This window comes from Pleurodeles waltl, chromosome 2_1 (assembly GCF_031143425.1).
Source record: "Pleurodeles waltl isolate 20211129_DDA chromosome 2_1, aPleWal1.hap1.20221129, whole genome shotgun sequence".
Taxonomy (NCBI): Eukaryota; Metazoa; Chordata; class Amphibia; order Caudata; family Salamandridae; genus Pleurodeles; species Pleurodeles waltl.
In genome coordinates, this window is record NC_090438.1 from 223,369,280 (window position 1) to 223,441,368 (window position 72,089).

Sequence of the window (72,089 nt, forward strand, 5' to 3'; positions counted from 1 at the left end):
CTATAAAACGTATATCATTTAGCAATATAGCATAAGAAACACAATACTAGGTACTTTATTTTAGTGACAATATGTCAAAAGTATCTCAGAGGATATACTTCCTTAGGAGGCAAGTAAAATACACAAAATATACACACAAACCAAAATCAGGTAAGAAAACAGTTAGAAAAGTAGTGCAAACACTGTGGAACACAGTAGAATGCAATAGGAGACAATAGGCCTAGGGGCAACACAAACCATATGCTCCAAAAGTGGAATGCGAACTGCCAATGGACCCCAGGCCTAGTGTAGTGTGTAGAGGGTCGCTGGAAGTATAAGAAAACACTAAGGGTGTCCAAGATACCCACCCCAAGACCCTGAAAAGTAAGAGTAAAGTTACCCTACTACCCCAGAAAGACAGTAAAGTCGAGGTAGGGGATTCTGCAAAGGCAACAACTGACTGCAAAGCACTGAAGATGGATTCCTGGACCTGAGGACCTGCAAAGGAATGGAAACAAATCCAAGAGTCATGCAAGTGTCCAGGGGAGGCAGGAGCCCAATAAACCCCGGATGAAGGTGCAAAAGGGCTGCCTCTGGGTGGAAGAAGCAAAAGATTCTGCAACAACAGAAGGTGCCAGGAACCTCTCCTTTGCTCAGAAGATATCCCACGGAGTGCTGGAGGAAGCAGAGTTGTTTCCACACAGAAAGACTGCAAACAAGCCTTGCTAGCTGCAAGAGTCACAGTTGAAGCTAATGGGTTTTGCCTGGTACCAGGAGGTCGCCCCTTAGAGGAGGAGACAGAGGGGGCACTCAGCAGCACAGAGAGCTCATGCAGAAGCAGGCAGCATCCGCAGAAGTACTTAAACAGACATTCAGGAAATCTGAGCATGGCGGTCATCTCAACACAACAAAAGAGGGTCCCACGAAGTTGGTGGTCAACTCAGTGAGTTGAGCAATGCAGGACAGAGTGCTGGGGAACTGGGCTATGCTGTGCATGAAGGATTCCTTGCAAAAGTGCATAGAAGCTCTAGCAGCTGCAAATCACATAGTACACAGGATTACTGTTCGGCGTGGGGAGGCAAGGACTTACCTCCACCAAATTTGGAAAGAAGGACCACTGGACTGTCCGGGTCACTTAGATTCAGCTCCTGTGTTCCAGGGACCACGCTCGTCAAGATGAGACGGGACCCAGAGTACCGGTGATGCTGACGTTTGGTGCCTGAGTTAGCAGGGGGAAGATTCTGTTGACCCACATGAGATTTCTTCTTGGCTTCCAGTGCAGGGTGAAAGCAGACAGCCCTCAGAGCATGCACCACCAGGAACCAGTCGAGAAAGCCAGGAGGATTAGGTGCTACAGTGTTGCTGGTAGTCGTTTTGCTACTTTGTTACAGTTTTGCAGGCGTCCTGGAGCAGTCAGTGGTCGATCCTTGGCAGAAATTGAAGAGAGAGATGCAGAGGAACTCCGGTGAGCTCTTGCATTTCTTATCTGAAGAGGAACCCACAGGAGAGACCCTAAATAGCCCTCAGAGGAGGATTAGCTGCCTAACCAGGTAAGAACCTATCAGGAGGAGTCTCTGATGTCACCTGCTGGCACTGGCCACTCAGAGGCCTCCATTGTGCCCTCACACCTCTGCATTCAAGATGGCAGAGGTCTGGGACACACTGGAGGAGCTCTGGGCACTACCCCTGAGGTGGTGATGGACAGGGGAGTGGTCACTCCCCTTTCCTTTGTCCAGTTTTGCACCAGAGCAGGGACTGGAGGATCCGTGAACTGGTGTAGACTGGTTTATGCAAGGAAGACACCATCTGTGCCCTTCAAAGCTATCCCAGAGGCCAGGAGAGGCTACTCCTCTCAGGCCCGTAACACCTATTTCCAAAGGGAGAGGGTGTAACAATCCTTTGTTCTGCCTTCCTGGGACTGGGCTGCCTAGACCCCAGGAGAGCAGAAACCTGTCTTAGGGTTGGCAGCAGTGCTAGCTGCAGAGAAAACCCCAGAGAGCTAGTTTGGCAGTACCCAGGGTCCATGCTGGATCCCAGGGGATGCATGGGATTGGCACCCCAATACTAGATTTGGCTTGGGGGTACAATTCCACGATCTTCGACATGTTGCATGGCCATGTTCGGAGTTACCATTGTGAAGCTACATATAGGTATTGACCTATATGTAGTGCACGTGTGTAATGGTGTCCCCACACTCACAAAGTCCTGGGAAATTGCCCTGAACAATGTGGGGCACCTTGACTAGTGCCAGGGTGCCCTCACACTTAGCAACTTTGCACCTAACCTTCACCAAGTGAGGGTTAGACATATAGGTGACTTATAAGTTACTTAAGTGCAGTGTAAAATGGCTGTGAAATAACGTGGACGTTATTTCACTCAGGCTGCAGTGGCAGTCCTCTGTAGGAATTGTCTGAGCTCCCACTGGGTGGCAAAAGAAATGCTGAAGCCCAAAGGGATCTCCTGGAAACCCATTACCCTGGGTACCTAGGTACCATATACTAGGGAATTATAAGGGTGTTCCAGTGTGCCAATTAGAATTGGTGAAAATAGTCACTAGCCTGCAGTGACAATTTTAAAAGCAGAGAGAGCATAAACACTGAGGTTCTGGTTAGCAGAGCGTCAGTGATACGGTTAGGCACCACACAGGGAACACATATAGGCCACAATTATGAGCACCGGGGTCCTGGCTAGCAGGATCCCAGTGACACATGCAAAAACAAACAGAGACACAAGTAAAAATGGGGGTAACATCCCAGGCAAGATGGTACTTTCTTACACTAGGTGATTCTCTCTAATGGGCATGCTTTATTAATGGGTGTCCATGCAGGTCTGTGATGGGTGTCCATGCATTGGTGTTGCATGCAGGCCTTGGTATTGGGATGGGTGGGTTGTGATGGTGGGGTATTTGTGAGTTGGTGCAGTGATGGGGGGGAGGGTAGGGGTAGGAGTTTGTGATGGCATGCAGGAAGTGTGGGAGATATAGTAGTAAAGATTTGACTTACCAGAGTCCAGTCCTCCTTCTACTCCTGCGAGTTCCTCAGCATGCATTATTGCCAAGACTTCCTCCTCCCATGTTGTTAGTTGTGGGGGAGGAGGTGGGGATCCACTGCCAGTCCTCTGTACAGCTCCCTTGTTCTTGGGTGCAGTCCCACGGCATTGACCCTGTCCACTATTCTCAGCCATAGCTCCATCTTCCTTGCAATGGACGTCTGCTGCACCTGTGATCTGAATAGATGTGGCTCTACCCACATGATTTCCTCCACCATGACTCTTAGCTTCTCCTCTGAAAACCTGGGGTGACTTTTGGGTGCCATGGATGTGGTGTGAGTGGTATGTGTGAGGATGTGTGGGGTGATGTGTGGGTTGATATGTTGTGGTGTGTGCTGTGAGGTGCATGTATGGTGTATGGGTGATGGTGTTCTGTGGCTCAGATTGAGTGGGTGCTCCTAGCTTGTCTCTCTCTCTGTTAGCAATTATTTTTTTTCATTGAAAGGGTTGTGGGTAATGTGGGTGTGTGTTTTATAGTTGTGTGGGTGAGTGGGTGTGGTGTGTGTATGTGTATCAGGTGTGTGTATTTTGAATTGTCCAATGTGGTGAAGTTTTATAAGTGTATGTGTATTTTGAACGCGGCGGTGTGTACCGCCAATGGTTTACCGCGGTTCAAAGACCACCGCGATAATTCGTGGGTCCTGGTACTGTGGGCGTATTCCTGCTGGCGTAATCGTGTGGGTTTTGGTACCGCCATTTTATCACTGACCTTTGGTCTGGTGGACTTGTTTGTGTGTCTTTATAGTGGTGGATTTCTCTGTGTGAGTCATAATACCCATATTGGTGTACTGCCGCGGTCACGGTATGTTGGCGGCCGTCAGCACAGCGGTAGGTGGCATTTTCCAGCCAATGTTGTAATAAGAGCCATAGTCTTGAATGACGAATGGCCACATAGGAGACCATCAAGGGTGTCAAATTGTCTCGTGTTGATTTTTTATTGATCCTGCGTGGATTTTAGTTGATGCTTATCATTAAAATTGATCTTAATTTTCCACTAGTGCAGCAACCTTTGATCATTATAGCTAGCCCATGTTGTGGAGACTTAAATCAATAAGCCTCCTTATGGGTATTATTTGGTTTTGTAGGAAACTGGAGTATTATGTGGTGTGGGGGTTAGTCTTCACCATGTAATACTCTCACAACACCCCAAAGATGGTCCTTGGATTGACACTGGTAAATCCTTGGCTCAGTTCTGGTAGTGTGGCAAAGAGCATTCAGACTTTACATATAGGAATATGTGTTAAATAATTTAGTGTAACAACATTAATTATAAGTAATTGACACAAATCAACTGAAATCTGACACAAATTTGTAAAAAGAAAGCTTTTTTATCTTAATTTAGACACCAAAATTAAAAGAATTGAATCAGCATAACTGGAGTTACAGATTTTAGAAGCAAAATTAAATGACAGCTGGCATTTTCATTTTGCATTGAAGTCTACGAGTACAATATCACTTGCTGTAAAGCAGTACTAGAAAGTGAGTTGTGTCGAACCCTTACAGTATTAAGGTTGTGCAGTCCCTAGGACCAGATCCCGACAATCAGTGTAGTTTTACCTGGCCTGTGGCATCTGGGTGCAGCATTGGCCTGGCTGTTAATGGTGCTTAGCAGAACGTGTGTTGAAGTCAATTGCAGGGAGATCCACTGGTGGAAACAGACCACTTAGAGGTCTAGCTGTGGGAAACCCTTACAGGGTTAAGGTTATGGGGGTTGTGGGACTAGGCACAATAATTCAACCTGGTCCATGTCATCCGAGTGCCCAGTTGTCCTGGCTGTCCGTGGTGTTGAATGGGACTCACAGTGGTGCTGGTTTTACCTCTGAAAATGGTGCTGACAAAGGGTTTCAAAATATCAGCTGGGGCCCGGGTTGCAGATGTCAGGTGCAGACTGCAGGGAGTGTGGAGGTTTAGTTACCGGGCTGATACCAAACAAGCCTTACAGGCAGTAAAGTGCAGATATCCTTTGCAAACTTCAAGGGCTCTGGGGGAGTGATGTAGATGCCTTAAACTTGGAGACAGGCAAGGTTACAACTCCCAGGAGACACTAGACCACCTCAATCAACATTTGTCAATCCAAAGGCAGGCCTGATGGTCGGTGAGACTTTGGATCTTGCAAGCATTTTTCCTGCAGTTTACAGGGGATGAGTATCACTAGTCCATGGGATTCTGAGAGTGCTTCTGGGTTCCACAAGGGTCTCCCTGGTCGGGAGTGTGGAGTCTCAGCCAAGGATAAGTGTCTTTCTCACAGTTCTCAGTCTTTGCCTCAGGGACAGAGTATCCCTCTGTTGCCTTCGTACAATAGGCAACGTTTGCTTGTCGGTGATGCAGAGCTCCTTCTGGTCCTTATTTGAAGTTGATCAATCACAACTGAGGGTCTGCTGAAAAGGGTATCTCTTAAATCCTAGATTTAGGGGAGTAAAGGGTGTGAAGACTAGTTGTCAATGGGCAGCTAGCTCCTATAGCTAATCTGCCCCTGAGGCGACCGTATCTGGTGGGGTAGGCCACCGTTAGCTACCCAGAACCCTCCATGTTGCCATCCTAAGATGGCAGAAAGCTAACTTTAGTGCACAGACTAGTCTGCTCTCCCTAATAGTGTGATCAGCCTGCTGGGGGTGTGCACGTCCTGCATACCTAATGTCCTGCCTGACCACAAGCAAATGTGCTTGGTGGAAGGTTTTTCTTTTCCTCCATTAGAGACAGCGCAGATGGCTATCATGGTGGTGAAGCCTTTGAAGTTCACTGCCCAGATGGCTCTATTCATTAACCCGGCTGGGGGGTGGAAGGCCTTACTTCCTTTCTGCCTCAGCCTTTGTCTCTGACTCTTGGGAGCAACCACTCTGCCTAGCACGAGGTCAGAAACCTGTCTTTGTGGCAGCAAGCATGGGAAAACGCTCTGGCTGACCAGCCAGAGCACAACAAAGGGCAACTTCTAGGGCAACACAGGGTAACCTCCGGTATGCCACCTGGGACCCACGCCAGCTGTTCCTCAACACCAGATTGTATTGGGGAGAGAAAGCAAGTTGTTTGATACCAAACTTAAGATATCTAGGCGGTGCCATAATAGAGGTAGCATCTTGGGTCTGCCCTGGTGTGAGCCCCATGTTGCCCTGTTGACCGTCCTGCACTTATAGTGTACCTTAATGGAAAGGACACTATAGAGACTTATAAGCTCTTGCTTAAATGTCTGTACCTTAAATATAATGTGCCCTGCCTCCTGGGCTGCAGAGGCCTTCCTTTGGTGTGGCTGACATACATGTAAGGCAATGCATGGAACTGTGCCACTCATGGTGAGGGTGCAGTCAAACTTGAGCAGCTTGCCCTGCTCTGGCAGTTTGCAATGGCAGACTTGCTCTCAGCATTTTTTGTGGGTCACTTAGGGTGGCACAAACCGCTGCTGCAGCCCTGGGAACCCTTTAACCACCTATACTCTGGGTACACCAGTTACCATTTACTAGGGGTTTATAATTGGGTAAAGTCCTTGCTAATCAGGGAATCATCAATTCAACAATGAATTTAGGGAGAGAACATTGGCACTAGGACCTGGTTGGCAGGTTCCAGTGCACTGTCAGAGTCAAAAACAGCATCAGGTAGTCCAAATGGGCGCAAAAAGTATGTGTGGGGGCATCTGGAAAAAGCCTGTTTTTCTTATAGTTTTGATGGCAGATTTCTGGAGTTCATAAAATCTTGGTAGTGGCACAGCTATACCAGACCATGTTTCCTGCAAGCATACTATGTCACCACTGGTTATAAACGGGTATGCCTCCAGATGTAAGAGTATACGCTGTAGATCTGCCACATTCTACAATGAAAATTCAAGAATTACAATTGAGGTTTTTCCCTCCTTTTGGGATGAGCCTTAATAAGAGGCCTTTGTGTCATTGTTCCTCTGTATGTTGTGTGGGTCTGTTTCAGAATGCTGTTACCCACTTGCTCCAAATCTTGTTTCTTTCCCGACATCCATTCAGTGAGACTAATGGCCTTCCCTTCATGGTCATTGTGGAAGAGGGACTACATCTGTCCATTTATAATACTGTATAGGACTCCTTTGCACTATTTACACTTCTCAAAATGCTTTTTGGAAGACTATCTACTGAGCCTGGTGTTTTCTAGAAAGTAGAGATATTTGTCTGATTCAATTATGTTACTTTCAATGCCTTAATTTGTAACACATGTGAACAGTATCTCCAGCTCACTATGGTCTCTTCTAATTGGAGGGAACAATAGGATGGTTCAAACTGAACTCGGTCATTATTTTTAGATTTAAAAATACTGCAAGGAAGGAATGTGGCAAAGTTGACACAATATATATTCTATTAGTATGTTGCCTTTTTCCCATGGAAATGTATTGTGGACCAAAAACAACTTTGAGTGCAGAGGTTTGGGAATAGGGCTCTCTAGGTCTGCCTTGTGCAGTAGACCGGGAGCCCTCGCATCACTATATTATTAGGGATTGGGATAAGAGGCAGGCCTTCTATGTGTTCAAACTCAATGTTATTTAGATGTTCTAATGAGTTTTATGGATAACTTTTTTTTTTTGTGTGAGTCAATATTCTTTAAGTTTTCCAGTAAAAAGCTCTAATAATTCAGAGAGAGTGCACAGTTTGTCAACAATTGGAGCACAAGCTTAGGCCTTACTGGCAATGAGTTGGTTTTTGCCATAACTACTTTTAATACAAAGTGGGAAATTTTAGAGGCAATGTTAGCAATTGAGTTCATTAATGATTTTATTAAATCAATGTTCAGTTCGAGTTGATGAGCTTACCAAGTGAGCATGTTAGTTGCAGCTAGCAGGGTTGAGTTGATCAACATGAGGGTGGAGTTCGTAGATAAGGTGGTGTCTTGATTGTGATTTTTTTGTTGATATGTTTATTTCAGTTGCTGAGCCTGTGGCTGGTTGTTCTAACATGTTGAACAACTTAGGGCCTGACTTAAGAACAGTAGCGCTGCGCTCAGTGTAGCACCAATTTTCCTGCACTCCATAGAGCCCCCTTTAACCCCACCTTGTGTGCGCCATACTTAAGATAAGGCGCACCGTGACGCTAGATAGGGGAACTAGCACCAACATTTTTTATGCTAGTTTGGAGCTTTGCAGGATTCGCGTAACAAATGTTGAGGCTAATCCTGCAAATCCCAGTGTGGCACGTTGTTTTCAATGGTGTGCATCCTTTTGACGCCTGCCCTAAGCAGCCATGAAAAGTGCAGAAAAAAAAAGACACAACCAGTTTTTTCGCCAACCCCCAATAGGGGAACACCCCTTTACATACCTTATGCCTGGCCGAGGCATAATGTAGCACAAAGACTTACAAAGTGGCATAATGCATGCACTGCGCCACTTTGTATATTTGGCTCTGTGATTTTAGCCTCATTTTTCCACATTAGCATAAAAAATTATGCTAATGTGGCGCAAGGAGGCAGTATGGGCTCTTAAATCTGCCCTTTAGTGTTTTTGTACTTCAGTAAAAATCATGAAAAGCCTTTAAGTAGAATAACCCCTTGAAACCCAGGTTCTCTGGGCTTTCCCAGTCATAAGTTTTTCTCAGTTGGGAAAGGTTCTCCTCGACCTCGAGTGCTGAAACCACACTACACCGCTCCTCAGAGAGCTCCACTGGCTTCCCATCCAGAAGTGCTGCTAGTTCAAATTCCTCACATATGCTTTCAAGCCACTACACAATACAGGACCCACAAACCCCATTCACTGGCTTCACTTCCACAGATCCACTTCCCTTAGCATCAATCTCACTCACACACAAACACACACCCAGCATCAACAGAAGCAGAACCGGGTGCTGCTCATTCTTCTACCAAGCTGCCAAATCCTGAGTGTCCTCCCCTACCACATCAGGGTCTCCGCCTCAGTTCCTGAACTCCACAAGAAGCTGAAGACCTTTGACCCTGTCACCAGGCAGGTCGCTCCCCCCATCTGCCACGCAGCCCCCTGTGGGTTGAACCTCCATTGCCGCTTTTGCCGCCTGACTACTCGCTCCCTTTTTTCTGTACCCCTGCGCTTGGCTTCTGTGCCACTTCGTTTTTTCATTCTGTGCCCCTGTGTTTTGCTTTCTGTACCCCTGTGCTCTGTTGTCCCTCTCCCGCTGTCTTTTCCCGCCATTTTTTTCCCCGGGTTTTTCCCTTGCTGCTGAGCCCCTGCTGCCCTGCCCCCTTCAGTCCCATTAGCCGCCCCCCTCCCATCTCCCAGCTGCTCCTCCCTCCCTCTGCCCTCATATGGAGGCCGCGAAGCGGGCGTGCCGCTGGCGCGCCGAAGGCACGCCTAAGGCAAGCCCGTCTGCGCCTGGATCGCACCCAACACCAGAACCCCTGGAACTCGCACCCCCGCAATGCCAGACTGCACTACGACGCAAGCACCCTCCATGCACTCAACACCAGATGAGACGACCCCTGCTACCGGGCCACCCCGAAACGCACCCAGGGGCCTTTCACCTGCCGGAACTGCAGATTCACCAGCATCCAACCTTCCTGACGGAGACCTGGCTGAACGCCACCTCAGCACCAGACATCGCCATGGCCATCCCACAGGGCTACAAAATCTCCCGCAGAGACCGCACCAACGGAGTGGGAGGAGGAATCGCCATCATCCACAAAGACTCCATCAAAATCTCAATGAACACCGATGACACCCTCACCACCGCCGAGCACATGCACTTCCAGATCCACACCGACCCCAACACCACCCTCAGAGGAACTCTCATCTACAGACCTCCCGCACCCCGCCCACAGTTCAGTGACACCATCGCCGACCTCATCAGCACCCATGCCCTCGCTTCCATGGACTACATCCTCCTCGGGGACCTGAACTTCCACCTCGAGAACAACAATGACACCAACTCCACCGCCCTGATCGACAACCTTGCCAACCTCGGACTCAAACAGCTCGTAACAACACTCACTCACGCCGCTGGACACATGCTCGACCCCTTCTTTTCCGCAAGCCCCCACGTCTCCTTCAACCACACCACCGAACCACACTGGACCGAACACAGATGCGTCCACTTCACCTTCAGAAAACCCACCACATACCACCGCACCCAACAGCTACCACGTCGCTGCTGGGGCAAGGTCACCGAGGACCAACTGACTACCGCCCTTGCCCTGAGACCACCCACCGACCCAGACACCGCCGCGACCAACCTCAAACAGTGGATCAACGACTGCGCCAACACCCTCGCCCCTCTCAAGACCTTTACAACCAACCACACCAACAAGAAAGCCACCTGGTTCACCGAGGACCTCCGGATCTCCAAGCACACCTGTCGGAAGCTGGAGAAGAAATGGCTCCACGACCGAACACCAGACAACCACACAGCCCTCAAGAGCGCCATCCGCAGACATCACCAACTCATCAGGACTGCCAAGAAAACCTTCTTCAAGGACCTCCTAGACAACAACGCACACAACACCAAACAGCTCTTCAGCATCGTGAAAGAACTCTCCAACCCCAGCTCCATCACCAACGACATCCCGCCATCTCAAGACCTGTGCGACTCCCTGGCCACCTTCTTCCACCGCAAGATCACCGACATCCATGACAGCTTCAACCCGACCCCACCGCACCCACCACCGAGTCCACCACCCCTGCGACTACCACTCGCACCAGTCGCCTGACCGTCTGGTCCAACGTCAGCGACAAAGACACCATCAAAACCATGAACTCCATCCACTCCGGATCCCCATCTGACCCTGCCCTCACCACGTCTTCAACGAAGCCAGCGCTGCCATCACGCCCCACCTCCGGAAAACAATCAACCATTTCTTCGAGACAGCAACCTTCCCAGAAAGCTGGAAGCACGCCGAGATCAAAGCCCTTCTGAAGAAGCCTAAGGCGGACCCCAAGGACCTCAAGAACTTCTGGCCCATCTCCCTGCTCCATTTCCCGGCAAAAGTGACCGAGAAGATTGTCAACAAACAGCTGACCCGCTACCTCGAAGTCAACAACATCCTGGACCCTTCCCAATATGGTTTTCGCAGTAACCACAGCACCGAGACCGCCCTCATCGCCGCCACTGACGACATCCGGACCCTGATGGACAAAGGAGAAACAGCCGCCCTCATCCTCCTAAACCCATCAGCAGCCTTTGACACGGTCTGCCACCGCACCCTATCAGCACGCCTCCATGATGCCGGTATCCAAGAGAAGGCCCTGGCCTGGACCACATCCTTCCTCTCCGGCAGAACCCAGAGCGTCCGCCTCCCACCCTTCCGCTCTAAAACCACCGAGATCATCTGCGGCGTCCCACAGGGATCCTCCCTCAGTCCTTCAATATCTACATGGCCCCTCTCACCCACGTCGCACGACAACACAACCTCAACATCATCTCCTACGCCAACGACACCCAGCTGATCATATCCCTCAGCGAAGATCCCCACACCGCCAAAGCTAAACTCCACTGAGGAATGAAGGCCGTAGCAGACTGGATGAAGGACAGCAGACTGAAGCTGAACTCAGACAAGACGGAGGTCCTCATTCTCGGACCCACCCCATCAGCCTGGGATGACTCTTGGTGGCCCACGTCACTAGGCACAGCCCCGGAACCCACGGACCACGCACGCAACCTGGGGGTCATACTCGACTCCACTCTCTCCATGACCAGGCAAGTCAACGCCGTCTCCGCGTCCTGCTTCAACACCCTCCGTATGCTCTGCAGGATCTTCAAATGGATCCCCCTTGACATGAGGAAAACTGTTACCCAGGCCCTCATCACCAACAGACTCGACTACGGGAACTCCCTCTACTCAGGAATTACAAACAAGCTCCTGAGACGACTTCAACGCATCCAGAACGCCTCGGCCCGACTCATCCTCGATGTCCCCCGCCGCAGCCACATCACACTCCACCTGAGAGGCCTGCACTGGCTCCCCGTCAACCAAAGGATGACCTTCAAGCTGCTGATCCACGCACACAAAGCTCTGCACAACACCGGACCCACCTACCTCAACAACCGACTCAGCTTACACACCCACACCCGAAGCCTCCGCTCAGTCAACCTCGCCCTCGCCACAGTCCCCGCATCCGAAAAACCACCGCCGGCTGCAGATCCTTCTCCTACCTCGCCGCCAAGACCTGGAACACTCTCCCCACCATCCTACGACAGACCCAGGACCTGCTGGCCTTCAGAAGACTCCTCAAGACCTGGCTCTTCGACCAGTAGCACCCCCCTCCCCAGCGCCTTGAGACCCTCGCGGGTATGTAGCGCGCTTTACAAATGCAGTGATTGATTGATTGATTGATTGAAGACCTGGCTATTCAACTAGTCACCTTCTGGGACTATTAAGACTGCCTGTATTCAGGCACAGCCACACCACACTCATATACTCACCTACTCAGTGCCTGGATACCCTTGCAGGTGAGAAGCTGTGCTCTACAAATCCACCTTAAGAGTTCTTAATTGCCTCTGTTATGTTATGTGATTGATGAACGTGTACCTTTATTACAATAAGCCGCCTACTCCATGCCGATGGAGAGGAGTTGTTGACATAGGCGATGGAGACTTTAATTAAATTGTTATTTGAGGTGATGGGTTCAAGTGTGGATCAGAGCTCAATAATATCTTACATGCTCCTTTTCAGGGCTGGTACTTTGCCCACTGTGTGAACTGAAAATAAATTATCAAACAATATACAGTTTAAAATTGATATTGCTTATGTGATTACTGGCGAGCTGAGGCTATCATATGGACCACTGTCCAGCTATCTGCCTTTACCTGGCTCACAACATGGTAAAACGTATTGATGAATTGGGAAGGTAAGTGCTTTAATTGTAGTGCTACTATGGGGGAGACTGGTTTCTGAGCATCTCAAAAGTTGTTCCATTGTTGTGGCTGTGCTTTTTGAGGAAAACTTGGTTTTGGATAGAGGGGCATATTTACGAGAGTGGTAGATCAGCTATGATGTGCCACTTTTCTTGCCTCTTCCCCTTCACCCTTCTAACGTCACCGTGATAGTACTGTATTTACAATACAGTTCACCATGGCCCATGTTAGCACAACAGAATAAACATTTTTTATGCTATTGTGGCTCATTGGATGACTAGCACCACAAATGATGGTGGGGGCCTATTGGAAACAATGGGAGCATCACTTTAACACTTGTCTTGGGCAGGCATTAAAAATTACGGGAAAAATGATGCAGTGAAATCTCGCAAATTTCACTGTGTCATTTTTCTGTGAGGGGAGAATGCCTCCTTGATGCCGCCTTAGCACCAAAAACGTTTATGTTAGGGCAGCACAAGGAGGTAGTAGGGACTAGTAAATATGCCCCAGAGTTTTTAAGGCTTTGTGTCCCATATTTGCCCTGCCTGCCTCCGTCACATTACAAAAAGTCTCTCAGGGAGCTTTCATCTATGTGACATGGCAGCATGAAATGGAAAAAGGCTTGGGTTGCATTTTGATTTCATCTTAACAGACATTGATACTGTGACCAGCAGAGGGGTATCAATGAGTTTCTGTGTGTCAGAGTTTTAATGTGGGACAGAAGTATGCAGCTATTCACATATTGAGTTCAATTAAACAGGCTTCCCATGGAGTAAATCCGTAGGTGTGCCTCCTTTCATGATCTCTCCCCTAGAGTAGTCAACTGAGTCAAACCAAGTGGGGGGCAAACACAGTATACAAAATATGTCAGGTACCCTCACAGGTGGGGTACACCAATTGCAGTAAATTCCTTGACATGCTGTTATCTCAGAGTTGCGTATGGTAGTTGTGTATAGGAGGCTGCTCCCCCACTTTGTTGTGACTCATGGGGGGCATCCTCCCCAGTGGATGCCAGTGTCTCTCAGACTCCTCTGCAGCTTGAGGCACCTGGCTCCTTGGCTCCAGAACCTCAGCTAATCAGTTGCATGACCCGGCCCGGCTTGCCACTTTCTGCTCCTTCCCCTCAGACATACGGACATTCAGATGCTCATGCTCATGAAATTGTAGTGAAAGTTGCTAAAAGTATTGTAGATTATTTAAAATATATATTTTTTTAAAAATAAAGAAATCAAAGTACATTTGTTTTTAAATTAAGAACGTTTTTTAAAATATTTTAAAAGAAACTATATTTATTATTTATATATTTATACATAATTAGTTGCAGCGCTATCATCTGCACTCTGTGCCCTACTGTGTTTGCATTTGCACCATTCTTATTACTTTTGATTGCAGTCTGCACCTAGTTCTCAACTTACTGCTTAGATTTTAGTAACTTTAGTAGAACATGCTAGTCCTTGTTGATTGGTTTATTCAGAAACCACAGGGAGAAGTCTGCAAGAGCTCCAAAACTGCTAAACCTCAGCCTCAGTGCGAGTGCACAGTAGATGTGCGCAGCTGGCACACCACTGGTGTGTTGAAGGCAAGCCTGCCTTCGCCTGTAGACTAGCGCCAGCCACTATACCTGGATGTCACCAGGCGTAACCCTCTCCTCTGAGTTCCTCCACAGCCTTAGGAGACAACCATTGGCTAACTGGTATATTTGTGATCCAGTACACCTTAGGGACCCAGTTTCATGTATTGTCTGCAGGTAAGTTATGAGTAGTATCTTTATGTCCGCACTTAGGGCGGAATCTCCACACCTGAGATTCTACTCTGGGTGCAGAGAGTACACTCTGGGTGCGAAGATTACTTTCCTGGAAATTCTGTCCTGAGTACAGGGATTCCACCCCAAGTGCGGATGTAAAGATACTATTTGTCACTTACCTTTGTGAATACAGAAAAGTTGCAAATGTAGACTTTTGGTCTAAAATTAGAACAAAAGTCTAAGTTTACCTTTGCGAACCTAGCCCAGCATTTTTGCCTCCAAGTTAGTGTACTAGAATCTTCCAAGGGGTGCATGCTGTATCACACTTCAGACCCAGGTGCCAGCTTTTTGTCCACGATAGGCGAGGCTCTCACTCCTGTGAAAGTTTGATATGCTAATTTTAGCATGCTAGGTGAATTTAATTTTCATTTTAACAATCTAGCAATCCTGAGGCCAACTTTCTTTGAGACACTCTACAAATATTGGGTCTTCCCCAACAGGTAAACATCCCATCTCATCTACAGGGTCATACCCTCAATGGAATTTGCACTAAATATTTCAGCTTCATATCTGGTGCACCCATTATTCAATCCTGGCCTGATCCTTGCTTAGTCTTTTTCCTCGTAAATTAGCTTATCTTCCTTTATATGCTAGAAATGGGGCAATATGAAATTGAATTCTACCCTGCTATCTTGCTTGTCCTACAATGCTTGACTCTTAAAGGGAACCTGACGCAAGACAACAGTTTCTTTAATACCTGGTTCAATGGAACAGCTTTGGATCTCACACCTCCTATTGATTTTACAAATTGTAGCTCTAAACATACACAGCCCTGGATTTCCCCAGCTCTACCAGAACAGAAGTAGTACTGTAAAAAGCGTGAGCAAAAATGGTGACAATCCTATTGTACTGAGGATCTCACCCGGTTTAGAGAGGCCCAGAAAACGTACCATAAACTAACTGAAATAGCCAAAAAGCCTACTTCACAAAAAAAAAAATTCAAGAGGCCAATCAGGACTCCAATGTGATCATCAACGTTTCAAAAATGATTCTGCAGCCTTAAACTCTTGCAAGAGAGATTATTCTTTCTCATGCCCTGTGTGATCGGATCTCATCTTTTTTGGAGGGAAAGATCCAAGTACTACAGCTGGGAATCACTTCCACCCCACTTACCTATGCTTTAGGTGGACCTGCCTCATGCTCTTCCTACAATGGGAGGAAAAATAGTTTCCCTTCATTTGATGAAATTTCCTCGACATTGTCACAACAAATAATTATTTCCTGTAAATCGGCTCACCTTGGGATCCTTGTCCCCTAGCCATTCTTCATGAGACAATTGACATAGTAAATCCTATTAACCAAATTCTCAATAACTCGTTGGCCACTGCTGAAGTTCCCAGAGCCTGGAAACTGGAAGTTGTCAATCCTTACAGAAAAGCCTTTGGTTGACTATACTACTCTGCCTAACCTTAGATGCATTTCTCTTTTGTCTATTGTCTATATTAGTCAAATTATTGAAGAGAATTGTCAATTAACAGCTTATTAGGTTTCTTGAAAGCTCCAATTCCCTCCATGCTTGTCAATCTGGAATTAGGCCTCAATATTCTATTGAGTCAGCTTTCCTTGAAGTCTCAGAGACCATTAAAATGAACTTCAACTCTGGAAATGATGCAGAATTGATACTGTTGGACTTTTCTGCAGCATTTTATACCATTTCACACAATATCCTCCTCCAGCAAGCCAAGCTGTAGTGATTACCCACAAAGCTCTATCCTGATTTAAATCCATTTTAGCTGCTAGGAGACAAACACTTGTTTCAGGAGAATTTTTGTCCAAATAAAAACTGATTACGAGGTGTGCACCACAGGGTTCATCCCTTATCCCTGTCCTTTTTAATATTTATGATGCCCCTCTGATAACTCTGATAGACTCCTGTGGAATTGCAACCACTTAGTTGATCCTCTCGCTTCAGAGGGGATCCACGTACCCTGAACTGATTTTCAAAAGTGTCTTTCCAGCATTGTTACATGGATGCAAAACAACCATCTTAAGTGCAATACTAGGAAAACGGAAATCCTCCTTTTTGGAAAATCAAATTTTTCCTCCCTGGTACACTGGTGGCCTATGTTCAGTTCCCCCTCCTCCAGACATTTGCCCTCATTACATCAAGCCTTGAATACTGCAACAGTCAATATGAGGGCTGCCCAAAACTACTAAGTCACAAACTTCATATGGTCCATTTTGCAGCAGACAGGCTGATAGTTCAGCTTCATAAGTAGAGCTCTTCATCAACCTCATTAAAAAGTTTGCCAATGCATAAAGGAATTCTGTTCAAGATCCTGTTGCTAGTTTTTAGAGCTTTTAGGTCAATGAGCCCTGAATATCTTATGGCTAGATTTCGCCACTACAAGACTTTGAAAACCTTACGATCTTCTAGTGCAAATTTACTGAAGCCCTCTCCCTTTACTTTAAGCACTCGAATTGAAAAATGCTTTACAGCAGTAGGCATCAAAGCTTGGATCCAATTGCCATTGCATCTCTGATTGATAGCCACAGAAGATGCATTTTAAAAAATCCCTTAAGATCTGGATCTTCCAAGCATCAGATACTCTCTGCCATGCCCTCATTTAACTTAGGTTCAGAACAGGGTTTACACTGCTACTTAACACAGCACAAAGTTTCTTATTTATGAGTGACAGTTGTGCTTCACAAATTACTTATTCATTCAATTTTCATAAATATACACATATATTAGGGATTGTCGGAACACATGGAATTTCACTCCACAGAATTGCATGTAGTTACAAAAAAACTCTGTGAGTTCTGACAATGGATGGAAAATATGCATGTTGCAGTGATCGTGCTGCAATTTCCTATCAGTAGGGTGAACAGCACTAACAAATCAGTGCAAATGGCACCATGAGGTGTGGAAGACCATGCAACTGTTCGAGTTGATTTTGCTGCCACTCGAGTAGAAAATCTACTTGAGTGGCAGAAAATATAATTGTGAAGCAGTCCTCTGACCCCGAATGCATGTTAATACTAGTGTTAGAAAATGGTGCAGGGATGCCAAATGTCACTCACATTTCTGGTGCATATCAGGAAAAAATTCCACCACACAACATTTGGCAGAATTTGGCTGGTACTCTGTGTTACAAGAACAATGCATAGTCACCAAATTATGTCTAACCTAAGCCAAGGAGCTTGGATAGTGCAAGAGGGAAGATGTCTACTTGTTGGCTGTGAAGTGACATCACACTTCACAAGATGCCCCTACAAGCAGGAGAGAGCAGCAGGAGCCATGTAGAATAAAGGTGTTGTGCAGGGAGCCATCAAGCCATGATCCCCAACAAAAGCACCCCTTTAGAGGCAAGGACTCTTGGAGAAAATGTTCCTGTTGTCTGGGGTTGCCACCAGTAGCAAAATGAGTTAAAGAACAGTGAGATCTACCCTATTGGGTCCAAGACACAGAATGGACCCTAGAGGGAGCGAGCAGAGAACAATGCACATAGCACTTTCTCATATTTCTTGAAATATTTTTGGGGAGGGCCAAGCTTCAGGGAGTCAGTGCAATGGTATTTTTCTATATATTGATGCTTGGACGTGTGTTGGTTTGCATCTACTAGCTAATTTTTGGTCCCAGGACCTATCTCCTGGAAGCCACTGCAGTAGGAGAAGTCCCGGGAGACCCCATCCCCTGGGACACAAGGAAGAGCATGTCCAACATGTTCCTCTCCTCAGTAGCTGTGGCTGTGAGGGAATCCAGGCATACTGCCTCCTGCCCATGTCCAGCACAGGCATCAAATGACTACATTGCTCCCACCTTTAGATGGAAGTTAGCTGTAGGCAGCTTGCTTCAGTGGTGGATCAGATAATCACTGTGTCTGCTCCCACGCCAGTGCAGTTAAGTTGTGAGGAGTTGGCAGTGGTCATGGGAGCGTTGGCACCCTAATGAGAATAAGCCTGTCAGAAAACCCTGGTAGGACCAAGATGCCAATAATCAATGAAAATGTTCAGCATGAGGACTTAGGAGCAAAAGCAGCTTTGGAGAAGCCCACTCATTAAATATACACTTCTGAGAGAAAATTGAGCCTAAGGATCCACTGAGGTGCTCCCAAAATGCTTATCTTTAGCTTCTGTAGTGCCCCACACAGGGCAGAGGCACCACCAATAGTAGCATGTTATGTTTGGGGGATTGGAGAAAGTGCAGCAGGCCCCCCGAGATGTCACCCAAAAAACTGCCCTATATCTCTCTGAGCAATATAACCCTGACCCAAGGAGAGACTTTGCTTCAGTTTAAAGCTGTCCCTGAGTTCATGTTTGTGCATTTGGGCTTGGGAGGACAGGGGACATTCATTTTGAGTCTTAAATCAAAAGTAGCAGAGTTGTAAATGTAAAAGATTCCGGGCCACATGTTATTCCATTTAATACTTTATTGACAATGTTGATGGTTAGCTGTGCAAGACTGTCAGAAATGGGTATTCACCTTTGTCCAAATAGGGACCACAATACTAGTCAGGGTAAGTCACACACAGTCCAAATTACCCTGTGCCCACCCTCTGGTAGCTTGGCACTGAGCAGTACAGGCTTAACTTAGAAGGCAATGTCTAAAGTATTTGTGTAATAAATCATGCAATAACACAGTGGGAACACTACAAAAAGACACAAGACAGGTTAAGAAAAATATAAGATATTTATTTGGTTAAATTAAGGTCAAAATGATAAAGATTCAATAAGCACAAATAAAATTAGAATGCTCAGAGACCGCAGAGGAGGAGATGCAAAGAATAATAAGGTGAAAGTCAGAATTCCCAACGCGGCACAGACAAAGTCTCATTTCTTTCCACACTGCAAGGGTCTTTGCGTCAATTTCTAGCATGCAGTCTTGGTTCCTCACTGCAATGGGGGATCGTTTGATGCCCAGGGATGATGTGGGGAAAATCCTGGTTGTGCGGGAAGAAGTCACAGGCGTTGCGTTGATCCGGTAGGCAATACGTTGAATTTTCTGCCACACAGAAGGCGCTGTGTTGATTCTTGACTCAGGAAGTCAGCTGCGTTATTCGGGCTCGGCTGTGTGTCGATCCATTAGGGCTGCAGGTCAGATTTCAGGTCTCAATGCAGGCACTGGGTGAATCTTCACTCTGGAAGCCGGGCTGCATCGTTCCGGTTTGGCTGTGTGGCGATTTTCCCATCACAGGGCAGGCTGTGCATCATTTCCTGCAGGCTATGCATCAATTGTCAGAGCAGAAGGCGTTTCCATGAAGAGATGTAATCTTTTTGGCCCTGAGACTTCAGAAAACAGGAGGCAAGCTCAATCCAAGCCCTTGGAGAGCACTTCTCAGCAAAGTCAGAGACCAGAAAGGCAGCAGGGCAACACAGGGCAGCAGTCCTTCACAGTAAAGCAGTCCAGATGAGTCCTTTGGGCAGCCAGGCAGTTCCTGTTTTCAGGTTGCAGGTTAAGGTCCAGAAGTGTTTGATTTGGTGGGGTCAGAGACCCAGTTTATATACCCAAAAATGCCTGTGAAGTGGGGGAGACTTCAAAGAGTGGATTTGAAGTGCACAAGGTCCCCTTTCAGTGCAGGTCTGCCTGCCAGGGTCCCAGAAGGGGGTTAGGCAGTCCATTGTGTGAGGGCAGGCCACTAGCCTTTGAAATGTAAATGCCAGGCCCTCCATGCTTCCAGCCCAGGAAAACCCATTCCACATGATGATGAGTGCTGGTGTAACTGATTATCCTGTGTTTGTAGTAGTCTGGGTGAAATGCACAAGGGAGCTGTCAACCAGCCCAGCCCAGACATGGTTTGGAGACAGGCTGTAAAGCACAGATGAATTTTAAGTGCAGAGAAACGCTCACTTCCTAAAAGTGGCATTTCTAAAATAGCAATGTAAAATCCAACCTCACTAATAAGCAGGACGTTGTATTACCATTCTGGCCATACTAAATATGACCTGGTTACCCCTTTCTGATCAGATTCTACCACTCATACAGTATATGAGAGTAGCCCTAATGTTGTCCTTCGAAAGAAGCAGGCCTCACAGTAGTGGAAAACCAATTTAGGAGTTTTCCATTACCAGGACGCATAAACCACACACGTACATGTCCCACCTTTTATCTACATAGCACCCTGCCCTATGGGTTACCTATAGCCTACCTAACGGGTGACTTATATGTAGAAAAAGGGGTGTTTAGGGCTTGGCAACAACTTATAAATACCAAGTCGAGGTGGCAGGCCTGAGACATGGCTAAGGGGCTACTTATGTGTATGGCACAACCAGTGCTGCAGGTCCACGCACAGCATTTAATTTACAGGCCCTAGGCACATGTAGTGCACCTTACCAGGAACATATAAGTAAATTAAATATGTCAATTGGGTAAGAGCTAATGTTACCATGTTTAAGGGAGAGACCATATGCACTTTAGGACTGGTTAGCAGTGGTAAAGTGCTAAAACCAGCAAAAACTGTGTCAGAAAAGTGGAGGAATGCAGGCATAAAGTTGGAGGATGACCACCCTAAGGCTGTATAATTAATTAATTGGTGATACTACCCACATTGACTTCACTGGTAGCTATAATATGTACTGAATAATTGAACTCTTCCCATTACCTTCAATTGTATTGCATTGGTGAATTATAACATATGCTTGTATTACAGATGTGATGGCACCCTGGTAAAACTAGTTGAGTTGCTTTATCAATAAAAACTCCCTGATGTATTGTAGCATTTGGGGGGAAACTATCCGGGATTGGCCATGTCATAAGTGTGTCACCAAAGGTATTTCCATACATCTGAGTGAAAATGTTCATAATTTAATCCATAGTCTCTATGAGTGTGTGTACATTTTTTTAAGCAAAACACACTGACTAGATAATGATGTTGAGTACCCACGTTTGGGGTTTACTGGCCTATACCACCTTCCCCGAGAAGTCCTTAGACTTCTCTGCTTCACTATCCTGGAAGGGCAAAGTGACACAATGTGTTACTCGGTTCCCAGTGAAGAGAACCCCGTAGACCTATTAGTTGTGAATGAGTCCCATCCTTTGCAACTAATAACCCAATGTCATAGATGTATTTTGTTGGAAATATGCCCAGAGCCTAGACATTAAATACCCTCTGGGACCTCATGCAACTATGCACAGAGCTGGCTTGTAAAACATGGCCCCAGGCCAACCATGTGTGCCCTAGCTGTAGCAGCCTAAAATCAGACTGTATATCCTGTCAGTTAACTCAGTTGACAGGTAGGGTACCCGATATTTAAAAGTAGAACAAGTGTGAAAATAACGTAATTTTTACTGTCTGGGCTGTAGCTAGATACTAGCAAATGTAAAAGTATAGATTATAATTTTTAATCTGTATCTTTTGACAGCAAAGGGTTTACAGAGTCAATCAAACATTAATATGTCATAGTTCATATAAATCTAGTTCATTGGCAAAGTTAGATTTGTAATCATTATATAGGATGCTAACTTTTAGAAGTGATTTTTTTCTCTACATGAAGATCCTGAATGCTAATTTGCATTATCCTGAGAAGCTGTACAGCATTTGCTGGTGTTTGAGTATACTGCACCGTCCAAACTGCAAAAGCTGGAACTTAAATACTTTTGAAAATGTTCCTCTAAAGAACTTTAAGGAGCCTTCAACATCAAATCGCCAGTTGGATTCAACTTGCAAAAGGAGATCTGACTGAGGAATGAGGAACATCGACTGGTTGCTGATCACTGTCAGTCCCGGTGAAGTCCTCTACATTTGCAGGGGGCCTTAGAAGAAACCCAGTGAAGCTATTCCAGAAAGCTTGAAAAGCTTGGGGCTAAAAGCCTTTGATTTTAAAGATCTCCAGCAACGTCAGAGACATCTTAAAGCAAATGTGTTTGATTTTGATGTGCCTTACACAGATACAGCTTCAGGTGTATCTGCTGCAGTATTTTGAGTGCCCTAAATATTTATAGGTCAGAATGCAAAATCTTTGACCACGATAAACCTGCTTGGTATATCTGATATGCATTCCATTGTGGTCAACCTGAAATTGTGACTGGATCCTAGTCTACCAATTCCATAAACAATCATGCCCCAAAGGTACATTTAGGGGGTCATTCTGACCCTGGCGGCCAGCCACCAACCACGGGAGCACCGCCAACAGGCTGGCGGTGCTCCCACGAGCATTCTGACCGCGGCGGTTCAGCCGCGGTCAGAAGCGGGAAGTCGGCGGTCTCCCGCCGACTTCCCGCTGCTCGGGGAATCCTCCATGGCGCCGCCATGGGGATTCTGACACCCCCTACCGCCATCCTGTTCCTGGCGGGTCTCCCGCCAGGAACAGGATGGCGGTAGGGGGTGCCGCGGGGCCCCTGGGGGCCCCTGCAGTGCCCATGCCAATGGCATGGGCACTGCAGGGGCCCCCGTAAGAGGGCCCCACTGTGTATTTCAGTGTCTGCAATGCAGACACTGAAATACGCGACGGGTGCAAACTGCACTCGTCGCACCCCTGCAACTACGCCGGCTCAATTCTGAGCCGGAGTCCTTGTTGCAGGGGCATTTCCTCTGGGCCGGCGGGCGCTCTTTTGGAGAGCGCCCGCCGGCCCAGAGGAAATGTCTGAATGGCCGCTGCGGTCTTTTGACTGCGGTGCGGTCATTTGGCGGCTCCCTCCAGGCGGGCGGCTCCCGCCGCCCGCCGGGCTCAGAATGAGCCCCTTAGACTCTATATTTACCTAACATTTTAACAATTCATATATCTGTTTCTCCTTATTGAATTTTTTTGTATTGTTCATTGTAGCTTACTCCATATTTGTCATTCAGTTTAGGATTTGTATTGTTTGATATTCTGACTTTTTTACTATTTTGGCACTGCTGCATAAATACATATGCATAAAAACATATTGTCCTAAGTTAAGCCTGTCTGCTCTGTGACATAAATACCATTGGATTTAACTCAGATTAATTTGGTGGCTTTAGGATTTACCCCAAAAAGTTAGTGTTATTATTCCTTGAGGTGATCAATTTCCTACCCCAAATAATAATCCACTATCATACAAACACACTATCCAATTACAAAGAAAAGCTCATGCTTAAAAATACAGATATTTCCTTGCTATTGGAAATACATAAATCTTTTTACAGACCCCATTTGGAATCATAGTTGCTCTGCTTTCTATGTCTGATGCCTCAAATACAGTAAATCCATATTCAATTTACCATATGGAGTCATTCTCGGTCTGTTCCATGCATGTCAATACCTTCTCCACATTTTTAGTTCAGATGCCCATAAACTCAAATATTCCCCATAAAATTTAATGTGTTCAAGAAAGAAACTTCAATGTATTCTGCAGTGTAAATTGAACACCCCTTCTAAACACAGAAGCAAATAATGTCTACATTTCTGCTCTAATGTAGCACTCCCTAGAATTATATTCTAGAGTCTCATTAGCTCATAACCACATTCTGCACAACTTAACTTCACTAACACTAAAACAAAAGTTTACACAAGAATAACACAACATTCCCAAAATTACTCAATTTACTTCAGCATGTATTATTTAAAATGTCTCCCTAATGGATGGGAGAAAGACAGGTACAGACTCTTATATGTGCTGTCAGACTGTGGCATCTTTCTTTCCATTTTTTGAAAGCCAGGATATCTATGGAAAGGGTTTTTCATCTTAAGTAGGGAGAACACATATTACTTTCAGTTTGGAGGCAAGATAATCCTAATCCTCACTCAACATTAAACTTTACTTCAGACCCCTACACTCTTTTTTGAGTATTGAGTATTAGTTGAGGGAGGAGAACCCATCTCAAATAATAATAAAAATCCTTGTGATGGTGAACCCAAAATGTCACTAAATAAACCAGTGTGTAGCCCCCTGGTACGTTAGTACAACAGTTAGGCTTACCTTAGAGGTAATGAGTAAAGTATTTATGCAGTACTCTAAAAGCAATATAGTGAAAATATAGCACACGAAAAATCCAAAACCAATATTAAAAATTAAAAATATGTTAATAAATTAAATGACATAAAAATGACAAAAATCAAATAAATAGAACTGGAATTAGGATTCTTTAAATTTGAACACAATAAAGCTCTAAGGGCCAACCATGGTTAGTTGGAATTGCTAAACAGCATCAAAACAGCATCAAAATCAAACTTCAAGTTCAACTGGTCAAACACATGGATCAGGTTCATCCTGGTAGAAGATTTACCTTCAGAATTCTTTATTTGTGTGGAGAAAAGTAGTCATTGATGAGTCATTTGTGGGACACGCTGCAGGCTCATTGACAGCGTGTTATTAAAGAGCAGGGTTCAGGTGAGGTCATTGACCAGCTCTGAGAGAGTGGAGTCGCATGTCTGTGTCCAGGAATGCCTTCACATCGACTGGTTGCAGATCACTGTCAGTCCAGCTGAAGCCCTCTACATTAGTCATAGAAACTTTACTGAATGTCAGATCTACTTTAGCAAGTTGAATCCAACTAGCGATTTGATGTTGACGGCTCCCTCCAGTTCTTTAGATGAAAATTTGCAAAATGTTTTTATGTTCCGGCTTCTGCAGTTTGGACAGGTGCAATATACTCTAACATCAGCAAAGAGTCCAGGATCTGAGAGAAACCACTTGCCGGTTATGCCACACTGCAACAGAGGCCAGCTGCAGGGATGAGGGCAGGTCCAGTTGGAACTGGTCAGATATGCAGCTGCAGGAAATGGCTTTTGGAAGCTTGTTGTTTCTATCTAGCTCAACAGGGGATCAGCCAATGGACACTTGGAGTCACATCTAGGATCCTGGTTTGAAAGCTTACAAGTCCAGTCTTACTTCAGGTTGCAGATACCATGTCAGTTCTTCTACTAAACCTAACAAGTCCAGGAGTGGTTTGAGAAGGGTAATGGGGATGCCACTTTTCTACCCAGTCCAAACCTGTGGGTGAGGGAAACTGGTCACACCCTAACCACTGGAGTAAAACTTCCCAGGGATGCCCCTCTACTCACCTTTGCAGCACGTTCATTGTTTTTACTGTACGCTAACTCAAAGTGTCCCCTCTCCACCAACATTCAGCATGACAGAACCATTCTTCTCCTGGTCAGAGCGCCCTGTGCCTCCTCCCAGAAGTGTGGCTATGAGAATGGGGAAATCCTCTCTTTAGGTCACTTCAAATCAGTATTGGGGCACATCCCCCATTACACTAGGGGGTATATTTAGGAGCCCCTTGCACCACCATTGCTTTATTTTTTTGTGGCACAAGGGAGGCATATTTCTTGCAACCATACCCATTAGCCTACTCAAAGCCACTTTGCTTGGCTTTGAATGACTTCATAGAAATGGAGTAAGGTAAGGTAGCGCAAGTCTCTGCATTGTCTTACTTTGCACAGGGGAGACATTCCATGGGTGTTGCAGTTGGTGTTCCCATGCAACAAACATGGATTTTGGCACATCCCTAGATTTACCAATCCTAGTAAACAAGAGGTTCTGCCAAAACCTTACGCCTCCACAGGTGAGGCACAACAAGGAGGAATATATTTATTTCTATTTTGGCAATAGGCAGCCCATTGTGCACCAGCATAGGAGGAAAGGACATGCATGTGCTGTATAACTTAAATACAAATGTGGTCCTAGGTTTGAGGCTAAGCTGACCAGGAACATAAAGAGAGGCAGGCCTAGGTGTGAACTACATGTGCCAGTGACAGGGTAGGTGCACCTTGAAGCTGAGAATGAACTGAGAACAACTAAACAGGCGATCCTGTTCAGGAAAAAAATTTGCACTTGAGATTTTTGCCACCATCTTGCAGCAATCCACATCTCACCACATGGGAGCTATTCACCAATTAGGTGACACTGGACACTGGCAAAAAGATACATTTGACTTAAGCAGGGCAACTTTGTAAAAGTGTAATTTCAAAATAGGTTCAAAATAATGATATAAAATATGACTTTGCCATTTAGCTGGATTTTAAATGACAATGTAGTAAGTCCTTGAATATATTTTTCTACTTGTTACCTAAATGAAACTAACTATTCTAAGTTAGTGTAATATAACCCACTGTTTGCCTATGGTAGCATAATAGATAACAACACTTCCCATTTAACCTATCAATATTCAGCAGTGGGCCTAATCCAAAGCGGAAAGACCCCAAACAAATGCATTTTTTAATTAATTTCATTTACATATGTTGTTTTGTGACAATGTTTCTCACTTTCATCTATTATATAGACTTTCTCATAAATACAGTGTTTATAATGATGTAAACAATTCAACAATAAATACAAAAAAAACACCAATACAATATACAACAGTGTGATCTAGATTCAACCCACTCACCTATCACTATGCATCACTCACTCAACACTCCTATGCACTCCATGTACACAAATCATACAAATGCACAGAATCAAAAAATGTTGAGCAGACAGCAAAGGAGGCCATTTTACTTTAGCCTTTCATTGGTGCAACATGAACTGAGTGTGGAACATTTAGAGAGGTTAGGTGGGTAAAAGAATTTGAACTAGTTGGGGCAGGTTTGAAAAGTACATATGAGCCACCATGAAAGACATCTAGTCACACACACATTGGTTCTAGGGGGGATGTCCAACCAGGATGAGATTAATACAAATCAGACATAAAGAAAGCCAAATATTCAGAGTGAGTGACTGGAAATAAACATCAAGTAAAGATGTCCCGTCAGCTAGCACCCCGGGAGGGAGCGTAAAACGATATATAGTGAAAAAGGGTGATCACTGGGTCTACCAAGATGTTACATAAATACATGGCATTATCAATGAAAAATTGAGGTTCATGTTATTGGTGTGCAATTTTTCTGTGTGCTATTTTTGATCCTCTACGATTGCACTCTATGCCAATACCTATCACCTGCGCTGGATCAGCTCATCGTGATAATACCCTGATATTTAGGGGTTTAAAATAGAAAGGCCATTATCAGTAGTAATGCCTGGATGTTAACAACAATCACCAATGTTCAATGATTTTGACTATACAACTTACAATAAACCAAATAGAACAGCCCGCACCCACTCAATGAAGAATCCATGAAGATCCTAATTTTCAAACACATCTGGCATTACTTAGGACATAGGATATTATATTTTTTTGAAGGCTTACATTTCACAACAAAACATTTAGGAATGTGTGAGTTTAACTGAATGGCAAGCATGCTTGTATGTGAATTCAGACAATTGGACAAAATTCTATCCACTCTTTTGCACATGAGAAACAGTAATGTCTTAGATATCCTGGAAGACATTTGTTGAGTACATCAATTTGAGATGAAATATATTTGGACGTTGCAGGTACGTTTATAACAATATGGCAGGGTTTCCAAAATTATACAGTGATTTACAGTTACAAATAAAAAGCCAGGTTACGGGCTCTGATATAAATACATTATGCAGTGAAAAACCCATTTGCAGTAGGTGAGGTTGGAAGAGAAAGAAAATGAATTATGTTGGTTAACAATATTACCATTACTAAGATAACAGTGATAACAGTGAATGGTAGATGTTGCCATGTGACAAAGATGTTGCAAATTGTCTCAGCAAATAATGTTGTAAACTTTAGAGTGTGTCAATGTTCAAGAATGACAGGCAACATAATGTAATACCCCCATGGGAGTGATTTTGTAAAAGCAGTTCTCTAATTTCAAAATGAGAGTTGTACAATACTTCTACAGCAGAATTATATAATAGTGGAGCTGCTGTAAAAACTATGTTTACAATATTGAGGCCTTCAATTAATGCTTCTATAGGGCAATGACAGCACCTCTTCCCATGTTAAATGATTTCACGGTTGAACATAGATAAGTATCCCCTCAATATTCTTCAATACAACCTACTGAATCTGAAATGTGCTTTTTTGGATTCTGGTCACTTCAAACCCTTTCTAACCTTTGAAGATGTACCCTAAATGAAATCCTTGGGAAGGAAACAGTGCTTTTTTCAGATTTCCCCCGACTTTTTGCCCCATTTGGACTATTGGCTGCTAGTTTTTTGACTCTGCAAGTTCACTAAGGAGTGCTAACCAGACCTCAGTCCAAGTGTTCTGATGCCATGCAAAGAATGGTTTGAATTTGATACCCCTAAGAGACAAGACCTGACTTACTTATAAGTCCCTAGTAAATGGTACCAGTAAAGACAGAGTGTCCACTCAGGGTTGCAGCACTGTTTTTGTCACCCTTCTTGTGACAAGATACAAAATGGGCCTCAGCCTGCCACAGCAGACTGGAAGGAAAGTGTTTTCACTGCAGGTTTGGCATTGCCATTTGAACTTATGTCAAAGCCAACCCATCCGTTAACAATAAAAAATAAGTCTATCTAAAGAAAGGCCTATGGAGTCCTGTGGTAGAGAGCTGCATTCTGTAAGACATGCATACGATATGTCTTAGCAGCAACACTATCAAATTGTTGTTTTGCTGTGGGTAAAGTTGGCAGCCCCATTGGCTAATGCAGAGTTACTGTGTGACATCCCAACCCAGATATCAGGGGATTATCTTGGAGGCATGCTTCCGAGAGGAAGCCACCTCTGATGGGCTGTGTGGCCCAATACCCCTGAGAAGGATGCCTTTTGTCCTTCTAGACAGTATGGAGATAGGGCCAGAGGGAGGTAACTTTCCCCAAATCTGGTTCTATATGTTGTCCCCAGGTAGCCGTACCTCTCGAGTGGGCTACCTTACTCCCCATGACCAAGGAAGGGTCATGCCATCTTGAAGCTGGCAAGAATGAGGCATTCTGGGGTAGCCAGGTGCCCACATCACAGGAACATCATTACTAGGTAGGAGTGGACCCAGTTGCACATTGGCTAATGACAGTGTGGTACCCTTAGGGCACTTTCCTGAGATAAATAAGCCACCCCTGACACATTGACCCTTAGTATTTCCTGAACATGGAAATGGGATAAAAAGAAGACCACTTTGCACCCCTTGGAAGTGAACAAACGGAGTCTGCGATGCTGGAGCAACTGCTGAACTTTGGGTTAGTAGAGTTTGGACCCTGTTCTGTGTGCCTAACTTAGAGAAGCTCAAGGTCGAAGCGCAGGTTGAAGCAGAGATTCCAAGGGTCAGTTGGTTTGCCCCCCAGAACAGCTCTGGGGGCATTAAAGCCCAAGTCGCATCTCTGGTATCAACCGCAGAAGTCTTGCTGCTTCCGGATGCTGGGCACCCCCAAGGACAATTTGGAGATAGCCAAAAGGGTCACTCTTGTCTGCTGGACCCCTGTGTGTTGGTTGTGACCGGATTTGTAACTCAAGAGGGACACCAGTCTCCACCAAAGATTTGCACAATGACTGGCAGCCCTTGGACCTGGCACAGAGGACTTTGTGGAACCCTGAAATCCACTCACCTGTGGACCAAGGCCTCGCCCAGGCTTCACTCTCTAGGCCACACAGCATCCAGAGCATCCTTGATTATCTCTGAGGCTGCATCCCTCAGCATCAGAACCAAACTATTATTCATATATGTTGGTCATCCTGTAAAGTTTAGATCTTGCTCTAAAATCATTCTGGTGGCCAGATAACTGTCCAAAGTATCCTCTCTGCCCCCTTGTCCCTCTGTCCTGCCAGATGTGGTAGCCCAATTTGGGCCAGAGTTGCTGAAATTACATTTCCAAACTTTATAGAGTTTCTAAGCTTTTTGTTGACCGACGTTTGCTTGCGGTTGACACTAATGTAATTTATTCCATTAAAAATCGAAATCTCCGGAACCCTCTAGTAGATTTTGTTTATCAAGGTCTCTAAAGATACTTAAAAATGTAATCTGTTTTCCTAACCTGCCATCTTATTTCTATCCTTTGTGTGACTTTCATATTCCATTGTTTGGTGTTATTTAATGCTTTTCACGTTGTTCCTTTGCTAAGCCTTAGTGCTTGCAGATACAGTTACCCAGGTTGAGCTTAACATTGAGTAATCATTCCTGACTGCACCCAAGATGGCTATTGTGAGTGTACTGCATGGTAGGGCTACCTAGCCATACCATATAGTACACCTCAAATCCTCACAACTTGTACTGGTGAAATTCAGTTTTTGCAAATGTTTTTATGTAAATAATATTTCCTTGAGCAAAAATGTACAGGATATGTAGGATACTTTCATGCATTACAACTGGGAAGTGGCTAATGTCTGACAAGCAGGAAGACCATGGTATACTTTTTATATCCAATTTTTGCTTTAAAACAATTTGCAATAATCTACTGCTTAGCTTCTTATCAAACTCAAGGATTCAGTGCTGTTGGGTGGGAAATATTAGGCCTTCCCTTTATATGGTAACTCATACATCTATAGCATACATTTTTATTTTAATTGCATTTAAATGTTCAATAAAACTCATAGGTTTGACTGCATGGGTGACATGTGGTCATATATGCAAACAAAATTATTGTTGCAGCCAAAATGTCACTCTCAAGAATCTAGTTTTTCCCATCAAAAGATCCACGTTATCGTAGGGATTTTTGCAGTCATTATTTATCTGAGATAGCCATCTAAATTCTTCTTTACACTGAAGCACATGTTATACTCCTCATGAAAAAATAATAATTTTTCCTGCTTCAATATCACTAGCAAAGGTATGAATGTGGAGCACTGTTGGACTTTTGCTTATGCAGGGTCATCCCCAGTCTTTTTTGCCTCCTGCCTCCTATTTTTTTCTGACATGTTGCTGTTGGCTTTTCAACTCTGAGCACTTTACCACTGCTACCCAGTGCTAAAGTGCATATGCTCTCCTGTTTAAATTGTATGTAAGTGGTTTATCCATGATTGGCATATTTGATTTACTAGTAAGTCCCTAGTAAGGTGCACTAGAGGTGCCAGGGCCTGTAAATCAAATGCTACTAGTGGGCCTGCAGCACTGGTTGTGCCACCCTCATAAGTAGCTCTGTAATCATGTCTCAGACCTGCCACTGCAGTGTCTGTATGTGTATTTTTACACTGTAAATTCGACTTGGCAAGTGTACCCACTTGCCAGGCCTAAACCTTCCCTTTCCTTACATGTAAGGCACCCCTAAGGTAGGCCCTAGGTAGCCCCAAGGGCAGGGTGCAGTGTATGGATAAGGTAGGACATATAGTAATGTGGTTTATATGTCCTGACAGTGAAATACTGCCAATTTCGTTTTCACTGTTGCAAGGTCTGTCTCTCTCTCATAGGATAATATGGGGGCTACCTTTAAATATGATTAAAGTGTAGATTCCCCTAGAGAGTAGATGGACATGTGGAGTTTGGGATCCCTGAACTCACAATTTAAAAATACATCTTTTAGTAAAGTTGATTTTAAGATTGTGCGTGTGGAAATGCCACTTTTAGAAAGTGAGCAGTTTCTTGCTTAAACCATTCTGTGACTCTGCCTTGTTTGTGGATTCCCTGTCTGGGTCAGTTTGACAGTTGGGTTGTTTTTCACCTCACACCAGACAGTGACACAAAGGGAGCTGGGGTGTGATCTGCATTTCCTGATTAGCTATCTCTGCTAGGAGGGAGGGGTGGAGTGGTCACTCTCATCTGAAAGGACTGTGCCTGCCTCTGACAATGCTGTCTCCAACCCCCTGGTGTGTGTCTGAGGCCTTGCCTGGGCAAGGCAGGATTTCACAAGAAGGTGTGAGTCCCCTTTGAAGGAAGGTGACTTCAAAGACTAAAATGGGTATAAGAAGGGCACCCAAACTTACAAACTTTAGAAACACTTCTGGAACCAAGAGGAACCTCTGCCTGGAGAAGAGCTGATAGCTGAGGAAAACGTGCTGCCCTGCCTGTGACTGTGCTTTGTGGAGCTTTCCTGCAGTGCTGCTTCTGCCAGAGTAAGAGGGCAAAGACTGGACTTTGTGTGCCTTCCATCTTGAAGAAGAAATCTCCAAGGGCTTGATGTAGAGCTTGCCTCCTGTTGTTGAAGTCTCAGGGATAGCAAAGACTTCTTCCTGCCAGCACCTGGAGTCTCTGGAGAGACCCCTACTCTGCTCTGTGGTGCCCTTCCAGTTCCTGGGACCCTGAAAGGAGAGGCTGGCAGCCTAAGGACAAAAATACACGCACCGAGCGCCGTGCGGAGAAAAGATCGACGCGAATCCGATCGCGGCTGAGAAAACGACGCGACGCCGGCTCCGCAGCTGAGAAACGACGCCGCAGGAAACGCGACCGGAGAATCGACGCCCGGAGCAGGAGAAACGACGCGCCGCATCGCTGACGAAGGCTGAGAGATCGCAACCTGCGCCGCGGGACTTTCGGACCGTCGCGTGGCTGGCTTTTTCGACGCGCATCGCCGTGCCGAGTTGTTTTCGACGCATATAACCGTGCAGGGTTATTTTCGACGCACACCGCCCGTGCGGGGTTATTTTTGACGCAAACCAGGTACATTTACACGCTAGCAGCGCTAGTGTGTTGTTACAACTACCTAAAGACTCTTTTTATTTTAAACCTTTAAAAAATCATAACTTGACTTGTGTATGTTGGATTTTTGTCGTTTTGGTCTTGTTTTGTCTAGATAAATATTTCCTATTTTTCTAAACTGGTGTTGTGTCATTTTGTAGTGTTTTCATTAAGTTACTGTGTGTGTTGGTACAAATACTTTACGCCCAGCACTCTGAGGTTAAGCCTACTGCTCGGCCAAGCTACCAAGGGGGTAAGCAGGGGTTAGCTGAGGGTGATTCTCTTTTATCCTAACTAGAGTGAGGGTCCTTGCTTGAACAGGGGGTAACCTGACTGTCAACCAGAGACCCCATTTCTAACATTGGTGGCAGCGGTGGGATTGGACTTGTATTTGTACTTGACATACAGTAATTAAGTGTACACTACTGTTTTGATCTCAGACCACTACGTGACCACATACTACTTGTTTGGTGATCTTTAGATTTTTCTCTTAAGGACTCTTTTTATTCTACTTCCATGATTTTGCTGATCCCTTGACTGATTCTTTTTACTTCATTGGGAAATTATTTTTTCTGCCTTTGGAACTTTGCACTTGTGACCATCATGTCTCAATCTGGAGATGCAACAGCTGGAGCTGTGTTTGAAATGGAGAAACTGAAGGAGTACTCAGTTGCTCAATTGAAACAGTTCCTTAAAGATCTTGACTGTCCCACTGAGAGCTCCACCAGGGAGGGGGAGCTGCAACAGGCACAGAGGGCTTGGGTGACAATCAAGAAGGCTGGAGGGCACACAGAGGAGGAGAATATGGGTGGGGAAGTGCAGAGGATACACAGTGGTGTAGTGGAGGAACCTGTTACGCCTGGGGGGAGGGTCCCCAGGAGGGATGGCAGGGTGTCACCCTAGGGTCTGACTCCTGAAGAGTTACAGGACAGACAGGCAGAGAGGGAGTACCAATGGGAGCTGAAAAAGCTCGATTGGGAGTTGGAAGAAAGGAGGAGGAACTTAGAGATTAAAAAAATGATTTATGCTTACGAGCTTAAATTGAAAGAGCTGGAAGTCATGAGGGCTGAGTCCAGCTGGAATGGTGGCAGCAACAATTGTATATCCAGTGATGCTGCAGAAGTGCACATGCCCAGAGAGGTGGTGCCCTACTTGAAGGAGGGAGTTAACACACGCCAGGAGGTTCAGGGGTATGAGGTAGCTCCAGTGATGCACAGGGTCCCTGAGGTGGATTGGGGAACTGGCATGGGGAGTCATATTCCTACTGGTGGGAGGGACACTCTACTGACTCTAGGTGAGAGTGACAGGGAGAGGGGTTCCCCCCAGGTAGAAGTCCTGGTTATGGAGTGTGAAGACATCCCAGAAGAGTGTGGGTTGAGTGTCAGGGACAGTCAGGTACTGTCTCACCAGTCTCAGGAGGGTGATGTGGGGTGCTTTGTCAAAGCAGAGTCACTGGATGGTTGGGTGAAGGGTACTTTGGTTAATTCATGTGAGGGGCTGAGTGATGTAATTGCTGGAGAGCATATGTCTAGTCCTTATTTTCCAGAGCTATGCCAACACCAGGTGGAGTGTGAGTTCTCTGACCCCAGGGAGCTTACAATGGAGGCAGACTTCTGGGTGAGTACCAGAGAGTCTGAAGAGGCATTTGGGGGTGCTCCTGAGAGGAGTGGTCTAGGTAGTTCCCAACCAGGTGAGGTAGGGAAGGATTGTAGTGTCCCAGGTAGGTCCCAGTGTAGTGGGATGGGTGAGGGACCCCATGTCCAGTCTCAGAGGAGAGGGAATGGGGATGGGTTGAGGCCCAAGGTGCCCGAGATCCGGTCCCAGGTCCTGGAGGGTTCCCTGCGGGAACACCAGGAGGGGAGCCTAGCCTGTACCATAGGGCCATCTGTTGAGGGAGACCCCACAGTGTCAGGAGAACTTGGGGGGGCGGCTGTAGCCAGCGTCCCACCAGTTCTGGTGTCTGGCAGTACCACTCCTAGTGAGGGGGTGCAGAAGTCCAGACAGAGGGTTGAGAGGGGGTTGCGGACCCCAGTGGAGAACCTGGAGGGTCAGGGGTCAGCTCTGAGAGCAGAGCCCCCCATGAATGACCTTGGTGAGACCATTTCTGGGTTGGGGGGAATCCAGACTCTGTCAGATGGGCAGAGGTCAGGGGACCTGCGCCAGCCAGACTCTTGTGTGGCCCTTCGGGACAGTGTGTCCCTTGAGGGGGGTAAGTGTGCCCCCCTGGAAGTCCTGGTGTGCCAGGCAGTGGTTCAACCGCAGGGTGGTGACCCTAGGTTGGATGACCAGGTTCAGAGGGTAAACTCTGACCTGGTAGGGGGTAGGTATGCCCCCCAGGAAGTCATGGTTTGCCAGGCAGTGATCCAGTCTGTGGGTACAGACCCTGGATTGGGAGGCCAGGTTAAGGGTGTCCCCCCTGACCTGGAGGAAGGGGCCACTGCTAACAGTGCCCCTACCATGTTGTCTTCTGGGGGGGCCACTCCTAGTTGGGTGGTTCAGGACCCCAGAAGAGAGGGCAGGGGGAGGGAAGCCTCACCCCTGGCCCTGGTCCAACCTGAAGGTACAGACCCCAGGTTGGAGGATCAGTTGCAGGTTAACATCCCTGCACTGGTGGAAGAATTGTGCAGGACTGCTTCTACAAGCACCCTGACAGTTTTTGACTCTGGGGGTGCCGCTTCTGCAGGGAGGTTACAGAGCCCCAGAGGGGAGGACCAGGGTCAGGTTGTCATCCCTGACCTGGTGGAAGAGAGAGTGGTCAAAGGGTGCCAGGCACCTGGGGCTACCACCCCCCACTCTCCACAGTCACAGTGGTTAGAGAGGCCTGAGGTCGGGCTCTCATCCCTGACAGTTGTCTGGGGCCACTGTGGCTTGCTGTCCTGGTGGACAGAGTTGCCCCTGGGGGGGGGAGGACGAGAGTCACACCCCGGGGGTGGAGTGGGCAACACCACTGCGTTGGCCCTGGTGGTACTATCTGCCCATTGCAATACATCTGTGAGCAAAGTAAAGTTAGGTGTTGCACAGATGGTGTCTGTAGATGTGGAGAAGGGTTCCCCATGGGTTAGCTTAGTGGGCCCTGAGAGTATGGACAGAGGGATCCAACTGGAGTCAGGAAGGCGTAGAACTGGAACATGCCCCTGCTGTTGTGGGCCTGGGTCCCTGTTCTATCGCCCCAATCAGGGAAGTACATCAAGGTATTGATTGTTCTCCCCTGGCTTTAGGCTGGTAGGGGGTCGTGTTGGACTTTTGCTTATGCAGGGTCATCCCCAGTCTTTTTTGCCTCCTGCCTCCTATTTTTTTCTGACATGTTGCTGTTGGCTTTTCAACTCTGAGCACTTTACCACTGCTACCCAGTGCTAAAGTGCATATGCTCTCCTGTTTAAATTGTATGTAAGTGGTTTATCCATGATTGGCATATTTGATTTACTAGTAAGTCCCTAGTAAGGTGCACTAGAGGTGCCAGGGCCTGTAAATCAAATGCTACTAGTGGGCCTGCAGCACTGGTTGTGCCACCCTCATAAGTAGCTCTGTAATCATGTCTCAGACCTGCCACTGCAGTGTCTGTATGTGTATTTTTACACTGTAAATTCGACTTGGCAAGTGTACCCACTTGCCAGGCCTAAACCTTCCCTTTCCTTACATGTAAGGCACCCCTAAGGTAGGCCCTAGGTAGCCCCAAGGGCAGGGTGCAGTGTATGGATAAGGTAGGACATATAGTAATGTGGTTTATATGTCCTGACAGTGAAATACTGCCAATTTCGTTTTCACTGTTGCAAGGTCTGTCTCTCTCTCATAGGATAATATGGGGGCTACCTTTAAATATGATTAAAGTGTAGATTCCCCTAGAGAGTAGATGGACATGTGGAGTTTGGGATCCCTGAACTCACAATTTAAAAATACATCTTTTAGTAAAGTTGATTTTAAGATTGTGCGTGTGGAAATGCCACTTTTAGAAAGTGAGCAGTTTCTTGCTTAAACCATTCTGTGACTCTGCCTTGTTTGTGGATTCCCTGTCTGGGTCAGTTTGACAGTTGGGTTGTTTTTCACCTCACACCAGACAGTGACACAAAGGGAGCTGGGGTGTGATCTGCATTTCCTGATTAGCTATCTCTGCTAGGAGGGAGGGGTGGAGTGGTCACTCTCATCTGAAAGGACTGTGCCTGCCTCTGACAATGCTGTCTCCAACCCCCTGGTGTGTGTCTGAGGCCTTGCCTGGGCAAGGCAGGATTTCACAAGAAGGTGTGAGTCCCCTTTGAAGGAAGGTGACTTCAAAGACTAAAATGGGTATAAGAAGGGCACCCAAACTTACAAACTTTAGAAACACTTCTGGAACCAAGAGGAACCTCTGCCTGGAGAAGAGCTGATAGCTGAGGAAAACGTGCTGCCCTGCCTGTGACTGTGCTTTGTGGAGCTTTCCTGCAGTGCTGCTTCTGCCAGAGTAAGAGGGCAAAGACTGGACTTTGTGTGCCTTCCATCTTGAAGAAGAAATCTCCAAGGGCTTGATGTAGAGCTTGCCTCCTGTTGTTGAAGTCTCAGGGATAGTAAAGACTTCTTCCTGCCAGCACCTGGAGTCTCTGGAGAGACCCCTACTCTGCTCTGTGGTGCCCTTCCAGTTCCTGGGACCCTGAAAGGAGAGGCTGGCAGCCTAAGGACAAAAATACACGCACCGAGCGCCGTGCGGAGAAAAGATCGACGCGAATCCGATCGCGGCTGAGAAAACGACGCGACGCCGGCTCCGCAGCTGAGAAACGACGCCGCAGGAAACGCGACCGGAGAATCGACGCCCGGAGCAGGAGAAACGACGCGCCGCATCGCTGACGAAGGCTGAGAGATCGCAACCTGCGCCGCGGGACTTTCGGACCGTCGCGTGGCTGGCTTTTTCGACGCGCATCGCCGTGCCGAGTTGTTTTCGACGCATATAACCGTGCAGGGTTATTTTCGACGCACACCGCCCGTGCGGGGTTATTTTTGACGCAAACCAGGTACATTTACACGCTAGCAGCGCTAGTGTGTTGTTACAACTACCTAAAGACTCTTTTTATTTTAAACCTTTAAAAAATCATAACTTGACTTGTGTATGTTGGATTTTTGTCGTTTTGGTCTTGTTTTGTCTAGATAAATATTTCCTATTTTTCTAAACTGGTGTTGTGTCATTTTGTAGTGTTTTCATTAAGTTACTGTGTGTGTTGGTACAAATACTTTACGCCCAGCACTCTGAGGTTAAGCCTACTGCTCGGCCAAGCTACCAAGGGGGTAAGCAGGGGTTAGCTGAGGGTGATTCTCTTTTATCCTAACTAGAGTGAGGGTCCTTGCTTGAACAGGGGGTAACCTGACTGTCAACCAGAGACCCCATTTCTAACAAGCACATTATGCAGTTTCTTTTATTTTATCCCAAGAGGAATGAGGAGATGAAGTTATATTAAAGACTTCTACTTAAAGACTCTTGGAAACTCAAACAATTCATCTGTATTTAATTTCTGTTAGACCTGACAGCCTTTGGTTGGTCACCCCTAACTTTTTGCCTGCCTCCCTCCACTTTTTAGATACTGCTTTTGCTGGTTTTTAGACTCTGCACACTTCACCACTGTTAACCAGTGCTAAAGTGCATATGCTCTCTCCCTTTACACAAGGTAACATTGGATTATACCCAATTGGACTATTTAATTTACTTATAAGTCCCTATTAGAGTGCACTATATGTGCCCAGGGCCTGTAGAGTAAATGCTTCTAGTGGGCCTGCAGCACTGATTGTGACACCCACTTAAGTACCCCCTTAACCTTGTCTCAGGCTTTCCATTGCAAGGCCTGTGTGTGCAGCTTCACTGACAATTCGACTTGGCATTTAAAAGTACTTGCCAAGCCTAAAGCTCCCCTTTTTCTACATATAAGACACCCGTAAGATATGCCATAGGTAACCCATAGGGCAGGGTGCTGTGTAGGCAAAAGGCAGAACATGTACTTATGTAGTTTACATGTCCTGGTAATGTAAAACTCCTAAATCCATTTTTACACTGCTGTGAGGCCTGCTTCCTTCATAGGCTAACATTGGGGCTGGCCTCATACATTGTTTGAGTGGTAGCTGCTGATCTGAAAAGAGTAGGAAGGCCATATTTAGTATGGCCAGAATGGTGATATAAAATCCTGCTGACTGGTGAATTTGGATTTAATACTACTATTTTAAAAATGCCACGATTAGAAAGTGAGCATTTCTCTGCACTTAAATCTTTCTGTGCCTTACAATTCACGTCTGGCTGGGTTTAGTTGTCAGTTCCTTGTGTATTCACTCAGACACACCCCAAACACAGGATACTCAGCCTCACTTGCATGCATCTGCATTTTGAATGGATCTTCCTGGGCTGGGAGGGTGGAGGGCCTGCTCTCACACAAAGGAATGCCACCCCCCCTCCTGGGACCCTGGCAGACAGGATTGAACTGAAAGGGGACCAGGTGCACTTCTAAGCCACTCTTTGAAGTCTCCCCCACTTCCAAGGCACATTTGGGTATATAAACAGGGCCTCTGCCCCTTCCAACTCAGACACTCCCTGGAGAAGAAACCTGTAACCAGAACCTGCATCCTGCTAAGAAGAACTGCCTGGCTGTCCAAAGGACTCACCTGACTGCTTTCTGTGAAGGACTGCTGCCTTGCTGTTGCCCTGCTGCCTTGCTGCTCTCTGGCTGTGGTGAAGAAGTGCTCTCCAAGGGCTTGGATAGAGCTTGCCTCCTGTTCCCTGAAGTCTCAGGACCAAAAAGACTTCATCTCTTCAAGAAGGACTCCTTGTGCCACTGAAATTTGACGCACAGCCTGCCAGAAACGATGCACAGGCTACACTGCAGTGAAATTTTCACTGCACGCCAAACCCGAATGACGCAGCCCGACTTCACAACGAGAAGATCGATGAAGTGCCAGTGTAGCGACCGGAAATTCTACGCCTGGCCCACTGGATCGACACAGAGCCGACCCAGAACGACGCAGCCAAACTTCCAGAGAGGAACTGACACAGTACCTGCTGTGCGGTAGAAAATTCAACGCAACGCCCACCATATCGACGTGGCTCCTGTGACTTCGTCCTGCCAGTGCAGGAAATCCATGCACCTTCCCCGGGGGGGTCTAAAAACCCTGCAACCCGAAGAGGGTCCACGACTGATCGCTGGAAATCGATGCACAGCCGTACCTGCATGAAAACTAAACAACACATCGCCGTGTGTGGTCCAAGGAATTGACGCACACCCCTTTGTTTTCATGCTTCTCCTCCTCTGCGGTTCTTTGTGGAGATTTTTCACGCAAAGCAGGTAGTTTGTGCTTGAAAGAGACTTTGTTTGCTTTTAAAAGACTGAAAACACTTTATATCACTTTTCAGTGATATCTCTTTGTTTACTTATTGTATCTTTGATCGTTTTGACCTGCATCTTACCAGATAAAAATTATATATTTTTCTAAACACTGTGTGGTGTATTTTTGTTGTGCTATATGGTGGTATTGTATTATTTATTGCACAAATACTTTACACATTGCCTTCTAAGTTAAGCCTGACTGCTCAGTACCAAGCTACCAGAGGGTGGGCACAGGATAATTTGGATTGTGTGTGACTTACCCTGACTTGAGTGAGGGTCCTTTCTTGGACAGGGGGTAACCTGACTGCCAACCAAAGACCCCATTTCTAACAATTCCCACACATTTTTTACACCTAACCACAATCAGTCAGTCAGTCAGTCAGTCAAAATAACTTTATTCGGCGGTTAGCCACAAAAGTAAACATGCATACATAAAGATCATCATAAAATACAGAACTTATGACATTCATTAAAAATAAGTCTATTAAATCTAAATTTACCACCCAAGCTTACTAAAACAGTAAAAAATAAGTACTTATAAAAACATATATAACAATGAGACAATATAGTAAAAGGACAAAGCCTAATTTCTCTTAATAAATGATCACATTACCAATTCATATCGATTTCTAATAGTGATAGCGGATTTAATAATACTAAGAATAGAAAAACAAATTTGTTTGGTTGAGAGGCTTTGGATGCCAATCAATCCTTCTTTGTAGGAAGAAGTGTGCAAATTACGCAAAATGGGTAATAAAAAGGATTTCCTGGGAACCGAGTAAAGTTTACAAAATAAGATAAAGTGGCAAGTACTTTGTTTTGAAAAGTTATCACAAGGGCATGGAGGTAGTGTTTTTTCCCACACACATTTTATCGGAAATGCCACTCTAAAATGGATCAGATTAAGTCTAAAAGATACGAGTAAGGAATATAAAGAAGGGGTCGGGAACCAAACAAAATAAGGTTCTAACAAGTCTGATGATAAAATTTGTGTATATGAATTAAAAGAGCTCAGTTTCTCTGCCATTTGGTATCTAAGATTCATGACATACTCTTTATGTCTAAGTTTAACAATTTCTTTCGCATTAGCTGGCATGAGCTCTGGTTTAAAATACATAAACTCTAAATCCAAGTTTCGGAAGCCATTGTGAACAAAGTTTAGCCATGGAATTTTGTTACAGTTTGATAATAAGAAACAATCTTTTACACAATCTTGTGTTAAAGAAGCCGCCGGATTTGACCATACTTTTATCCATAGCAAAAGTGGGGCAATATCTATCAGATCTGTAATATAGCGGATTCCTAATTCCTCATGGCATAAAATGTTCGCTATGTTCTTAGGTACCATAAGTAGAAGATGAAGGAATTTATTCTCTGCAAGCTGCAAAGTGTTTGGACTAATATATCCCCAAAGGCCACCCCCATAGATTGCCGCCGAGACACATTTAGAGTTGTAGAGCATGAGAATCTGATGGACCGGTCTATGCCCTAATCTATGGGCAAAGCGAAAGATTGCCTCAACATTTCTTACCAATTGTTGAAGCTTAAAATTCAAATGGGATTTCCAAGACAGAGTGGAACTTAAATACAGACCTAGATAGCAAAAGTCTTTTACCTTTGTCAGGGTATTCCCCCCCCATTCTAAAACATCTGGTACGAGTATTTTTAGGGCCGCAGGTCATAACATGTGATTTTTTAAAATTGACTTTCAAATCCAGCTCTCGTGTGTGTGTTAAAAAAAGATCCAAGAGAGTCTGTAGACCATTGGCCGTGCGGGCGATTAAAACAGCATCATCGGCATATAATAAAATTGGCAATTGTCTAAAACTCATCCTTGGGAAATCCTTACCATTTTGGACCAAACAATTGTGCAAGCCATTTATGTACAATAAAAACAGGAAAGGTGCCAGTGTACATCCCTGTCTGACACCTCGAGTGGAAGCAAGGGGATGGGACCTTTCACCGTGTTGACCAAACTGGATTAAAATATGGAGGTCAGAGTATAAGCGTTTGATCAAAATGAGCAAATCTTGCTCAATCCCCATTTTATCCATTATAACCCACAATTTTGCTCTATTTACCATATCAAATGCACTAGACAGGTCTACGAATGCTAAATGGATAGGTTCCCTTTTGGCAATTACATATTTACTGAGGATAAGATGTAAATTTAAGGCCTGGTCCACTGTACCTAATCCAGGCCTAAACCCATATTGAGTTGGCGATAAAATGTTTGACCTCACAACCCAATCCTCAAGCCGGGTCATGACACTCCCCAGAATCTTTGCAGTAGAGTCTATTAAAGAAATGGGTCTATACCAGAAGGGGTCAAGCCTGTTACCCTTTTTGAAAATTGGAACGATAACTGCCGTTAACCATGAAGAGGGAATGGCGCTTTGAATAGCACTGTTCAGAACGTTTGTGATTAGTGGAACCCACAGATCAGGTAGAGATTTAAATAGATCAACCGTTATCCCATCAGGGCTTTCCTTAGTTTCATTTTAGTTATTGCTGCACTAATCTCGTGTGCCTCAAGTAAGATGGCGCTCTTAGCTGGATTTGGAGTAGCCAAACGTGGGAGGCCACATCCCTCCCCTCCGTCATTGGAATTATCTGCCGATTGAAATACAAATGAAAAATGGTCTACCCAAACCCCCTCTTGTATCAAACAGTCATCTTCCCTGTTTTCCTTTCCTAAGAAATATGGGTGATTAACCACCTTCCAAAATTGAGAGGGATCACGTAGTTCTGTCGCTGCCATAAGGTCTTCCCAAGCGCTAGTACGTACTTCATTCTTTCTTTCTTCTAGGACTGATTTATATCGGCCCCTGGCCTGCTTAATTAAATCCTGATTACGTGGAATGGTTTTGATCGCTAACTTTAGATCTCTATGGGCAGCCGTACAGGCAGAGTTAAACCACTGTTGAGGTTTTGCACCTTTGGGATGTTGGGCACACAACAATGCCTGAGAAATAGCACAACTTAAAGATTCAAAGGCATTAATAAGGTGGAATGGGGTGGGTTGCAGGGACAAGCAAGTGTTTATGTCAGCCTTATTTTGAGTGATAAGGTTCGTATGAAAAGTGTTAGAGTTTACTCTCTCCCACATTATACGAGGGCCGGAATTTATTTTAAACACCTCTTTCCCTTTATATGCAATCCTAGGTAATGTTACTCTAGTTTTAAAGGATAGTTTTATGCTCAAGGGGTTATGGTCACTAGCACAATGAGAATTAATTTTGAAATCCACTATTGAACGTAAAAGTGAAGAGTTAATCAGGATAAAATCAATAACGCTACCGTTAATACTTCCAGTATAGGTGGGTATTTCTCTTATCTGACTGTTTGCAATATCCCTTGCAAAGGCAAGATCAAATTTATAAATAAGAGTGTTCAAGGCATTTCCTAAATTAGAATGAATAAAATGAGTGAGTGACTCTCTGCCATCTATTGCGGTGCCACATAAATGAGGTAATTCATACTTACATAACTGAACATTAAAATCACCAACCCAAATTGTGTCAAATTCCCTATCCTGAAGTTTCCCAGCTGAGTCTAATTGGTCTATAAGCTCTTCGAGAGTTCCTGACAAAGCAGCACTTGGAATGTTATTATAAAAGTTTAAGAGTAAAATATCTTTTCGTCCGGATATTGATAATAAAACTACCAGCAAAAAAGCAGAAGACCAAATCAATGAAACCTCAATTTTTGGGAGTAATAATGACACAAGTACCAAAAGGCCACCACTTGCTCTGCCTGCTCTAGATGGAGTAGCTGGCTGAGATACAGAATAGTATCCATCTAAAAAGAAGGGTGTCGTAAGCCAAGTTTCTTGAAAACAAAGGATGTCAAATGTAGATATAAATTCCAGCCATTCCAAATTTTCAACTTTAGAACGCAACCCAGCAATGTTCCAACTAATTAAGGATAACAGTGCGTTACTCTGCTGGGGCTTTTTCCCAGACTCCTAGATTATGGCCGTATCTGTTGTAAGATGTGGAAAGCTAACTAACTCATCAGGCCCTATGGGTGATTGCAAAAGTGTGCACACTCCCATCAGCTCTGGTTCCTGTAAATATTCATTTGGGAGCCCCAATCCCTCCGATTGTCAATCTATTGCGTCGAGGGAAGAGTGATTTTGAGTAGCCCCAGAGTCAAAAATGGGGTTCTGTACAGGTGCCTTTGTTAGAATATTTTTACCATGAGAAACCCTCATAGGAGGAAGTGGTAAAGTGGGCGGCCTGTTGAAAAAGCTTAATGGATGGACTTTAATTCCACCTTCCCCTTTTGGACTCGATGGTAGAGACGCCAACAAATGATTAACACAATGAGAATTTGCAAAATTAATCACTATGCAATCACCTTCATATGTTTTTTTGGATAAGCCTGACCACTTCACCCTTCTAGCCATAATTATTCTATTATTTAAATCATCTTGGTGTCTAAGCTTTTGACTCATCCAATGTTCACATTTCCTTATTAGCGCATGAGTATCTTTCTTCTGAACGCAATCAAGAGGTGGAACATTTGCTAAAACTAAAACATATGGCAAGCTATCCGGAGGAAGCTGTAGAACTTCCTTTGTGCTAGTAAAAGATCTAGGTTTAAAAGCAACTTCAGGCTTCGGTAAGTCAATCGCACCACCAGCCAGAGTAGATCGGGGATCAGTTAGTAAGTCACCATGGGGATTGCGGATAGGTATGCGATGGGACGGGTGTTGGTTGCAGTTCATTAAACGGTTAGCCTGCTGAGAAGCAGTGAAATCAGACACCAAATTCGGAGTAGGGGGAAGGGAGTTTGAACTAGATTTTGGAGTGGGCTGCCGAGGCAGATGTTTAAAAGTAGTTTCTTGTAGCTGCTCGAATTTGGAATCAATGAGTAATATTAGCTTCTCCTCTAAAGCCGAAAAAAAAGGTTTGAGGATTAAGTCTAAGTTGGTCGAATGAATGTCTCTTGACATCCTGCAGTCTGAGCCTGGATCGCCCAATGTTGAAATTTCCTTTGGAAGAGAGTCGGCCGGGATATCCGTTGGTGTAAAAAAACGTTCCTTAACCTTCGTTGGGTGTTTGAGTAACTTTTTACACTTACGGGATCCTCCAGCTTTCCTTTTTTTGGGGGGAGGAGGAGTGTCGGCTAAGTGTTCGTTGTTAGCTATGTTAAACGGCTGTAAAGAATGCGAAGGATTAACATCATCTTCGGGCAGGGGCAAGATAAACTCACGGGGAACAATTGGAGAGACAGTGGACTGTATATAAGTCGTAGGTTCTAAAGAGGTTCTTTGGGTCAAATTATTTGCCACCCCAATTCTTTCTTCCACTTGGACAATTTCAGTTTCAATGGCCCCAATAACTGAAGATAAGTAACTATTTATTGATGATTGGACGGGCATAGCGTGTGCTCCATCGGCCCCAGGTGTGGTGGTCTTTCTTTTACCCATCGTCTTGCAAGTAATAAAACACCAATCAGAGCCAGTATGAATAAAATAAAATGCAGGGAGGTAGTGGCAGTATGAAATAGTAATTAGATAAATGGAAATGCTCCCTTAGCGGATCTTACTTAAATATCAATTACTTAGGGCCTCCTGAGCCGTGAAAAACCAACTATGAAGACGCAATCACAGGAGAAAAAAAAAGAGCAATACCTCTTGAGTCTGATAAGCCTGATCCAGAAGTCCCAAGTGAATTCTCAGGGGGGTGGCCCAGCCCAGCCTCTTCCGGGTGCTGACGGGCGAAGGACGGGCCCGCCCTTGGCCCGGGCTTTGCCCGGGCGCCACCCGCGCGCGTCCCGCGACAGCGGGAGCGCGATCCAAAATTAAAGGGCTCCTGCCCTAAGGTCCGCCTCCTGCCTCCTCAGCACAACGCGCGTCCCGCGACAGCGGGAGCGAGATCCAAAATTAAAGGGCTCCTGCCCTAAGGTCCGCCTCCTGCCTCCTCAGCACAACGCGCGTCCCGCGACAGCGGGAGCGCAATCCAAAATTAAAGGGCTCCTGCCCTAAGGTCCGTCTCCTGCCTCCTCAGCACAACGCACCACAATCATTAGAAGCATTTCCCTCTTTCTATGTGTGCTGCACAATGCAGCACAGGGGAAAGAGGAAATAACTAGGAGAATTTCTCCTTGTCATGCCTCACTTGGGAAAATGTAGCATTTTGATGCGTTCCCACATTCACATTTCTTTGCAAATATGGGAATGCGCCATAATTCATTGGTTGATACATGGCAACACCCAGGCTTCACCCATTGACTGTATCCAAAATTGGAATGAAATGTAATGCAGCACAAGCAGCTGTCTTGTGTTACATTTTCTACAAAGCCACACAAGGCCATGCAAATCAGGCCTTGTAGCTTTGTAAATATTATTGATGCAAGGACAATACAAAAGCTCCATAAACATGGAACCGTATTTTTTATGGACCCTTAGGACCCTTATCCTGAGGAAGTTCTACTACAATGTGACTTGCAACCAAAAGCAGACATATAGCACCTCATGCCTTTCTTTGTACTAGCTATAGGTCATTCAACTCATCTGAACCGTACAGTTACAAAAATAATAACAAGCACTGCTTAAGTTTTCTTTACTGGAAGGGCCAACACACCCATGTTTCAAAAAGTGTTGTTTCCTGGATATGTCTGTATATACATTGTAAATGATACCACAGGGCCATGAAATATTAGAGGACACTGTGTGAGATACATCTTTTGAGATGAGATACTGGCCCTGAGGACTGCTTAGGGATTATCCAACAAACATAGGGGCATATTTATGAGACACTAGCATCATCATTGTATCACTTTTTGTGATGCAACAGTAGCATAGACCTTGAACTCATATCTGTGAGGCCACGCAAAAGCACTTTGTTTGGCTTTAAATGGACTCATATATATATAGAGTAAGTCAAGGCAGCGCAAATCATTGCATTGCCTTACTTTGTGTAAGAGACGTGTTCCATGGGCATTGCAGGTGCAACATCCACGGTTTTTGACGCATCTACAAGAGCTTGTAAACCTGGGGATACACCAAAACCTTATGCCTCCCCAGGGGAGGTGCAAGAAGGAGAATTAGAACATTGGAATGCTGGAGGCTCCATTGAAAACAATGGAGTGCTGCGGGCTTTTACTGGCTGTTAAAAGCCTGCAGCGCCAACATTCCAATGTTCGCTTTGTTCACAGCAGCAGCTGTGAACAAAGCCTCACAGAGCACGAGGGGATTTTAATCCCCTCAGGCTCCGTGAATTTCTTTTTTGTTTTAATAGAACATTCTGCCCTGTGTGGCAGAATGTTCTAATAGCCTTAGAACCCGCCGTATCGGGCTCTACCGGCTAATAAAGTCCCTCTCCCTTGTTAAATGCCCTCGCCTTCAGCTCGGGCATTTCACGCGGGGAGCGGGCCTTTAATAGCCGGTAGAGCCCGCTACGGCGGGTTCTAAGGCTATAATCTTTCTTTCTCCTTGTTTGTCTCCTCATTTTTTTGCATCCTGCAGCCCACATAGAAACAGGAAAAAGCCAGCCAATATTGTTTTTGTGCAGGAAGTGAAATCCTGCCCACAACGTAGACAGCCTTGCACCATGGTGAAGGGTTCCTGCATTGGCGCTAGGCTGCCAAAAGGGCTGCAGCACAGTTGGAAAGGACAAGAATGTGCCATATTCCTTAAATACAGCACATTCCTGCCCTTTCCCTGTGATGCATTTGATGCAGGGCAACATAGCCCTGCGCCAAAACCCCATAAATATGGACCACAGTTTCCCATCGAGAGAATAGCATGGAGTTTTAATTGCAACAGTGGCTATGAGGATGGAGACTCCGAGGATGGAGACAGCATCGGTGTTGCTACGATAATATAAACTATTGACTGTTATCTGTGAGGGAAAGTTAATAGAAATACGATGTTTTGCTTGCAGAATGGACTCAAAATCAAATGTCCATGTTTACAAACGACTGAAGCCCGAAGCTTCTGTTGTCATACAGCAAAATAATTTTTATTTATGAAGACTTCTACAAGTGTGTTTTTCATTCCAGACAAATCAGGCCGGTCTTTATAGTTTCACACAATGCCAATAAGGTACAAACGTGAACTGTAAGGCAAAGCTCAGACGTGTCTCTTCTTCCTCTCCTCTCTGGATATATCTTTCTGTCAATCGATGTTTTCAACGTTCTTTCGCTCCTGTATCCTGCAAATGAATGGTGAATAGCCAGGGGCTTTAGGCACATTTGGTAAATTGTGTGCGTTCACATTGCTAGTTATAGCTTATTGTGTATTTTATCTCTGATTGTTCTCTGTTCCGCGTTACAGCATGTGTAGCGGTGAGAGGCGTGCAATAAATAACAGTGCCTCCAAGTGCTTCAAATATGCGTAACAGAGATCTCCCACTGAAAAAAATATGCCCACACAAGCTCTGTGGCCAACTTCAGATGACTCTGTAAATGCACTTCCTTTACCATTACCCTGAAACTTCCAGCTGCACAAACCATATTCCCAACAATGTGAGAAGTGTGGCACAATAGCTAGAGCGGCAGACCTCTGAAGCAGAGATCTGGCTCAAGACCAGGGTTCAAGTCCCCTTCGGCAGGTCTTGGGCTCAATTCCCTTGGACCAGATAATTCTCGCCTCTAATGAGTCCCACTCTGCAACTCTGGGCAATAGCTTGCTTAATCTCCACAACGGCCCCAGCAGCGCTTGGATGCCTGGCTTTACCCTGGAGTGGGCACCTCACAGGGAAAAGCCAGGAAGGGTTCCATAGCGGTATGAGTACAGCGCCTTGAAACCCTAACGGGTGAGCAGTGCGCTATACAAGTGCACAGTTTAACAATGTTTCTCAAACTATGCAGCGTGTATTCACGTCAATATGACAACTTATTTTCTTAAACTATTTTGTATGTGAAATCAGTTAAACTGAAACAAATGCACATTATACTATTAAAATTGTCCTGGATTTCGACATTCTCAAGCAATACAATGCTCCGTGATGGGATACCCCTCGTCGTACTGTTAGAGCAAGCTTTCAGTTAGCAGCAGTTAACGGGCTGTACTCACGTATGTTATTTCTGAACGCTTGGCGCACTGAACTGCTTACTTGTGCACAACCTGTCTCCTGCAAACAAACGCACGAAAATGATAAACACGTAATCCTCTTATCTCATATCCTTTTCCGCACAGACAGAGCACACTGAAGACAAATCCCACGCGGCTATCTCAAACAAATGGGGATACTTAAACCCATTTCGTATAAGAAGCATGATAAGAGAACTTGGTGACTGCTCTGGCCTCTGGGAAAGACACGATAACATTTATTCAGCCTGAAATACCGTCTCTTGCAGAAATTGAAGTAGCAATGGGGAATATAAAACATTTTTATTGGAGTAATGTTGAATAATTAATTTGTTCTCAGCTGGAAGAACATTTTACACATTGTATATAAGTAAAGGAAACACACAAATTAATTCATAGATGAAAAATAGGTCTGAAGTCTAGATTCATGGCTCCATAAATGACATTTTTTATTCCATTTTTTAAAAAGTGAAAGGTATTAAGTTGCAACGCTGCTACTAAGTGACTTCATACAACGATTTATTATAGTCGTCTTTTTCAACACTCTATGAAATGTTAGTATATAAATGAGTATCAATTGTATCTTTTATCCAACTTGTTATTAAGGACCACCAGTCAGCTGTTCTCCTGGTACAATTTGCACACTTAATGAAGTTTTGAACTGAAGTTTACAACACAGAGTGATATTGATAAAATCACGTTTTGAAAACATGAAAAAGCATTGTCAGTGAATTCTAAAACTTGTTTAAAAAATACAGGCTAGGATTTGATCTGAGGCCAGGATTGTATTTTCAAGGCACAGCCACGTCTCCTGTCCACGTGGATGCTGGGTGAGGCATAATTCAATGAAAAGTAGGCATGCCCAAATATGTTGTCTCTCCGGCAAGTTTTTTTCCCAGCATTTAGATGTTATTGTGTCCTGAACAAGGCGCTTCTCCTTATTCAAGCTATTCCTTCCCTGTGTTCTTAACTGTGTGAAAGTAGTCGATCGGTGACCCCAACAATTAATACATTCACTCTCAATTTAAGGTAGGTGATAAGTGTATAACACAGAAAAAAACCTACTGCATGAGAAAATATTATTTTTCCTACAGGTAGGAAGAAGCGTTTGGCTTTTTATAATGAAACCCCACCCACTAGGGTTACCCCTTGGTGGCATGCTTCATCAGTTGGTCCTTCGCCTCCTTTTCAGGTCAGGCGTGCTACAACCAGTGAGCGACATGGGAGCACTTGATGGTTATTACCACATAATGGTCTTAATAGGAGTTGGAGGGGTTTTTATATGGGATTAAAAATACCTATCTGATAAAACATCACTAGTTTTTTTTTAAAGTCTTCAGACCATATGGTTAAAAACGGGAAGATATACCTGAAACTGGTGGTTTCACTGACCACTTTTTTTAATGGTCAACATGTTTCTAGCCACTCTTCCCCATGGCTTTCTACAGGACCAAGGAACTGATTTCCTGATACCACTCCTAGGGGCATATTTATGAGGCCCTTGCACCACCCGAGCATCACTTTTGTTGTGGCTTAACGCCATCTTGCAAATACGACCACTTCACACTCAGCCCTTTGAGTGGAAGGGGAGTGCAATGGGTGTTGCTGTGGGCGTGCCACAGCAACACTCATTGCATTTAGACGCTGCCTCAGATTTACGAGTTTTCTAAACTTGAGGCAGGGCCAAAATCTAACTCCACCCCAAGGGTTGCGTAGGCAAGGCGCAACTAGGAGGAATAGTTTTATTTCTCCTCGTTTTTTTCTTTTTCTCTGTGTGCTGGATTTTGCAGCACTCATAGAAAGAGCAAAATGCCAGTCATGATTGTGTATGTGTGGGAAGGTGTCCCTTTCTGTACCTAAGCAATCATTTTAAAAATCTGGATGTGCTGTGTTTTGCCCCTCAACACAGACATCCTTGCACAAGGGTGCCTGCGTTGGAGCTAGGCAGCTCAATTTAGCACCAGCCTAGGCAACAACACATGGGTGCGCCTTAGTCAATTAAATACTGCACATCCCTGCTTTGTGAAAATACGGTGCTGCCAATTTTGGTGCAGTGTCATGCTCTGTCATTTTCAGTTAAATATGGGCCCTGGAGTGTAAAAGTGCATTGAAGGCAGAGTGTAGCAGGGGTATTAGCACGCCCGGTTCTGAATGAAACGGGAAGGATGCTATGATGAAGCATGCCACCAAGGGGTGAGTCAAGCACTTTTATCTACCTGTAGGAAACATAACATTACCTCATGCAGTAGGACTCCTTTTCTGTTCAAGAAGGTATGCAAGTAGGATGAGGGGCCCTCCTTACAAAACCTTTTACCTATCCTTCTTTTTTTGTATAGGAGATAACTTTGATGCAGACAAAGGCTTAACTTAGAGAAAATATATAAAGCATTTATAAATGCCAAACTAGTTGAAAAGTCGAAAACATAGCACAAACAAGTCTACTTTAATTTATAAAATTATTAATCAAAATGACACTAAAATGGCAAAAATACAATAAGGGGAACAGAAATATGACAATTTTGGTCAATAGCTGAGATAGACTGAGACCTAGGCATGATTTGAGGCTGACCAGGATGTAGTGCAGATCAAATATGGAAAGTAGATTGGCCTCGATAAGACCTGGAAGTGGAACAAATAAAAGAAGTTTCAAAGATCCAATCTGAAAGGGACATTTTTCTGTGGGAAAATTCCTCTCCATGTGAGACAAACCTGAAATTCTGTCTGCTGCTGTGAAACTGCTGGTCTGGCACCTTTTATGGTCAAACCCCTTAAAGCTATGGTGTAAAAGTTAAAAAAAAAAAAAAAAACTTCTATTAGTTCCCAAACGTCCACAGAAGTACACTTCCAGGTGCACCAGGACCCCAGGGGGTGCATCTAGAGACTCTCAGGGTATCAGGCTGATCACAATAAGCCTGTCCAGGTCAAGTTGCCATTGGTCATGTGGGATACTACACAGTTTAGGTTATTATGTTCTTGAAGCCACTGAAGAAATCAGCCTCATGGTCCTGGAAGAACTTTCTGTCCTTGGACTTGAAGTGGAGGGATTTTGTCCTCAAAATTCAAGTTTAAGTGGTAGGGAGTCCAACCTCCTGAGGTCTTTTTCACAGATCATAGGTGCCAAATACAACAAGTTCAGTCTACCTGGTATCCTTTCACAAGTTCATCGGTATTCTGAAGAAGGCTTGGTTATAGTTACTTGAAGTAGCTTTCACTATAACTGCTGAATTTCTATGGTTTTGTTTGTTTGAAATGTGAGCTGAACTATAACTTGCCCCTAACCTTTGTTTGTTTTAGTGAATTTCTATGTTTTACCAAAAAATCTATCTCCTGATTATAATGTCTCGGTAACCTTTGTTTTCTTTAGTGAATTTCTATGGTTTTATAAGGTATAGTAATTATCATTACTATATGTTAATCGAACCATCGCCTCTAACTGTAATAACTTACATTTTATATATATATGTATGTATATGTCACACAAAGCGGTGCTACTACAGTGCGCTTTCTCGGGCTGGTGCTAGCGTTAGGGATCAACCTTCCCTCGTTGGACTCCAGGACAGTTTGTATAATTTCATTTCAGAATAAGTTAATCGCCTGTAGGAGTAGGAGATTAACTTATTTTGAAATAAAATTATACAAACATTCCTGGAGTGGAGCGTATGAGCAATCTTTGTTTGAAAAAAAAAAAAAATATATATATATATATATATATATATATATATATATATATATATATATATATATATATATATATATATATATATATATATGTATGTCTATATATACATATATATATATATATTAAAAAAAACACACACTCTTTGAATTCCAAGAGAGCCTTGGGCGACTCGGAGCTCTGGCCAGGACCGCTGTGTTGCTAGCGGCTGCACTGCAAGTTAAAATTGTGGATTACATATATATATATATCCACGTTTTACAAAGGTTACACGGACATTATTGTTAGGTTCTAAATTTACTTGCACAAAATGATAGATATTCAGCAGTTTTAGTTAGAGGTATGTCAAGTAACTGTAACTCGCAGCCTAATGTAACTATAACCTGTGTTCCCACCTTGCACAGTTTTATCTTCAATAGTTTGACTTCTAATGTTTAATTGACATTTTTATTGATATTATAAAAGTTGTAATGAGTGCCGTAATATCTGGGGTAATCAGTAGTGCATGGTGAGGAGGCAAGTTATAGTTACATTAGGCTGCAAGTTATAGTTCCTCGAATAACTCTAACTATAAATGCTTAATTTCTATTTTTGTTTTAGAGTAAATTCAGAACCTAACTATAACTACCCTGTAAGCATTTTTTTAAGTGACTTTCTAAGGTTTTTTAAATTCTATTTCCTATAACATCCCTGCAACTTTTGTGCTTTTTAGTGGCTTTCTATGTTTTTTTAATGTAAAGTCATTTTAATTACTATACGTTAATCCAACCACCGCTGTGCATGGCCTTTGGCCCAGCATAGTGGAAGTTGGCTGCAGAGCCTGACCTGCGGTCAGTCCCTGTGGCCAACCCCCTATACCCACTCAACCCTGCGTTGTGCATGGCCTTGGGCCATGCATGGCAGGGGCTGGCCACAGGGCCTGGCCGCAGCCAAATCCGTGGATCACCCAACCCAGCATCGCACACGACTTTCAGAGACAGTGAGAGGGAGAAAGATAGAGATTCTTTGGGGGTTTGAAGAATGACATATTTCTGGACAAATTGAAATGAAAATTGAATTTTTCAATCAAAAAGTGTGAGATCACCGTCCCAGTACGTACCTTAGATATATCAAGTTGAAAAGAAACTAGGACAGGAAAATGACCGACGACTCAATCAGTCTAGAAGCCTCAACCTTCAGTGTAAGGGTCTGAGACCTAAACCACTAGGCTAGAAGTGACTGCTTATTATGCTTTCGCCTGATTTACGTATGATATTAAACCCATAGATTTTGATGGGAAAAAGACTGCAATGTTCTATTACTAGAAATATTTAACATTAAAACACTGCAAACTAAACAGACACACTGCCATGAGATACTAGCATTTGAACTTTCAACCTACTGGGTGACAGTCCAAGAGCCTTACTTTTAGGCTGGAAGTGTCCCTTGTATGTTGTTCATCAAGTCATAACTATACCATTTGAAACAAGCATGTTGCCAGTGTGACACTTTGAAGTTATTGCATGGAGGGACCATTGCAATTACAATCTCTCTTTCTCTCACCCATCCCTTTATGGGATCAAAGAGAGAGAGAGAGTCAAAGGACCGCAGGGGGAGTCTCAAGGCCACTGCAGTCCTAGCCGACTCGCTGCATCCTGCAGCAGCCATCATTGCTCCCACAATCAGGAAGCTACTTGAAATGGCAGCTCCCTGCTTTCAGGATAAATGTTTTAATCTGTTTCCCTGCATGCAAATACAGGTTTGACAGCACCTGCTTGTAGAAAGCAGAGTTATGTTTGAGTTTGTAAAAGCAAACAGGTATGCCCCGGAGGTGGGTACCCCTGTACATAGCAGGTGCCAGCCCTGAGGGGTGGTGATCCCGAGGGCCATTTATAGCTCCATGCAGTGGGCCACGTTGCCCCCACCAATGTTGCATTTCCCTTGTGGAAGTGGTGGTCACATAGGCTGGGGTCCTCAATGGATCCCTTTATTCTTTTATTTTAGCCTCTTAGACGTGCAAGGGGGCCAGCGTTCCCCCCGCATGCAATTCTGTCTTTGCCCAGGGGAGGTGGAGATCCCCAGGGCTGTGGGGGAGCAGCATCACCCCTGCATACAATTTAATCTTTGCCTCAGGGAGGTCACAGTCCCCAGGGATGTGGGCGCTCATGTGGCCCGCATACAATTCTATCTTTGCCTTAGGGGGGTGGCAATCACTGCAGCTGTGGGGGGGCTACATGGTGCCCCACATACAGATTTACATTTTACACACACAAAACCATAGAAAGTCAGCTGTTTTATTTATAGTTTTTTCAGTAAATGTAACTCATGCCCTAAGGTAACTATAGCTCCCCGCCACACACAGTATTTACATCAATAATTTTACTGCAAACGTTACAGTGATATTATCAGTGATGTCATAGAAGAAGTCATGAGTGATGTAATATTTGGGAAATTACCATTGCATAGTAAAGGCTCGAGTTACAGTTATCTTAGTGCACAAGTTATAATTACTTAAAACAGCTCTAACTAAAACTGTGGATTGTTTTGTGCACCTTACTATAACATCCCTGTAGCTTTTGGTTTTTAGTGAATTTTTAAGGATTTGTAATTCTATTTCCTAACCATAGCGTAGCTGTAACCTTTGGTTTATTCATGAATTTTTTGGGAATGTTTTATTATTAAGTAGGATGCCCTTCACAATGCACAGTGGGGGCTGTTAGGTGCATGGCCTGGCATTGTGTTGCCCCACCGAAGATTGCTGCTCTTGCCCCCTCTCCTACTTGCCATCCATTCCCAAGTTCATGTCCCTGCTCACTCATTAAAGCCCTATAGTTCCATTGTTCTGCCACTGTCCTTCCCGCCTGCCCTAAACAGTTAGCTTGCTGCCCCATTCAAATCCTCCTTAACCTCTATTGCCTGAGTCCATACACTGCACCCCTCCCTTCTGCCCTACCTGACCCAATGTGCTGCACTGCTATTCATTTAGTTTGATGTCCCAGCCCCCTGCCCTTCATTGCCCAATTCTATGCCCCGTCATTGCCCTCCTTCTTAGTCTCTGTGCTTAGTTTACTTTCCCTGCACTTCTTCCCTTGCCCACGGATGTCAGTGTGCATGCCCCGGCTCCCTCCTTTTTCCCCAGCAGGTTCCACAGACCTGCCACTCCTCCTCCTATATACTACAAATGCTTTGTTGAGCTGCCACAGCCCTTCTCACCTACATAGCATGGCCAGATGCCTGTCACTTGTCCCTGCCACCTCTATCCTGTCTGTCTGAGTTCCATCCCGTATCCCCTCCCTCCTGTCCTCCTTGGTCCATTTTGCTGCCACTCCCCTCTGCCGTCCATGCTCTTTTATGCTGAAACTACTCCTCCTGCCTGCCCTGTGTGGTTTGTTGTTCAGCCCCTTCCCCTGCCTCCTCTTGTCTGTATCTAGGCCTTACCCATCCCTTTTGTACTCCATGGTCCTCTGTGCATGCCCATGCCCTCTCTCTCTTGCCCACCATGGCCGTTGTGCTGCCACTACCCCACCCACTTGACATGCATGGTCTTCTGTGATGCCACAGCCGCTGCTACTTGACCTGTGTGATCAGCTTGCTGTCCCTGACCCCCTTCCACATTCCCTATGTTGTCTTTGTATATGCCATAATAGTCTCATTGTTGCCCTCCAAGGTGTATTGTGCTTCCAGTGCACATCCTCCAGCTTGCTGCTCCTGCCCCCTTGGCTCCTTGCCCCCTTTCCTCCACCCTCCAATTTCCATGTGCAGGCCCCTATCCCTATATCCTGCTCTGTCTTGTCCATTGCCTTGCCCATGCCCCTCCTTCCTGCCCTTCATGGTCTGTTATACTGAAACTATCACCCATATATGTTCTTTATGGTCGGCTTGCTGCCCTTGCCTCTTTCCCATCTGCTCCCTGATGTTCATGTGCATGGACCTGTACCCTCCCTGTTGCTTTCCATGGTATTTTATACTGCACTGCCACCCTGCTTTCCCTGTGTGGTGTATTGTGCTGCTGCAACCCTTGACACCAGCCCTGTGGTCAGTTTGTTGTCCCTGCCCAACTCCTCCCAACTCTGTTATCCAACTCCATGTCCCTCCCCCATTCCTCCTGCCCTGTGTGACCCAATGTACCATACTTGCCAACATGTTTAACTTGGTAAGAGGGAGATTTTGAAAAAAAACCTGGGGGATTAATATCCCCTCTTGGCTTACATTTAAGATAGGACATTGTATACAGGATACTGATTAAATAAAGCCCTTTTTGGCATGAAATCATCGGGAGTGTCGTGCCTGAATCGGGTCTGTAGACATGTATTATTGTGTTGCCACTGCCCCTTCCTTCTGCTCTCAGTGGTCTGTTATATTGCCACAACCTCCCTTACCTACCCTGCATGGTTGATTTGTTTCCCCTGCCACCCTTTCCCCTGGCGTCCATGATCTGTTGTGGTGCCATTGCCCCTCCTACATGCCCAGCATGCTCAACTTCTTGTATCTACACCCTCATCCCTGCCCTTAATTGTTTGTCTGTGACCATGAGTTCTACCTCCCCACAGTATTTTAATGAACAACTAGACTGCTAACATTCTATATTTATTATAAAAGTGTGGCTTGCCTGACATCATCTCAATGTAATCAAATCAGTAATACCTAAAGAATTTCCTTTAGAAATTATAAAAATGAGAGGGTCTTATTTCCATTGAAAATACAGTTAATGTTCTAAAAACCAAAAATGAGGACATATTGTCTGAGTTCTCAAATAGCACTTTTAAATTATTTGCTATGATTATATGTTTCAATTGGGTTAACGGATATGGTGTTAAGGCCAGAGCTACAGACTTCGAAACTGAGAAACAAAGTTTGAGTTTCAGCTTCAGCTCAACATCCTGTAATTCTGCACAAATCACTTAATCTCCCCATGCCTAAAACCAAAATTAGTCTGTCGTTGTGAAATGTAACTGATACTCATGTAAAACACTTCAGTACCTTCTGGTCATGTCTACGCTACATAAAACTACACCAAACAAATTAAGGTGGTCATTTTGACATTGGCAGTGAGTGATGAAGTGGCGATAATACCGCCAACAGGCTGGCGGTAATTGTCGCCAAATTATGACCATAGCAGTGATAACTCCCATAGACAGCCAATGTACTACACCAACTGCGAGGGTGTAAATACCACTGACCACAGCAGTAGCCATAAACAGCCAGGCGAAAGACAAGGTACCGCCCACCATATTATGACATAGCACACAGCCACAATTTCTGGGGCTGTACTAACGCTATCAAAAGCCTGGTGGAAACACAACACAGAAGACAAAAGACTCACCCTCGGAGACACAGAGAAGATCAAGGACACCCATGGAACTGGAACTTCAAGTCTTCCCGATTGTTAGAAATGGGGTGTTTGGTTGGCAGTCAGGTTACCCCCCTGTATAAGCAAGGTGCCCCTCACTCTAGTCAGGGTAAGTCACACAAAATCAAAATTATCCTGTGCCCACCCTCTGGTAGCTTTGCACTGAGCAGTCAGGCTTAACTTAGAAGGCAATGTGTAAAGTATTTGTGCAATAAATCATGCAGTAACACAGTATAGCACCTAAAACATACACCACACAGTGTTTAGAAAAATATATAATATTTATCTGATAAGATGCAGGTGAAAACGATTAAAATGCAATAAGTATATGTTGAGATATCACTATAAAAAGTGATATAAAGTGTCAAGTCTTTTAAAAACAATAAATGTCTATTAAAAACAATAAGGTGGTCCTTACAACCCTGGCGGTCGGTGTTAAAGCGGTGGTAAAACCTCCAACAGGCCGGTGGTAAAAAAAATGGAATCATGACCGTGGCGGAAACCTGCCAACATAGACAGCCACTTTAACACTCCGACCGCCACGGCGGTACAAACACCGCGGCGGTAACTGCCAACAGACAGGCGGAAGATAAGGTTCCGCCCACTGTATTACAACAGTCCAATCCGGCACCTTTTCCGGGGCGGATTCACCGCAAACAAAAACACGGCGGAAACAGTACTTAAAAGGGAAAACGCTCACCTCTACACACACCACAAGGGATCAGGACGCCATGGAACCCAAGCTCCAGATACTGCCAGCCTTTATCTTCCCACTTCTCTACCAGGAACAAGAAAGATGGCGGCGAAGACCACAGTGAGTACTGCACCTACAACACAGGGTAGGGGGAGGGAAAAAAGAGTGACACACTCATGCAACACGCAACACTCCCACCCCCACCCTCACCCACTACAACACACAGACAGGTACATGTTGATACATTACATTAACAACCCCCAACTCCCCCTGGAAGAATGCAAGGACAAAAGGAAATTAGTCGAACTTTGTAATCTATTCAAATACAGTAATCAAAAATATATACATTCATCTACATTTATTTACACTAGAAACAAATATATACACCAAGAATACAAGTCCAAGGTATTCCACCATCATAGTCCGTGGACCACTGGGCCCAAAATGCATGGGCGAGGCCCACACTCAATACCCGATCAAAACGGAGAGAACGCTGCTGGGGCATCAGATAGAAATACAACAGGCACCTCAGGGGGAATGGAAAGGGGGGCATCTCAACCGGATGAGTGCATGACGCCAGATCCACGAGGGGGCTCCATGCCCATTGATGTATCCTGGGGAGTGCAAAGCCACAGTCTCTCAAGTCTCTCCAGTGGGTGGTTTGCCCACTGCTGCATCCTGGGGAGTGCAAAGCCACAGTCTCTCAAGTCTCTCAAGTCTCTCCAGTGGGAGGTTTGCCCACTGCTTTATCCTGGGGAGTGCAAAGCCACAGTCTCCCAAGTCTCTCCAGTGGGTGGCTTGCCCACTGCTTTATCCTGGGGAGTGCAAAGCCACAGTCTCTCAAGTCTCTCCAGTGGGTGGTTTGCCCACTGCTTTATCCTGGAGAGTGCAAAGCCAAAGTGTCTCAAGTCTCTCCAGTGGGTGGCTTGCCCACTGCTTTATCCTGGGGAATGCAAAGCCACAGTCTCTCAAGTCTTTCCAGTGGGTGGTTTGCCCACTGCTTTATCCTGGGGAGTGCAAAGCCACAGTCTCTCAGGTGGGTGGTTTGCCCACTGCTGCATCCTGGGGAGTGCAAAGCCACAATCTCTAAAGTCTCTCCAGTGGGTGGTTTGCCCACTGCTTTATCCTGGGGAGTGCAAAGCCACAGTCTCTTAAGTCTCTCAAGTGGGTGGTTTGCCCACTGCTGCATCCTGGGGAGTGCAAAGCCACAGTCTCTCAAATCTCTCAAGTCTCTCCAGTGGGAGGTTTGCCCACTGCTTTATCCTGGGGAGTGCAAAGCCACAGTCTCCCAAGTCTCTCGAGTGGGTGGATTGCCCACTGCTTTATCCTGGGGAGTGCAAAGCCACAGTCTCTCAAGTCTCTCCAGTGGGTGGTTTGCCCACTGCTTTATCCAGGAGAGTGCAAAGCCAAAGTGTCTCATGTCTCTCCAGTGGGTGGCTTGCCCACTGCTTTATCCTGGGGAATGCAAAGCCACAGTCTCTCAAGTCTTTCCAGTGGGTGGTTTGCCCACTGCTTTATCCTGGGGAGTGCAAAGCCCCAGTCTATCAGGTGGGTGGTTTGCCCACTGCTGCATCCTGGGGAGTGCAAAGCCACAATCTCTAAAGTCTCTCCAGTGGGTGGTTTGCCCACTGCTTTATCCTGGGGAGTGCAAAGCCACAGTCTCTCAAGTCTCTCAAGTGGGTGGTTTGCCCACTGCTTTATCCTGGGGAGTGCAAAGCCACAGTCTCTCAAGTCTCTACAGTGGGTGGGTTGCCCACTGTACCATCCTGGGGAGTGCAAAGCCGCAGTCTCTCAAGTCTCTCCAGTGGGTGGTTTGCCCACTCTACCATCCTGGGGAGTGCAAAGCTGCAGTCTCTCTAGTCTCTCCAGTGGGTGGTTTGCCCACTGCATTATCCTGGGGAGTAGAAAGCCACAGTCTCTCAAGTCTCTCCAGTGGGTGGTTTGCCCACTGCTGCATCCTGGGGAGTCCAAAGCCACAGTCTCTCAAGTCTCTCCAGTGGGTGGGTTGCCCACTGTACCATCCTGGGGAGTGCAAAGCAACAGTCTCTCAAGTGGATGCCTTTCTCCACTGGTTCTTCATCCTGCCAAGGACTGAGGTAGTGGATGCCTTTCTCCACTGGTTCTGGAGGGAGCTTTGTGCCCACAGTGCTTCATCCTGCTCGTGGCGGCCTCAGTAGCATCGGAATCTTTGGCGCTCACTGGCCTGTGGTGCTTGTTGTGGCGGTGTCCTGTTTAGCGGTGCTGGTGGCGGACGTGTCTTGTTCAGCGTTGCTGGTTGCGGCGGTGTCCTGGTCAGCGGTGCTGGTGGCGGCGGTGTCCTGTTCAGCTGTGCTGGTGGCGGCGGTGTCCTGTTCAGCGGTGCTTGTTGCAGCGGTATCCTGTTCAGCGGTGCTGGTGGAGGCGGTGTCCTGTTCAGCGGTGCTGGTGGCGGTGGTGTCCTGTTCAGTGGTGCTTGTTGCGGCAGCATCCTGTTCAGGGGTGCTGGTGGCGGCGGTGTCCTGTTCAGCGGTGCTGGTGGCGGGCGGTGTCCTGTTCAGCGGTGCTTGTGGCGGCGGTGTCCTTGGTAGTGGGACTGGTGGCGGCGATGCCCTTGGCAGCGGTGCTTGTGGCAGCGGTGTCCTTGGCAGCGGTGCTTGTGGCGGTCTTGTCCGCCGTGCAGGTTTTCCCAGACTTGCCTGTTTTACTGTGCCCCTTCCCCACCTTGGATGGTGGCGCAGCTGTCTCCACACTCCCAACTGTACCCCTGGGAGAGGCTTTGGTGGAATATTTTTTTCCTCTCTCCCGCGGGCACTAGCCAACTTTTTGTGCTTTTGAAGTGGGGGACTGTCCATGCTCTGGCTCCTTGGCACACTGGCTGCCCTGCTGCCTGGCGCACTCCAGAAGCCGGTTACTACTGGCACCACTGTTCCTGCTGATGTTGAGGCTGAGGCACTGGGTTGGGACCTGGAGAGGTGGGCCCTAGGAGACTGAAGGGGTGGGGGAGGTGAAGGGAAGAGGTCAAGGTTGGACAGGAAAAGTTTTTTGGACACACTGGAACGGGTGGATGGAGGGGGTTTGGGAGTGGAGGAAGAGGTAGTGGTTGTAGGAGGTGTACATTTGGTGACTTTGGGTGAAGGTGCAAGGGCTGGAGGCTGTCGTGAGGTGGATGGCTGTTGGGTGGGTGTGTGGCTGCGTTTGTGTACCTTGGGAGGTGGCCTCACAGACACACTGGGAGAGGACACAGGGGATGCGTGAATGTTAGTGGGGGTGGTGAGTGCACATGAGCAGGGTGTGGTGGTGGGTGTGCTGGTGATGGAGGTAGTGGCTGAGGATGTAGTGCATGCAGGTGTGAGTGGAGACGAGACTGGGAGGCAGGAGGGAGAAGAGGAGGAGGGGGACACACTGGAGGTAGTGGCTGTTGGTATGTCTGTATGTGTATGATGCTTGCGTGAGTGCCAGTGGGATGTGTGGTGCTTATGTTTGCCTGAGCTTCCCTTGTGTGTTGACGTTTGTGCATGCTGGTCTGATGGTGTGCTTGGGATAGGCTGAGGTACAGGGGTTTGGGTCTGGGTGGAGGAAGTTGGAGGGGGGAGGCTAGAGACAGGGACAATGGCTGCCATCAGTGCTGAGTCCAGAGTCTGAAAAGCTTGCTGATGGGATGCCTGACCAGAATGAATTCCCTCCAGGTATGCATTGGTCTATTGCAACTGCCTCTCCACACCCTGGATGGCATTCAAAATGGTAGACTGCCCAACAGTGAGGGACCTGAGGAGGTCAATGCTGAGGGGCTGCTGGGAGGGTGGTGCTGGTAGGGGGGGTGGCAGCTGTACCTGTAGATGCAGGGGGCACAGATGGGCCCGCCACCAAAAGGGAGCTCAGATCAGAGAAGGAGTCTGTGTCGCTGGTCTCAGCTCCTGTCCCCTCTGTGGAGCTCCCCTCGCCCTCCGTCCCACTGGTGAATTCTGACTCCGTTGTGTCGCCCTCCAGGGCCATGTGGGATGCAGTTCACTCCTGCTCCGGTGCCACTGCTCCTCCTCCTGGTGATGCTAATGCACACAAGCACAGGGAGACCACAAAAAGGGGGGGAGACAGAAGAAAGACATGTTGAGTGCATCCAATACCGCTACCGTTGGCAGACACTACAGACACAGAAGCCCCCTGCTCTACGCCGTGCACTTGGATTTCCCTAATCAATCACAGGGACATGGGTTACAAGGCTATACCCGATTGCTGCACACATGGAAGTCACAGGAGCCTGACTAGGTGTAGTTGGCTCTGTACACAGGTGGGTTGGGGTGCCACAGAGCCTGCCTTAAGAAGGGACTTTGCCTACTAAACTCGCCCTGGCCTAGGGGAACCCACAGCCCACCTCCCCCACCCCAATGCGCGCTGAATCAGCTGAATGAGAGTGTACTCACCCCCTTGTGGCTGCTGTGATGCCCTCAAGTGCCCTTCCAACTCCGGGTATGCCACCACCAGGATCCGGAACATCAGGTGGGTCATGGTGCGACGGGCACCCCTCCTATGTTGGGAGGCCATCCCCAGCTGGGCCTCCGCCGTCTTCTTGCTCCAGCGGCGAATGTCCTCCCATCTTTTCCGGCAGTTGGTGCTCCGTCTGTGGTAGACTCCCAGGGTCCGGACTTCCTTGGCGATGGCACGCCAAATATCCTTCTTTCTGGTGGGCGCTGACCTACAGGAATAGTACAGGGTAAAATGTAGAAGATATAACCATCCGCACCATCACAGTCATTGGCCCGCATCCCTACCCTTGCCATGATGCACATGCACTCACCGTCGTTTCATGCACGCCTCATTCCACCCCCCCATCTTTCATCCACACCACTCCAAACAGGCATTGCCCATACAGCATGCTCACAGTGTACTCACCTGTTTCTCTGGAGGAACGTAGAGTAGCGTGTACTGGGGGAGGACCCCATCCACTAGTTTCTCCAACTCCTCCATGCTGAAGGCAGGGTCACTTTCCCCAGACACACGAGCCATTGTCTCTTCCAAACTGAGGTCACAGCAGCACTTGCAGTGGTGGTCCTCTCCTGTCGAAGATCAGGTATCAAGTGATTGAACAGACAGAAAATGGCGGTGACGTCTGCGGCGGTGCGTACCGTCACCGCCGGCGTACAACGTCATTGGCTTCTGGGACCCATAGGGTCCAATGTTATCCAATGAAGGATTGCGCCGTGGTCTTCAACCGCCTACCGCGACGCTGTAGAACACCAGCGCAGTTACCTCATATCTCCTTGTCTCACATTACAAGTCAGGCAGCCGCCATTTCAGGGGGCCACATGGCGTTATTTTTGACTGCGTCACACATATCTAGTCCTTGCTTGAACACTAATACAGCCATATGTCGATTTTAAAACATTCTCCGATTAAGTTGTGTTTACATACCTCAGTGTTGCTTGACTCTCTGCTCGCTGTTCTCCTCCATAGAGCACGTCTGCTGGGGCAGGTGAGGAGATGGCGGCATCCTCCGGTGTGTACAGACTGCTGGTGGACCTGTTGACAATGGAGGAGCGACATGTGATTATCACCTACAGACTTGATCGTACCACAATCCTGGAACTGTGTGCCCAGTTGGAGCCAGACCTGATGTCAGCTATCCGCCATCCCACAGGAATCCCCCCTCTAGTGCATGTGCTGTCAGTACTCCATTTCCTGGCAAGTGGGTCTATTCAGATGACAGTGGCCATAGCATCAGGGATATCCCAGCCTATGTTCTCCAACGTGTTGTCCAGAGTGTTGTCTGCCCTGCTGAAACACATGTGCAGCTACATCGTTTTCCCTCAGGTGGAGGATTTGCCTACAGTAAAAGGTGACCTCTATGCCCTGGGACATATCCACAACATCATAGGTGCCATTGATGGGACACATGTGGCCTTGGTACCCCTCGCAGGAGTGAACAGGTGTACCGAAACCGGAAGAGTTACCATTCTATGAATGTGCAGATGATGTGTTTGGCAGACCAGTACATCTCCCATGTGAATGCCAAATTTCCTGGCTCAGTGCATGACGCTGACATTCTGCTGAATAGCAGAATCCCTTATGTGATGGGGCATCTCCAGAGGCACCGTGTGTGGCTATTAGATAAGGACATGGACCCAATACAGTGTGACTAGGTGTCCCTAAGAGTTAGTGTGTGTTTAACAGTTGTCCCTCAACATTTGCAGGTGACTCTGGTTACCCCAACCTGTCATGGCTACTGACCCCAGTGAGGAATCCCAGGACAAAGGCAGAGGCGCGCTACAATGAGGCCCATGGGTGGACTAGGAGGATTATAGAGAGGACCTTCGGCCTCCTGAAGGATAGGTTCCGGTGCCTCCATATGACAGGTGGATCCCTATTCTACTCACCAAAGAAGGTGTGCCAGATCATCGTGGCCTGCTGTATGCTTCTCAACTTGGCTTTGCAACGACAGGTGCCTTTTCTGCAGGAGGATGGTCCAGATGGAGGTGTTGTGGCAGCTGTGGAGCCTGTGGACAGTGAAGATGAGGAAGCAGAAGAAGAGGACATAGACAACAGGAACACAGTGATCCAGCAATACTTCCAGTGAGACACAGGTAAGAAGGCAATATATGCCTTCTACATCTGATTTAATTCTTCTACCTCTCATCTGACTGTCATTTTCACCCAGTGTATGGACACTGAGTCCTTTTCGATTTCACAGATGTGGGTCCCACTGTGTGACCTCTGCTTTGTTTCTGCATGGACTAGAGCTGTGTGACATAGGTATGTTGACATTAAATTTGCCACATTTTTTGCTAATACACATTTTTGGAAGCACAGACTGACTCCAGATTGTTTTGTGATTTAAGGGTGTTTATTTAAGTGCAAAATAGTGGAGGGGGTTGTAAAATGGTCAGGAGTGATGGTGGAGAAATGTCCATGGCAGGGTCCAGTCTATTAGTCTCACAGGTGCATTGTCCAAAGGGGCATAGGAATTGGAGCTGGGGCAGTTGATGGATGGACAGGGTGAAAAGTGGGACAGAAGGATGACAATCAGGGTGGGCTCATTTCTTGGTGGGGGTCTTGGCATTGTTCTCTGTCTTTGTCCTGGATCTCAGGGACCACTTGAGAGGTGGTTCTCCATCTGGGGGGGGTGGGGTGCAGGTGTCGTGGTCCTGTGGCCGTGCCTCCTGTCCACTAGCGCCAGCGGAGGTGGTGGGCATTTCATCGTCCAGGCTAGTGTCACGGGCCCCTTGTTGTGCCACAGTGTCCCTCCTGGTGTTGACGAGTTCCTTCAGCACCCCTACAATGGTGCCCAGGGTGGAATTGATGGATTTGAGTTCCTCCCTGAACCCCAAATACAGAGGTATGGGCCTGCTGGGTGGGTGCTGTGCTGCTGTTTCCAGAGGGGGGAGGCTCTGTTGTAGCTTGTGCCAGTGTGAGGGGTACCGACTGTCCCGAGGTCCCAGATGGGCTGGGCTGGTCATCTAGATCCAGTTGGACAGAGCTGCTTTTATCACTGTGGGCCTCTTCTGTGGGTGGAGAGGACATGTCTGGACCCTCCTGTCCGGTGACGTTGGGTAGGGGTCCTGCAGGGGTATAAAAACATGATTATTGCATCTGTGTGTGCCATGGTGTGCAATGGGGGGGTGACCCTGTAGCCCAGTGCTTGCATTCTTGTGTGGGACCTTGTGTGATAATGGTTTAGGGGGGTGTATGGGTATGTGCAGTGGACATGCTTTGGTGATGGGTGTCCATGCTTTGGTGTTACATGCAGGGCTTGTGTGGGATGTGTGGTTTGTGATATTGGGACATATGTGAGGAGGTGGAGTGATGGGGGTGAGGGCGAGGGTGGGGGTATGTGATAGCATGCAGGTGGGTGGGGGATGAACTAGTTAAAGGTTTGACTTACTAGAGTCCATTCCTCCAGCTACTCCTGCGAGGCCCTCAGGATATAGTATAGCCAAGACCTACTCCTCCCATGTAGTGAGTTCTGGGGGCAGAGGTGGGGGTCCGCCGCCAGTCCTCTGAACTGCAATCTGGTGTCTTGAGACCACGGAGCACACCTTCCCCCATAGGTCGTTCCACCTCTTCCTCATGTCATCCCTAGTTTTTGGGTGCCGTCCTACTGCATTGACCCTGTCCACGATTCTTCGCCATACCTTCATCTTCCAAGCTATGGTTGTGTTCTGCACCTGTGATCCGAATAGCTGTGGCTCTACCCGGATGATTTCCTCCACCATGATCCTGAGCTCCTCCTCAGAAAACCTGGGGTGTCTTTGCAGTGCCATGGGGTGGTGTGGGTGATGTGTGGGGTGGTGTGCGTTGTGATGTGTGGGGTGATATTTAGAGGTGTGTTGTGTGAGGTGCGTGGATGTTGTGTGAGTGATGGTGTTGAGTGCCTGTGGATGCTATTGTGTCTCTCTCTTGCCTTCTGTCACAATTGTTGTCATAAGAGTTTGTGGGTGATGTGTGTGTGTGTTTTATAATGCATTGAGTGTGTGGGAGTGGTGTGTGTATGTGTATCAGGTGTGTGTATTTTGATTTGTCCAATGTGGTTGTGTTTTTTAAGTGAATGTGTATTTTGAGCGCGGCGATGTGTACCGCCAATGGAATACCGCAGTTGACAGACCTCCATGTAGATTTTGGGTCGTGATAGTGTGGGCGTATTCCTGTTGGCGTGACGGTGGAGGTTTTGTTTTCGCCAGTTTATCACTGACCTTTGGTGTGGCGGACATGTGTGGGTATCTAGATTTTGGGGGATTCCGAGTTGTGGGTCAATATGGCAGTGGCAGTATTCCGCGGCCACGGCGGTGTGTTGGCGGTCTTCTGCACGGCAGTAAGCGGCTTTTACCGCCAATGTTGTAATGACCCCCTAAATGTCTCTTGCAAGCACAAAGTACCTGGTTTGCATTCAAAATCTCCGCAACAGACCGCAGAGGGGCAATGCGTAGAAAACGGGGAGGTCGGCGTTGGTCTTGCCCTTTCGCACACTGACTTGAGTCATTATTTTCCACGCAGGAGAAGACTTTGCATCGATTTCCAGCACGCAGACTTGATTCCACTTCAGGTTGTGGGGTTTTCTCGCATCCTGGGTATGATGCATGGAATCCTGTGCTTTGCGGAGCAAAGTCACAATCGCTGAGTCGATCCAGTGGGTGTTGCGTGGAAATTTCTCCCACACAGCAGGCGCTGCATTGATTCCTCTCTGAACGTCAGGTGGCGTTGTCCCGCGTCAGCTGTGCATGGATCCAGTGGGCCATGTGTCGAATTTCCAGTCACTACGCTGGTGCTGCATCGATCTTCTCGTTGTGAAGTCAGGCTGCGTCGTTCCGGTTCGGCATGCAGTGATTTTCTCACCGCAATACAGGCTCTGCATTGGTTTTAGCAGGCTGTGTGTCAAATTTTCACCGCACAAGAAGTCCAGTTGCAGGATTGAAGTGTTTTTGGTCCTGAGACTTTAGGGAACAGGAGGCAAGCTCTATCCAAGCCCTTGGAGAGTACGTCTCAGCACAGCCAGAGAGCAGCAAGGCAGCAGGGCAACAGCAAGGCAGCAGTCCTTCTCAGGAAAGCAGTCCAGGTGAGTCCTTTTGGCAGCCAGGCAGTTCCTCTTGGCAGTTCTGGTTCAGGGATTCTTCACCAGCAGGTTTCTTATCCAGAAGTGTCTGTGAGGTTATTGGCTACCCCAAGAAGTGCCTAAAGTCTGTGGTTTTGGGTGCTCTTCTTATACCCATTTTGGCCTTTTGAAGTAGGCTTACTTCAAATGAAAGTCTCACTTGTTTGTGAAATCCTGCCTTATCGAGGCAAGGCCTCAGACACCCTCCAGGAGGTTGGAGACTGCATTGTGTGAGGGGAGGCACAGCCCTTTCAGGTGCGAGTGACCACTCCTCCCCTCACTCCTAGCACAGATGGCTCATCAGGTTATACAGGCTACACCTCAGCTCCCTTTGTGTCAATGTCTGCAGAGAGGTACAAACAAAAATGGTTAAAGCTAAAAAATTCCCACTTTCTAAAAGTGGCATTTTAAAAAACACACAATCTCAAAACCAACTTTACTAAAAGATGCATTTTTAAATTGTGAGTTCAGAGATCCCAAACTCCACATGTCTATCTGCTCCCAAAGGGAATCTACGCTTTAATCATGTTTAAAGGCAGCCCCCAGGTTAACCTGTGAGAGAGATAGGCCTTGCAACAGTGAAAACTGAATTTGGCAGTAGTTCGCTGTCAGGACATATAAAACACAGTTGTAAATGTCCTATCTTAACTATACACTGCAACATGCCCTTGGAGCTATCTAGGGCCTACCTTAGGGGTGTCTTATATGTAGGAAAATTGAAGGGTTAGGCCTGGCTAGTGGGGGCACTTGCCAAGTCAAATTTACAGTTTAAAACTGCACACACAGACACTGCAGTGGCAGGTCTGAGACATGATTATAGGGTACATATGGGGGGTGGCACAACCAGTGCAGCAGGCCCACTAGTAGCATTTGATTTACAGGCCCAGAGCACCTCTAGTGCACTTTACTAGGGACTTACCAGTAAATCAAATATGCCAATCATGGATAAACCATTCAACAGTACAATTTATACAGAGAGCATATGCACTTTAGCACTGGTTAGCAAAGTGCTCAGAGTTCTAAAGCCAACAACAACAGGTCAGGAAAAATAGGAGAAAAGAGGCAAAAAGTTTGGGGATGACCTTGCAAAACGGGCCAGGTCCAACACCAATGCTCTTCTATGCCATGCTCCACCTGGAACACCAATGCAGGCGAAGACAACGACGGTGAGTACAGCTGCCTAGCACACAAGGGAGGGAGGAAAAGGAGAGTGACACACACATTCACAACACATACCATTCACACACACACCATACACACAACCAGCTGCAGACAAAAAACAATGTCACAGGACCCACATCATAATAATGCAAGGACTACAGCATTCCAGAACTGAAAGTGTAATTGGATGAAAACAGCCACCATATTGTCCTTGTGACAAAATACACATGACTCACTGTGCAGAAAGGGACAATGGCCAGTCAGAAGCACAAAAGGCTTACATGGCCACAGGGCAAAGTCCAAGCCCCAATGCTATCCTCAACGTAATCCTCACTACAATGTGTACGGGCATCATGGTGGGAATGGCCAGGCACCTCAGGAGGAACAGGGGGGCACCGCAGCTGAAGTGGGGAACTTGCCCACTGGTTCTGGAGGGGGCTCCATGCCCATTTCTCCATGGTGGGGAGTGAAACCTAACAGTCTCTGAGGTGGGAAAAATGCACACTGTTTCTGGAGGGGGCTCCTTGTACAACAGTCCTTGGGGGTGACCTACATGCCCTCTTCTGGAGGTGATGGCTGTTGTCACCCAGCGTGAGGTGATGGCTGCTGTGTCCCAGCTAGAGATGAGGGATGCTGTGTCCCAGCTAGAGATGAGGGCTGCTGTGTCCCAGCCTGAGGTGAGGACTGCTGTGTCCCAGCTTGAGGTGAGGGCTGCTGTGTCCCAGCCTGAGGTGAGGGCTGTTGTGTCCCAGCCTGAGGTGAGGGCACCTTGACCACTGCCATTACAGGGGTCCTCTTGCCCCTCTTAGTTGGTGGAGTGGAACCCTTCCCTTTCCTGGCTGGTGGAGTGGGATCCTTCCTTTTCCTGGGTGATGGAGTTGGATCCTTCTCTTTCCTGGGTGGTGGAGTAGGATCCTTCATTTTCCTGGGTGGTGGAGTGGGATAGTGGGATCCTTCCCTCTCTTGCGTGGTGGAGTGGGATGATTCACTCTCTTGCCTCCACAATTAGGAGGTGCCTCCACTGTCCCCATGGACTGTTTGGCTGAGGTGTTGGGCTGGGTCATTGGTGCCCTGCTCTTATGGGCAGGACAGGGGCTGGAGGGAGAGGGAAGAGGTCAAGGTGGACAAGGAAAAGCTGCTCAGGGACCGTGGGGTAGGATGAGAGAGGGGGGATGGGAGTGGAGGTTGAGGGAGTGGTTGTCAGAGGTGTACGTGGGTGCAGGTGCATGGGCAGTGTGCTGATGTGAGGTGGAGGGGTGACGGTAGGAACAGGGACAATGGCTGCCATCAGAGAGGAGGCCAAAGCCTGGAATGATCTCTGTTAGCCTGCCAATACACAGTAAATGGCCCTCCAGGAATGCATTGCATTGCTGCATCTAGGATGCCTGCCCCTGGATTGCATTCACCATGGTTGACTGGCCTACAGAGATGGTTCTCAGGAGGTCAATAGCCTCCTCACTGAGGGCAGCAGGGCTCACTGGGGCTGGATCTGTGGTGTCTGGGGCATAGGAGATGCCCACCCTCCTGGGTGAGCGGGCACGGGCAACTCAGTGAGGGGCTTCTGAGAAGGGGGTGCTGGTACTGGGGGTGGCGGCTGTGACTGTAGTTGAGGTGGTCCCAGAGATGTCTGCCACCACCAGGGAGCTTCCATCAGAGGAGGTATCAGAGTCAGTGTTGTCACCTTCTGTCTCTGTCGTGGTGCTCTCCTCGTCCTCCATCCCACTGGTCCCCTCGGCGTTGGTGGACTCTGCCTCCTGGGTCCTGTGGGATGCAGCTCCCTCTGTTGCTGGTGCCCCTGCTGCTCCACCAGATGATGCTAATGCACACATGGACAGGATGAAAACATGGGGGGGTGTAGAGAGACATGGAGCATTGAGTCAATTACAGCACCAACACTAAATTGGCATACACATTACGTCACACACAGGGATCCGGATTGTGTCCCATGCATCGCACTGGCATCACATTGGCTAGGTACGACACCAAGATGAGAGCCAAACACTGCCAACTGCACCCCTCATGGTATCCCCGGAGCTCTGCCTGACATGGTATGCAACATAGCTATGTTACCAGATTTAGCAATACACCCATTACCCTTGAGCTGGATCACGCTGAGTTCTCTGAGCTAGCATTGAGGGGCACCCACTAACTGACACCCACTACCATGTTCCCATGCCACATACCAATCATAGTTGTAACGCACACTGTACTCACCCCCTTGTGGCTGCAGTGCTGCCCTCAAGTGCCCATTCAGCTCAGGGTAGGCCACTGCCAGTATGTGGGCCATCACGGGTGTCAGGTTCTGACGGACACCCCACCCTCACCCTCATTGGGAAGCCATCCCCTGCTGGGCCTCCGCAGTCTTCTGGGCCCAGCATCACAAGTCCTCCAACCTCATCCTACAGAGGGTGCTCCACCTGCTGTAGACCCCTGATGGGCGCTGACCTGC